Here is a 72089-nt window from a genome sequence, read left to right as displayed (position 1 = left end):
CACATGATAAGGTGATATTTATAATGATAGACACACCTTGGTAAGCGAACCGACTATTTAGGATATAGTTGTCATTGTCGTCGTCGTTAAGAGTTAACGGACTTGTACTGTTAAAGCATAGTCTTGGTAGCACGCACACACATACATTCACTCATGCGTACAAAACATACACGCACACGTGCACTGTAGTCTGTCATATATCTAGAGGGACATGCCCTATCATAATCACTAGTTGACCCGAGACGTTTATTAATTACTATAGGTATAATATATAGGCGATGAATACAAAGTATAATGATTATTTCGTCATGTGTTCGAGTCTTCGGTTTGAAGACTTTCATAATTGAATGTCGAATTTAGGCCAGGTGTTGTGAACAGTAGTCCTAATATTGAGTTTCTAAAATCGCATTTAGGTCGATTTTTTTCATTAGCTTTATTCCTTAAACAATAATCAGTTTAATATTATTTTGTTTTCATATGTTCCAGTTTCAAAAACTTATAAACACGTGTATCGATTCAACTGTAGAAAAATAAAATGTACGTTATAATTCTCGCAAAAGCAATACTAATTATTCAATTTGTCGTACAAAACTACAAGGGGGGTCTAAGAACCGTTAGGTCACCCTTCACCCTGATACCGCTCCTTTCGCACCGAACTGGTTTTCCTTGCACACAAAATTGTTGTATTACGTATTCTGTGCCGTACGTGGTGTGTACTCCCACGGCGTACTCAAGGGGGGGGTCGGGTCTGGACCCCCCATTGAAATTTCTACATACTCAACGATTTAATAGTAAATAGTACAATAATAGTACGTAGTGCATTTTAATTTCCCATTATGTTCAATACACAAAGTTTATGGATTATATAACATACCTGTAATGTATAAACCATACTATAGTATATTAAGAGTAATTTTTTGATATTGAGTTAAACTATAATTACAATTAGAGTACAGATAAAATAAAAATTTTGGACCCCTCCCCCCCCCCATAAAAAATTCCTGGATACGCTGCTGGCGTACACCTAGCACGATAGTCGCACGGCATCGATGGGACCACCGCGTTTTCCGATGGTTGGTGAACACTTCGGGCGCACAGCGGTCGTATTATTGTTGACGATTGCGCATCACGTCTGTCCGCGTTAATGTTAACATAATAATACTATAACAGCGCGACAGTACGAAAATAGTGGTGTGCAGTTCGTGCGCGGGACGTAGGAGTGAAGGCGGCGGCGGCGGCGAGATAACCTTTCGAAGGCCTCGCGCCGTGTGGCGAAGACCTCACCGAGCCGCCGCGATATAATTGTGCGACGAAATATCCTAATGGCGGGCGGCGACCAGTCCCCCGAGAGTCATCGAACTCTGCGCGCGCGAAATGTTGTCCGATTCGGCGGTAGGCGACCGTGCCCGCGAAAAAACAAAAAAAAAAAATCGCGTACAATCGTTCAAATCGAATACACTCGCGGCACTCTACAGCTTCCGTCACGCGCTCGCGCGCCGATCGGACTCGAAAGAGAACAGTGGTCCCCAGCCTACGGCCCAACGTCCAACTTTCGGAACCGACCCGCCAAGCTAAATGATTTTTTGAAAAAAAAAAAAAAAAAAAAAAATTAAATAAAATGATTAATTTTCGATTTATTGATTTCCAATTTTCTAAGAGAGAAATAATAAAATTATTCATCTGAAACATCATAACGTCTCGCGGTACCGAAGCGTATCTCGGATTTGGCCGTTAGAAAAAAGTTAGCGGTTGCGGGATGATGATATACGGTTCATAATGTACCAAAATCGCAGAGGTAGGAGCGATTGACAAGTGCACGCGAAATGTTGTCGTTTATAATCTATTTTCGCGTGCTCACCACTGCTGGGTACGACGGAAGTTGTTAACAAAACTGACCTACGACGACGGCACAATAATAATAATAATAATAATAATAATAAGCACGTCGGTAAATTGAACACTTCGTGTCAACCCATCTCAGGTTATCTATGTACAAAATAATGCCATTATATCCAATACATGAATGTTTATTTTCATAATTATCTTCTTTTTTTTTTCTACTGGTTCCGCAAAACGTAGATCCAACGCACCTAACATATCCAATCACACCGACGTATAAATACACACACGTATAGATCAATGACTGCAGTGAGAGTTTTAATTTTATTTTTCGACATCCTCGACCACTAACCCTATGCGTACCTATTTCACGTCACATCGCGTACAGTCGTGCGCATAAACCGTACATAATATGTAGTGCCCAAGCACTTATAGATTTGATTTACTTATAAATTCGTCCGAAAAGTGTTGTTGTGTATACAGTAACATTTTTGCGGTCGCGTCATTGTAGTGTACGAGCACACACTTAAAAGTAAATATGTACGTACTTTCGTGAATTATAATAATCAAACATCATGTATTATAAGCTACTTGGAAACCGGCCGTGTAGACTTCAACACACCGGACCGTATAGCGTAGTCGCACGTTTTTCATTGTATCGATGTTCATTTTGTTATGACTGAAAAAAACATGTCGATTACCTACGTTATGGGTACACGATAGCGTATCTATTCGTTCGTGAATCTTAACAGCACTTGATCTGGACTCACGTTTGAACGCTTTAAGAGCGCATACAAAAATATCCGTTTCAATTTTATTATAAAAGTTGAACTACATACACAATGTGGGACATAACATTTCTTAATTAAAATGTACATCGCGGCAACAATGAAATAATTTTTTATTTTAATTTGAATTCAAACCCGTACATAACACGTACGAGTGCCTGCGCAAAATCTATCTTTTATTTATTGTTATTCGTCTCGTGCTTTTATTGACCATTGTAATAATTTACGCGTTCCGAACACACATTCGCGCGCGCATGTTTTTACGTGTCCTGCAATGCGCTGGCAAGTCGAACAACGATAATTGTTTGGATTTTTTTACCATCTCAGTTCTTGACATTATTTTTACAAACATGAAGTTATATTTATGCATATTCAAATTTCTATGATTCGTATAAGGAATTTTGTTTTACGGTAAAAACCAAATAGTTTATTAAATTATTAAGATCTGAAATTCGATTGCATTCAAAATTAAATTAAACTTTAAACATAAAATGTAAATCTAATAAAATTTTTCTTTTAAATTTGACTTGATCGTAAAATAAAGTTGATTAAAATAATTTCATAAGTCTGATTTAAGACAGTCATTTAAAGACTATGTGTAGGTATATTAGATGTACGATAAACCATAATCAACGATTTTAATATTGAATGTTCGATAAAAGTTTTTTTCTTTTTTTTTTTTTACAACGTTTGTTCACGTTTCTGCGTACCATCTAATGCCATATACTATAATGTGGATAAACACTACATCGTACTATCGTGCAATAAACTAACTGCATATCATGGATTCGAAAACATTTCACAGCATACATGTGGTACATTTTTAATTATTTATTTCCTATTTGTAAAAATTTGCATGATAACATTTTATACAGTAGAAAGTAAGTTATATGATAGATTTGTTAACATTTTTTAATTAAATTAAGAAATAGTTGTGCAATGAAAAATTATACGTATTATAAACAGTAAAATAATGTAGTATTAACGATTAGTGAGCAACCAGTTTCCAATCGTATCATTAAAAATGAATAACAATAATAATTCAATTTTATTTTAGTGTTTGAACTATTCAATAAAATGATTATAAGTCAACACTGGATTTTGGAAAAATAATAAAGTTTGCATTATTACAGCCCTAACACGTGTTGCTTGTAAAATGCCTTTAACCAAATATGTCTTTCATAAAATGTGAGAATTAGTATACAATTTATTTGAAGCGATTAATAGAAAAAATAAAAATTTAACAATACATAAAAATAAATACTTTATAATTGAATCTTTGAAACAACACTTCGTTTAAAGTATATATTAAGTAACAATTCTCATACGTCAATATATACGGTCAATGACGGTTGGAAGCAATTCAAAATTAAAAATACTGTAAAATCTATACAACTAACAAATATGTAAATACATTTTTGTTTAGCTGAAGTTGAAATGTTATGAGTAATCACAATAATGTCAATAAGTATTGTACATTTTCAAAACAAAAGAGCTATCAACTTTCTGATATTTCAATAAAAATAAAAATTAAAGCGGTAAACAACAATATTATTTATAAGTTTAATTTATTTTATTATTATGAGATTATAAGTAATACCTATTAAATACCAACTTATGTAATAAATGAAGATAAATTGCATCACATAATTCAACTGCAAGTTTTGATTGCCAAACTACTAAATTTTTTTTATATTGCATTATAGGTATTACAAATCAGTTTTATACCTTATAATTAATCAATTTAGATTATAATGAAGAATAAATTGCAAAGTAACTCACAAAATACTGTTATTAATACATACAAAATTTATGATTGTATACAAAAAATACCTAACAACACACTTTTTATACATTTACGTTAAATCAAATTAATTTTTTGATTTTATTTATAAATGAGTTATAAAATTTGGTTTCCTTGAAAAATATGTTCAACAATTACAAAATAAAGTAAAATTTATTTTTATGTAATCTACAAACATATATTGTAACACAAAAACAGCTGTACATAATTTTTCGTTTTATACTTGGCCAGAATGCATAACATTTTTAATGGAAAATGAAACTTTTTAACAATAGTCTTCTTATTTATCACGTCTACCTATATCATTAACATTGCGTCAATCAATCAAATTCAGAAATAGAAATTCACAAATTACTAACATGTATTATGTACTTTTGAATAGGAACTAGGAAGATACCATATTATATACTGTTGTGAAACGAATTTTAACCTTGAATATCATTCTTTATTGTTTGTTCATTTTACTAATATTATATTATGTTCATTTTCTATAAAACATTTAACAAAAGAATACGCGAAACATAATATAAGTGTAATAAAAATATATTTAAATGTATATTTAATATAGGTACAAAAATATAACAATTAAAAACTGTTTACGTTTATTATTATTTTTTTAAATAAAGTCGTTAATATCATATACCAATCAAAATTAAAAAAAAAAAAAAAATATGTTGAAATTATAATGACACACAATAATTAATTTTAAACGAAATTATATTATAATACTTTTTTTATTCGGTAGTAACTTCTGTTAGGTATATGAAAATAATTATTAACAGAAAGAAATCAATGTTACGTTTCATGTTGAACATTTTAAACTTAGCCAGAACTAATGCATATACCAGAAACATACTGGCATAACAGATACATGCATTTTAAAATAATAATTGTTTGATATAAAAGCCAAATATTAATTTTGAAATAGAATTATACATATTAGATTGATTAAATTGATGATCATCTATGCCACAGTTAGAAATAAATGTAAATAGGTAGAGTCAAAATTATGTTGATATCATTGTACTCGTAGTAAAATATTGTCAGTAAAAATCTATAGTCAAAACGGTTAAATACGAGGTAAAGTTCAGTTTTACTTTCAAATATACGACTTTAACTTAAGTTTTTTTTTTAAAGGCATTTGAGTAGTACACCAAATACGATTTATTGCGACGACATTTTTATTGTTCATCATATTGTCTAAGTATTGAAACCCGTAGTTTTCATTCTTGCGCGTTGATTTTGCAAGGAAGTTATGCGCATAGACGAACTGTAGTTTCATAGTGCGAAAACAGTTAAATAAAATACTGAGTTAGATTTTGGTAGAGGAAAAAAAAACATCAACGTTGTAAAAAATATTTTCGAGAACCCTAAGAAAAACATTCTTGAAATCAGTTGTGTACGAACGAACGTATTAATACTATATTATATGTGTCTGTATACGAAAATAACAAGTCGATAAAATATTTCTACAAGAGTAATATCAGATTTTCTAAAGCAAATACCATAATCACGTATATTTTATGTAATAAGGAATAGAACTTTGATTTTTGTTATAATCAACATTATAATTATGAATACAATTAAAAGTTTAACGAGAAGCAGGGTAATTAATGTGCTAAATCGTATTCATATCATTAACGTATCATCAAATTTTGTTTGAAATTTTTATGTATACGAATCAGCTTAATTCAGCACAAGTTATAAGATTGTAATTTTCATCGTTTACAAAATAAATTAATTTAAATATCAATTACGCAGATTAAAAACATGCGATATTCAAGTTTCACGAATGCATAGAGTTTAAATATTCATGTTTATTCATGTTCATGTGTATTCCTGAAAAGAAAAAGTACAAGTTCTTTGGTTAAAACATAACGTACGCTGTTTTTTATAAAATGCTTATTATAAATAACATGTCATTATCTGCAACTTATAACCAGATTTTGGTATAAAATTATAAGTAACTATGAATTTGAACGCATTTTGAACTGCTAAAAAAATCAATTAATCATAATTTTTATATTTTAATAATAATATTACACTATTTATAGAGTTATGAATAGTAGCTAGGTACTTATGCACAGTTGTATGATTTGAGTTTACAACCAACACCACACCATTATTTTAATCACGAAAAAAAATCAATAAAAATACTAAGTAATTAATATTTTTTAAAAATGTTATGTTTATACTCTAAATGATTACATTTTTATATTTTTAGTTATCTAAAATTTAAATTAATTATTATCAAATATCATATTCGACAGTCAGCTCAAAATAAACGTTTTTCTTCACAATGTCTGATGCTCTTGATCTGTTTTTATTAGCTAATCATTATATATAACAAGCAATTTTTCACTTCAAAGTTCTAATTTTATGTACTGAATGTGATCAGTTAATATCATATTATTTTTTTTAAATTCGTAAAAATAACATTTAAAATAAAAACAATAATTTTCTCGAGTTCAGTATATGAACTTCTTTCAACCAAATTAATATTAATATAATAATAATAACGGCAATTAACGAAATAATCTTTATCATAACTGACATCAAATGTTTTGAAAAAGAGATATTTTATGACATTATGTTATATCATTGATTATAAATAATATATTATACTATGAATATTATTCAAAATCAATAAGGTTTCATGCATTACCTAATATTTTTGTATTATTTGTATATGTATTTGTCTGAAAACACGTTATTGAACTTCCAATGAAGGACAAATGTAATTTTGAATAATTATATAAGCATCGTACACACATCATATTATAATAATATTGGTTAATACGTTCACCGATGAGTGGTTGGATTTCCTCGTGACGTTTGCAGGGGTCGATCTGAAAAATTCACAATTTGTAATGACTAATATCTCTATATTATAACCGGTTAGGAGATATGCACTGATTTCAATTAACGACACGTAATCTCTGTCGAATTTTTTTTCATATTTTTGAAGACACATGCTATGGGTATTACAGATTATTAAAATGATTACATTGTAATCATATACACGGGTACATAAGCGTACATTCCGCGCGAATTGCCCATCCATTTACGACACACTAACGAAATCGATGTACTTATGCATACGGAGGTGATGTTAGCAACACATTTTGATGATGTACATTTCGAATTAACACAACAGAATTTCAGTACTCGCTAAAAACGAATGTGGATGTATACATAGTTTCTTCATTAAAAAAAAAAAAAATTATCATCATCGTGGTAATATACAAGACGTTTATAAATATTTAATCACGAGTGATTTTTCGAACAACATCGATACAATATCTTTAAACACTTAAATTATATTGGTCGTAAATATGATACGTTCTACTCGTCATTTATAAAGCGTTTTTTAATACGTAAACATTTTTACTAATGTTTTTCAAATTCATTGTGAAAAACTTGTACTGATTTTTTAATTTCTATTTCTTTTTCTTTAGATACACATTTGAGGTTATTAAGTTTATTTTTAACAAATTCATGCATATTGTTAATATTATAATTATTTTTATATTTTAGTTCTACAATTTAAGCAAATAAATCTCTACGAGGTATTATGTGTTCATATATTTTAATAACTAAAAAAAAAATTAATAAATAATTACTAAAAATACAGAAAAAATAATGTAGTTATTACAATTGATATTAAAGAAAAATTTATTTCGAAAAAAAAGTTGCAAGTAAATGCATCTAGAAATTACAAAAATAACATTAATGACTACTTTTATTATAGTTTCTAATATATTTGGTTGTGCGATTATGTGTTTTTTTTTTTTTTTAAATCAATTTAAAATTATAAATATTTGATTTTTAATTTAAATAATTTGAGAATATTAAAAGCAATTTATACATAGTAAATATTAAATTTAAACGAATAATATGTTCTTAAAGCTTGCCTGATAGGTTTTCTAGATTTATGAAATATTGAAAAGTACACTCAGAATACGAACTGACCGACATTGATCAACGAATGAATACAAGTGCACGATAACTTCAATACTTTCGCATTGAAGAGCGCAATGAAGATTAGTCATTATTCCAATTGTCATCGATACAATAATAACGTTATTACATGTTAAATAGCAATAATTAATAGACAAACATGTGTACTATCAAATTCCAAAATTAGATATAGGATATACAATTTTTTTTATTTTATTTTGTCCCATTTTTTAAATTTATGGCCCACTGTACGTTGGCGGGACTTATTGAACGTTTGATCCATCGCAAGGTCCGTATTCAGAGAAGGTCCGTGAGGTCTGGACTCCCATACATTTTCTCGTACTCGCTTATTGATGGTGACTAATAAAATATCATCGGTTTCTTTTTTTTTGTGTTAAATGAATCAAAATAGCATTGAAAATGATTACAAAATGTTCTAATTTTGGATGAAGAAAATGTAGTTTTTCGACCCTCACATCACCATAAAATGATGTTTCTGTGCCTGTCTATCGTCACCGTTGTTTCGATGCCACCGCCGTCCCTGGTATCGACCACTGCCTGAACCACGATCAATATAATATGATAGTATTTTTATTCGATGTTCACAATCATATTCGGTTACGGTTAAAAAAAATAGAATAAGAAATGCGCCGAAAACATAATAATATAATACGTGTGAGCAAGGCATATATAAACGTGTGTAAGTGCATAAATTAGTATTTAACCGTATGGATGCATAGTTGAATCGATGTACAAGAGTAATGGTAATATAGATGAAAAAACCTATCCATAACATACGTACGAGTATTTCGACTAGTTATTATATACGCATTACCTACCGTTATAATTGTGTGCATTTTTCATTTGCGTGTTTCGAAATATTTTTATTCGTATGCGCATAGCAAAAAACACGTTCTCGTTTCGTATGCCTATTTATTTACTCAATAGCCGCATCATCATAATATTTACCGATGGAACGTATAATTTATTGTTCAAGTCGAGTTGAACACCAACGAAAAGTTGCAAGTGATGATATACACTATATCGACGAGCGGATTAATAAACGTAAAAATAGCGGTTTTTTTATTTTTCAGCACGACCATGGTATAAGGCAAGTGAGCAGTGAGTGTTCACTCATATTTACGTTAGGTATATTAGGAAGTCGTCGCCACCGTATAATTATAACGTTCTACTTAATTACGTTTTTCCTCGTTCCACTGCAACAATGATTATGTTTACGCTTCGCCTTACTTTTCGTCTGAATATTATTAATATATTATTCAAAACGTCTTCGGGCCTTATCTTATTGCAAGCGTATGGGATATAACATAAAAGCTGTAATTCAAACAAAACATAAAAAAAAAAGAAAGAAAAATTCTGTTTAATGGCTTTGCGGATCCATAAGTGACAATAAGTATATTTCTATGCAACCCATTGTTTTCTTCTGTTCGATTAAAATATCGCCAGGGTTTGAGTTCACGGTGAATTGTAACGTTATATCATTAGACAAGGTGTAGAAAGTTAGCTACGGGAAACTTTCGTTGAACAACAATCAATAACCGTTTAAAACATCCCATCATTCAAACTATCTTCACAAGCAATGTATAAGTAATAACCATTCGTTGAAGCCACCACTGGCACGCAGTCGGATGTAAAATATTATCATTCTTACTATTATTATTATTACTACTATCTTATGGCCGTTTAGACGAGCTTACCGTGTTATTATATTATAATATCGTAGCGTAATGTTATGTATCCGTAGGAAATAAACGGACTCTCACCGCTACCACCAATTTGTTTGGATTAGCTTATAATAATAAAAATAATAATACAAACAATACACGACGACGTAAGTAGAGAAAGCCCATTTCGCATCTACCGCGCATATAAATATGTATAGTTAATAACGATAGTAGATAATAGCTATAATATCATGACCAGAGGTATGAGCCTATAACGTTTGTCTAAAATGCCGTTTTGTGGTTGAACGTGCTTCAATAGCACTGACACTGTATGTTATTAATAATAATAATTTATTATCGTCATCATAATATCCCAGTCGCAGGCTCGATGAAGCACGCCTTTCGCCAGAGCCGCCGTTGTTATTTGAATAACATTCAGTAATAACGTCACTAGAATGGGTAACGGATCAACGTAAATTCTATAATTTCACCCTCTCGCACATCCGATCACAGGCAAACAACGAGAAACGAAATTATTTCACAGCCCATCATCGTTTGCCCGTCTCCCGAGATGGATCCTTTCGGTGTTTATTTCGTAGATGTTCGGAGGGGTATACGGTATGCGGTACGCCAAGGGAGTAAATAATTATTAAATTAATACATTTTTATAGGGGACGGGGAAAAGAGGTATACATTTGTCTACTGGGGAAGGGTTATACCCTCCCGGTCACCCTTAAAATTAACATTGGGTCCTACGGTCCCCCTCCCCCCCTCGTGTAATGGTTACGTGATGACACGGGGCCCGCGCGTATTCGCGTAAACGCACATTGTAAAAACACTGAAGCCTTGTCCGTACAGTCGTTCTACGACTTATGTTTCATCGGCTTCCGTAAAGATATAAACGGTCGGTTAGGTTAGACCGCCGCACCCACACGCACCGATAATATTCTTTAACCGGCTATCGGGTTACGCCGTCCGTGCACTGCACCTACTTCCCATTACATCTTTTCGAAAACACCATGCACGCGCGGCGGCGGTATAATATATTGTTATGGTTTCATTTTTACCGTCGACCGACTGTTCCGACATCGTCATCTTTCCGTTTCCAATGTCTTATTTCTACAACGCAAACACTACACATTTTAATGTCGTTTCGAAACGGTTAAGGTTGACGGAACTTGAAAGTTTTCCGGAACACTGTTTTTCTCCCTATAATCGTTGTGCGCACTGCCGTTGAGCGTGTAGTGACTTAACCGATTAAATTATAAATAATATGAATAATATTCAATTCTATTGTATAAGTATGTAATGCGGTACACGAATTTAAATCATCTTGATTGGTTAAGGTTGGGAAAAATACGTTTGCAAAAATTTGGTTATTCTCAGTGAGTATTTTGTTTATCGTATCTTATTATTATGGTCGAAGGGCCCCAAAATTAATTTGCCCCTGGCCCCAAAAAACCTTAGGACGGCCCTGATGGTACTTAGTGTTTTGTAAACTCCAATGAGGGAACGTTCCAACGCGACAAATGTAACTTTAGTAAACAATCGTAGTTCGATTCGAAAATGTTATTTTTTGATTTTCCCAAATCCCTCGCAGAACCCTTGACACTGGTCCGTGTTGACTTCCGTCAAACACCTATTGAGAAACACGGATAGTAATACTCTTCGTCGATGGACGGTGACAAAAGTTTCGTTTACGTTCAGTTAGCTGATATTGTTTACGATTCAATACCAATTGAAAACGCGTTAACCATAAATAGCTTAATTACTTTTACATTATAAATTATAACGATTACAAACGTCAAACAGACATCTTAATATTAGTGTATACCTACTGCAGTTTATTATATATTATACTTAAAAGTAACTGCTGAATTGTTGCCACCTAATAATATTATACCATAACCATATTTATACTGAACTACGGAATATTGTTTTGTAAACAATTTTTCCATCGCACGTTTATTAACAATTGAAACATTGAAACACGAAGATTATAATCTCCCAGTAATATGTGAGAAAACGTTTACAAACAATAATGTATTTTGTATTCGACTTACCCACGGCGAATGAAAAACTATATTTTTTTTTCTTTTCGTACAAAATATTGAATCCAATATAGAGGATATGCTCTGATTTAATGGGAATGGGAAAGATTAACAAAGTTCATCAAGAAACAATGCGGTGTTCGGATAAAACGTTTACGATGTTGTAATAGATTATTCCTTTCATATTAAACTAGTATAATATGATATACATTTATTTATAGTTTATAAGATGTCATTTATCTCGAGTAGAAACCAGTATAATGACACCATTATTTCGTGTGCACTGTTTGGATTCGATAAAGAAGTTCTTTCATAATTATTATTACTGAACAAACTTCTGTCACGATTTAAATACAGACATTGTACATATAATATATTATGCATTGTAAGTAATGAGATATGGTCCAACATAATAGTGGATAGATGTTTTATTTTTCGTCTAATGTGGGCAAACCTACAGGTACTATATTGTTGTACGCGCTGTTACTAGATTACACTATGTTGTATATTCATGTATGTTGCACATTAAGCGATTGTTGAAAATAGAATAACTATTCAAAAATAAACGAATGGTAGAAAATAAAATAGTCCAAAAACGTGTATTATAGAAATATGTATGTTTAAGTATACACAGAACGGATGACGGTTATTTACACATGATGTTACGGACGTTAAGTTATAACTGTATTGACTTTAACCTTACCTATTATTATCGTATTAGTGGATATGTAAAGAAAAGTGTAAATATATACCAGCATATTATGAATAAAAACATAATTTAATCCAAAACTTTTACGTGTGACCATAAAATTGTTTAAATACACTCCATTAGAAATGAAAATTATTGGCCACTATAAACTATGGTAACTACAGATAATATTATCTATTATAACGAAAAATAAAATGTGTATGAAAATGTATCTATTTATGTATTTATATTGATAAAGTATGTTAATAGTAATAAATATAACAAATAATAATAATAATAACAATAGTATTTTTACTAGCAACTAGAAATATGATATTAAAAAAAAAATGTTAGAATTCAATGTATTTCTATTTTTTTTTTTAGATTTTCATGTAAATATCTTTTACGTTTATCATACATATATTATGTATACATAAATAATGAGTTTTAATAAATTTAAAAATCTTTAACAAATAGAAATTATTTATATACTATTAGTATATTAATAGTATATAATGTAAACTTAGAAAAAAATTCATGATTTTCTATATAAAGAAGTTCATAAATTATAATTTTGTGGAATGCTAAACATTTAAGGTTTTCATTAAATCGTTATGAAAACAATATTCATTCAGTTAATATTATTATAAACTATAATTGTTTTCATTCAATATATTACTTTTTTTAATGATTATTATTTTAAAATTATTATATAAGATATACTGAATTAATTATCAAACTGAATAAACAAATTTTAAACTTGAACAATTAACTAACTAACAAAACCAAAATCAATCGATACGTTTTTTTCACATCTGTTGAACTAAATACTATGCAAAAAAATTAATACAATTTTTCCAACCCGAAAAATCAAAGACTTCAATAATTACACTGTTAATTATAACGAAAATAATGGAATTTACTGTTGAACTTTTTGTTAGCAATAATTAAAATGTTATAATCACATAGGTTATAATTATAATAAATATTTTCTTATTATTGTTATTTTAATATTAATTAAATAAATGTATATTTCCGTTTGTTTTCACGCGATTATTTTTTACTTTCTTACTTCCGAACGTACCGCAACACCATCAAATAAAACGTTACGCAATCAATTAAATCCTATTCGTTTTAAGTTAAAACTACCATCAACATATATTGTTGGTGTCAAAAACTATTGTCAGAAACTTAATTGTTGAAGAGCGCTTTCCACTTCCTGATGTTTTTAATTAGAGTATACGTAATCGTTGTGTTAGTGATCACCTTAAAAATTAAAAAAAAAGTTTAGTATTTTCTCACCAGAGTATAAACTAGAAAATTGATGTTTTATCTTGCGTTTTAAATTTATTTTATTTTAAAAACATTTAATATTTCGCAAATGTTCTTAAAATAATTGCGATGCGTAATACGTATTAGAAATAATCAAAATGTTCGCGAATGTGAACAATTCGTTCGTTACATTTCTGCCGATTCCTTGATGATAAAATATTTCTAACGGTTATAATCCTATTCGATGGTAGTTCACTGGATACGAGACGATTGAAATTATAATATAGTTGGACCACAACGAATCGCTTTTGCCCACAAAACCCGTTATTTTCTAGGGCTACGTGTGCGATGAAATATATTTTTTTTTTATTCCCACAGTTCAATTCGGTCTTGCACGATACTATTGCATTCTGGACAACCGACTTCCGGTTCTCTGGTAGACCATGGATCGTAACGTGTTATATTGGCATTGGAAATCAAGAATTTTCAGAAGTAGGTATGCACGTATGCAATTCCGTACCGCCGGTGCAGAGTGCATTCGGCCGTGTTGAGATTTCACTAATTCGAGAAGAAATCTCATTATAAAGTGTACCTACACACAGAAGTCGCGTGGCAATAATGACAATAGCAGTTTTCAATAAACATTGATTATGTTGTTACATATAGGGTAATCATAAATAATAAATCACCTAGTGCACGAGGAGAGTACGAGGTTTCGCGCCAAATGTATTATATTATGTACCGCAGTGGAAGACATTTTCGTTGCACATTGCGAAGGGAATTCGAAAGGAAAGAAACAAACACAGATACATTTATATAGAAATATAGATGCACAACATACTGTGCCACCGTTGCCCTAGACCTTTCTCCTCGAGGTTTAACGCTTCGTATTTCTGCTTCACTTTAATACTAACTACTATTACTACTATGTATATATAATGACGGTACACGGCGAAAAACGATTGGGCGTGCCATAAATTTCTCACGAAGCGTTTTTTTTTTTCGTTCTGTTTATTATTATTATTATTATTATTTGATTACCGAGATGATAAAGGTTCGATCAGATTTTTCTGATTGTAAAAGTGAAAATAAAATTGCCCTGTAGTAAAATTACTATTATGTATAGAAGCCATGCGTAATGTGTGTGTGTCGCCGTTCGGTACAATAGACTATACACATTACATTATGAATAACGCGTATTGTATATGAGAATAAACGAACAAGCGCATTTATTAAGGATACAATAATGTATAACAGGAGAAGCGTATTATACACAAATTGGCTAAAACATTTCGAAAAAAAACCTAAGGAACGGTTAATGAGAATATGTATCGTACGAGCTTCTACTACGAACCAAAGCAATTTTTCATCGGTCACAATCATCGGTGTGGAGCGCGAGACGTTATAACCAACGTATAATATTATTCCGAACAGCATTGCCAAGTCAACTCGTGCCAAACGCATTGCTAAAAAAAAAAAAAAAAAAAAACCGCGCGCGGATATCGATATTAATAACTAGTTTCGGCGTTGTTTACATTTCGTTTTACGACCATTTTTTAATAACGAATTAAAAACAATAAAATGCGAAACGAGATCTATTAACGCAATGTTATACGTACTGCATATATATTATATATTCATGAATCGTAATAGTACAAAGCATGTTATGTACGTATAATGCAGTATGTCACTATCACATGTATTATTGTAAGCTACACATACTTGTGTGTCAGATATTAATATTATGTATTATGCTAGAAAAAAAAATTCTGATATTCGACACTATACGGTGCAAAAAAAAAGTTATCATCGCACTCGAACAGATTAATATACTTAAACATTTACGTATAATAATAATAAACATGACATAATATGATAGTCATGCGGTTCTTTTTGTCGAGTAATCATGGCTATTAATGATCTAGAGCAGAGTATCCGAACAAAATTATAATAATAATAATAATAGGAACAAATGATATTATTAATTAGTATAAATCAAACCTCCAAGACGAGTTCCATTAAACATCGATTTTTCTCGCAACATTCAAAAATATTTTATGATTAAAACATAAAATCAAAATTGTACAATTGCAATTATTATTATCACGATATATTTTGTTGCATGAAAACGCTCTAAGATATTTCTGTTTTAGAATAATTAATACCTAACTACTGAAGTATATGACACTGAGTTTGTAACTATATCACTATCACTCGTGTTCGAGAATGCACTGCGGTAACCCTGCGGTTACGTTCAACATTTTTCTTCTGGTCGAATATTAAAAGTACCATTAGTTAATGCACGTGATGACCTCTATACAAAAATTAGTAATTGAGTGATTCACGAATTCATTACTCAAACCATTATTGTTGGTGTTTCGCGGAATTCGTTTTCCAATGCAACGTCGATGATGATAACAACAACAATAACGGTCGGGCGTTCGTTGAAATGTTCAAGATAGAAAACCGGGACACTTCTGAAACGAGCTGTTCGTATACGATTTCTCGAGAAGAAATAGTAGAAAGAATAATAGTAAAAAAAAAAAAAAGAACGAGAAAACATTTTTTTTATTCATAGAATAGTAAAGTTAGTTTAGCGGGTTCTAGCCGACCTTGTACTTTCTCTTCTATCGTCTCTTGGCATTCGATAACACCACGTGATCCCGTTACAAACGCACATATATATTTGTTTGTATGTATAAATTTATGGCCATGGCGATGGCGTCGTATGCTGCACCGTCGTCATCGTGATCGCATACCATTCTTTGAAGCACGATTCGCACCCGGCGTTTCCCCTACGGGGTCAGTCGATCGGTGTACACCGAACGAGAATTAAATTCAACGCCGTATTATTATAATATCTGCCGGACGATTTAATTTTTCTTTTTGTTTTCTTTTTTAAAAATACGTAAACGTTTATTACGCGCGTAAATATGTTTGCGACGTCATCAACGTTCGGTCGGTGCTATAGATGTGTATATCTTTGATTAACATGCGTATTAAATATTATATTATTATTATACAGGAAAAATAGTAATAGTCGTTAATATGTACAAGAAAAGAAAGAAATAACCGGAACGTGAGTCACGATGTATACCTACCACGACGGATGAGCGAGGAGAACGGCCCCGGGGCGATGACGTTGAACTTGAATCACGGACCAGTTATGAAAACTTTTGTTTGAATTGTAATAAACAGACATATACATATGTACACGGAGCAAACGAAAAATGGCAACCGGTCGAACGGGGGGGAAAACATCCGTCTACATCAAACTTAACGCACCTGATGAATAGCGTTCGGTTTACGCACACTTTGAACTAATTGTACTCAGTTACTACATGCATTGTACCGCATACCATGTATGCGGTACACAAACATTTTTGTCCGTATGACTCATTTGCCCGTAACATTTATCAACGGCCGGTACGTTATTACAGGTATATGTGGTTACGTTTGGTCATAAGGAAATCCGGTTCGTACCCGATGACGGCGGCGACGTCGCGGAACGCGTAGTTTTGCATTTACTTATATTGTTTTATAACTTTGCTTTATATTGCACGAAAGTTCCCTCTGGCGGTGCGCGCTTTTATGCAATTTTCGTGAGACTATCGTTTTATCCGTACGCTGCAAATAACCACGTATGGAATTCGCGCGTAAGAAAAAGAAACCCATCTATTATGTACGCGATTAATTCAAAATTATACACGATAATAAATGGTTATCGATTATGTTAGGCGGTGTGTTACACAATAATCAACAACGATATGCTGCAGTAATAACTGTTAGTATTTCCGATATTTTCACTAAAAAACGATTTCTATAAAGTAACATATAATTGTTTCGGCTAGCGATGTAGACGCGCATTAACAGAAATAAGATTGTGTCATAATATTATATAGACATACGATATATTCTGGACAAAGTGCTTTGTTGATTGTACATTTATAAAAAACCGATGATAATCATCAATTGAAATAAATGCAGATTTATTAATACACATTTATAACATACTGAAAACATTTTTTAAAACGGATTGTCAGTGTTTTAAATAAAACACAAACTCATTTAATTACTGACCCAGTCTTCGTTGTTTCATATTTTCTCGCCAAGTATTAATGTTTTTGTAATAAAATATTACAAGCGTTGAATTGATGTTCATAAATACATATGATTTGAATTGCAATATATTTTTATAGGTAATAATAATGTAATACGAGTATAATATAACATTTCATCGATTCTCTGATCATAAAATATTTACGCTTTAACACATTTAAAGTGTCGGTTTTCGCTCAAGGAACAAGAACCTCTCTTCAGATGTATTTAAAACTACTGTAATTTCTAACCATTTATCGGTGATTATAATACATTTATCATCGGAATGATATAGGAGTATATTTTGATTAAATTATAACTCTTAAAAGTCGTTGTTTATAAAATTAATTTTAATTGTAGAAAGTAGATATCCAGAATCAAAATAAATAATAATTTGTTTAATATTTTTATTTTTCAATTTATTCTTAAATTGACATAAACACGAGCAAAGTCAATTTAGTATTTTAATAGTTTTTATTTTATGGTATATTTAATTTAATATCAACTTTATTATTATGGACTACCATATATTAATTAGCATAATTAATATAATTTGAGTCTTTTTCTTTTTGGTATTCAACCTTTAAGGTTGGTTTTGCAATTGGATATACACTCTCTACTCTTCTCTGTTATCAGCTATGTTATAGCTGTTATAGCTTTTTCAGTTCGGTGTAACTTGTTAGTCCAGCCTCGGAGATTATTTGTTTGACAAATGAAGTTCTCAAACATCCTCAATCTCTTTTACCATCAATCAACCCTTCTATTTTTTTATGGGTTAATTCAATTTCATGTCTCAATATATGACCCATCACGTTCTATCGTCTTCCTCTGATGGCTTTGAGCATTTTTCTTCGTTCCTTCATTTCACTAAGTATGTTTTGGTTGATACGGTATTCTATCCAACTAACTCTCAGCATCCTTCTCCAACACCATTTCGAAGCTTTTGAGTGTTCGTTGTTCTGCCTTCTTTATTATCCATGTTTCGCAACCATAGATTACTACAATCCATACATGTACTTTTACGAAACGTTTTCTCATCTTAACACTCATGTTATTGGAGCATAGTAATTTTTTCTTTTTCATAAATACTGACTGCTTGTGCCATTTTGAATCTTTATGAATAATTAATTCTTGTGCAGATAGTATTGAATGAATGCCGGTTTAGGTACTGTTTCTTATTTATGGCTTACTTGTTACGTAGCCATCAAATTCTGAGAAAATTTAAAGTGAGTTAAATAATTTTATTTTTTAAAAGAAAAAATCACCCCTCAAGAAATTTTTATATAGTTCATAACTTAATTCTCAATTAGAAATATTTAGAAACTCATACTGGTGGTCAAAACGTATGTTATACTTTTTAAGAATGTATAACTGAGGAAAAGATTCGTAATACATTCGAAAACGTACGTAATAATTATTATGTGATGAATAAGAACTTATAATTATTGATAATTATATGGACATTAAACCAACGAATAGTGACAATTTATAAGAACTATGCTGAAGTCTGTTTTTTTTTTATGATTTAAGTTATCCTCTTCTTCTCTTTCACCTTTCTTCCAACTATTTGGGTTTGGCCACTTTTGTCCTAAATCTCCACTTGTCTCGATTTTTTACATTTCCTACGGACACACCAACAGCCCTCATATAATTATCCTCAATCGTATCCAACCATCTCTTATTTGGTCTTTCTCTTCTTACAATTATAATTAAAATTATATTTAAGTAATTCAATATTTATCAATAACAATTCTATAGATAATAGGAGCCAAAGTCTAATAATTAATATTTAAAACGATTATAATATAGTATTGATTATTAAAAGTTTCGTCTAGGAATAAAAATAATACAATAATTATTATTGTCGTTCTGACCTTAAACCGCGATCAAATCATTTCGACAGTTCTCGTAAGCTATACCGTTTCAAAGAGTGAACTTTAAACTTCGGCGGCTTATACAATATTACATGAAACTTATAATCGTTACGCAAAAACAAAATACAGTCGAGTCGCGATAACTCGAAAAACTTAATAACTCGAATTGTGTTTTGTTCCCCTAGAAAATTCTACCCCTATAAATTAGTTAGATATCCCGAATAATACATATCTCGGAGTAAATTTTTATAACCCTTCAACTTTGAATTATCGCGACTCGACTGTATATTATTTTCCTACGCTGCATCGACCGGCGCACACAAGGGAATACCAGTTTACAAGTGAGTCTTATAAACGTACCGTGAAGACGAAATTGACAATGTCATTGAAAATCTTATCCCATGTTGTATCATTAACTTAATATTCCGCCGGCCAATGTACGGTATTGCGTTAGTGAAACACAAATTAAAATTCGACGTTCGAGTTTTCTCTTTCGGTTCACGTATCGAATACGCTATACACATGTATAATGTGTGTAAGTGTGTGTAATATTATAGTAGGAGTATTTATTAACTTTTTTTTTACTGCCGACCAAAGTCCGATGAGAAATGTGATTTACCAGAACTATACGCAATGTGGTCGCGGGTCAGTTGATAAGCAGGTGTACATTATTTAATTCATAGAAAATCAGAATACTTTTTCAATTTTTTGTGTTCAGTCGTTCAGACGCGGCTGATTGCAATCATTTTCAATATGTATACCAGTTTGAACGTAAAACGTGTAATATTATACCATATGGAGCATATTATAAGTAGTAAATAGTGTATGGTGAATAAATGCATGTGTGTACCTACTGCAATGCGTTATAATATTGTTTATAATGTATTGCGAAGAATGAAACATATTTGGAAATAAATATGGAAATACACGGTTACCTACTAGGAAAAATTATGTTTTTTTATCGGTTTTATGTGTGTCAGTGCATTACGTTTAGATACTTTTACCCGTTCCGTATCACAAATTTACAACTTTTAACAATTTAACCCCAATTTCTATCTTTTAATGATTTCATATCATCACCAACGTCTAGATTGCGAATGTTTTTCTCTTTTTTTTTTAATGGATAATGTTAGAAGTACGTAGTAAAAATAATTAATTTTGCTAAAATACTGATTGAATCTGATTCGTATTTCAAAAAAAATATGTATGGATTTACGAGTAAAATAATAGTAATTCACATACTAGATTGGTAGACCATGTTACTATGTATATGTTTTGATATCAATATAGTTTACCTATGTTTGCCTATGTATATATTTTGATAATGTACTATTGAGAATTGAACGATTTTCAATATTAAATGTTTTAAATCAGTATTAGTTAACCTACTCATGTATATAAAAACAATTGTCAACAATATAAATAATCAACAAAAAATCATCATTACTCGTGAAAATAAAAAACTTTATAATTATTTCATATTTTTTTAAAAAAAATTCTTTATAGTCACATAAAAATAATCACGATTTATGAATGTTATGATTTCATAGAATGCGATATAACAATTTTGTATCGTACAGTTTGTACCAAGATAAAAATTATTATGCGGAATATGTCTAACAGTTTTGTTATATAAATATAAGTGTTTATAGTTCAAGGCTGTCGTCTAACGCTTTTTAATTATAATAATTAATTTACGTATTTCTCATATCTGCCGCGTTCTATGGTTTTATATTTTGTTTCTTCGAATCTTTTCGAACAATAACAAAACAAAAAAAATTTTTCGAAGTAACAGCGTTCTTCGTGAATTATGCACAATGTGCATTGCACGTATTACATAAAAAAAATTACTTTCCCGATAACATCCGTAGACGGCACCGGGCACGACGTCGAATAAGTGAAAACTTGATATTAGCCGAATACTTGTATCATTACATCAGCGTGTGTCATTCATACGTATGTATGCGATATTATTATCCAAAAAAATCGTACGAATTGAACGCAAATGTATGAGAAGTCGAATTAATCGTGTACCGCATGTGAAAACCAGAGATCCAACACGACAAAAATGTATATTTTTTCTTTACGCCCGATAGTGAATTAATACTGCTAATGTAACTAATAAGCACTGCTGAATGCACACATTTCTCGACACTTGTGTTTATCAAAAAGAAAAAAAAACCACTTTTGAATGTCCAATGATAGAATTAAACATCATTGCGGTGTATTATGTTTTCTCTGAGCGAGCGTACGCGTACAAACAATCTCTGTTGATGTAATATTAAAATAATGACATGTGCTCATTTATTTTCGGGAGGCTTTTACAGCAAATAAAAAATTGTTGTTCGCACAGCTCGTATGTAACGAAGAGATACGTTTGTATAATCGACGGTTTATCCCTTGAGACACGTGCTGTGTTAGTACACATGTAGTCACAGGGTCATAGTGAAATAACAACGAATAATTTATTTTTTAACAGTTCGATTTCGTCGTTGTCACGAAAGTTCAACAACGTATAAAAGAATAATAATATTTACTTAGTTTTATTTTTTTATTCAATAACTTTTGTAACAGTTTGAAGTGTGAATGCGTGATTTTTTATCAATGTATTCATCGAATACCAAGAATAAAATGTAATAAAAAAATAAAAATAATTTGATTTGATAAAATTGCTCTCCGCCAAGTGAATCAAATAAATGACGCGAATAAAAAACAAAGAAAATTTGATACTGCGAATTTAAAAGCAAATAAATATTAGTGATTATGATATATATTATACGACATATTACAAATATTATAAACATTGTTTATTATCTATAGTTGATGGTTTAATGGCAATAAAAAGATTTACAAATAAATATGACTGTTGTACAATAGTTTTTTTGAGAAACTAAATATTTAAATATTAATGCAATAGGTATCGCTTAAAAATGATGCCAAACAAAATTAGTACAATAATCAACAGTAATAATTATACAGCTCTCGAAATAGAAAATAAAATGTTTTGATATCATACAAATGTATTGACGAACAAGTATATATACATTGTTCACGACGATGAATTAATTAATGAATTAAACAACAAATTCACACACATCGTGTTATTATTCAACGTTATAGAATTATAAACAATTTTGAGAAAGTTACCATTTTTTTTTTTATTTGTAATTTTCTGAAATTTTACTTAGCACATATTCAGTTTATTTGTATCAATATTGAAATGCAATGTATGCTTGGTAATTATTTCATACAAACTACATTCCGTAAATTGATATTTACTACCTACTTAATGGAAATCAAAATCAATTTGAATATAAATGAGAGAAATCCTCTTATTTGGATGAGTATGTATATATATATATTTAAATATCACTAAATACATATATATATATATATATATATATGTACAATTTTTTTTGCATACAAGTTAAATATTACGATTCAAAATAAATATAAAACACTTTTAAAACTATATAAACCTGTCAACTGTATATAATCTTTTGTAACAAGAACATATAAACAGCTAATTTATAATTTGAGATTAATTATTCTGTTGCGACTAAAAACTCATAAAAGATGATTCAATTGTATGGTATAAAAACTTCGATAAGTCATAATATTTATTCCATAAAAAATATCACAATTTGTGTTATACATATTACATATAAATATATCAATTTTGATACTCTCGGATTTTTATACATAAAAATAAATCATCGACCAAAAACATTTCGTTTCATTAGTAAATCTCAATAAGCGTTTACATTAACATGATAAAATTCTTCACGTGTTGTTTACATAAAATAAACTTGTGTCAAATTGACAATATTTTAAAATACTGTTATATTGTTTTCAGCATAAGTGCTATTGTATAATTTATAATTAGAAAAAACTTCAAAGAGCTAGAAAAATAATATTATTATACAAAGTCATGGGTGTATTTTTAAATTTTTTGTTTGGGAGGGGGTTACATTTTTTTTTAAAAATAAGTGATTTTATAGTATTATTATAAATACAAATCAAAAGTAATGTACAACCACATGATATAAATTAATATTCTCTTTCTCTGTACCTTCGAAACAAGTCATTTATGACTTTTAAACATTATTATTTACGAGTAATTTCGAAATCACGTATAAAGACGAAAACAAAATTAAACATACTCCCCTTTCTGAAAAGGAAAACAGTTTTAACTACTTACACCTAATTGCAGAATAATAATATTAATAACAGCAATATTTATACTAGTTCCGATTGTTGTTAAACTATGTTGATCAGATGTTTTCCAAACGGTATTTACAAATTATTAATATTACATTTAATTTTATAATGACTTACAAATATTTTAAGGTCACAATTCAGTTTAATAAAACAAAGAAACTGTATGTGTTATCCATTATAATAGGTTTCTTTATATTAATTATTCTTCATTTAGGTATATGACCATTCCATGAACCACCAACATCACGACATTGATATTGGTAAATGTTGGGTTTTACCATCAATGACCAGCTCAAATAAGTACTTTGTCTGCTTAACTAAAAGATTTTTATCTAGAAAATATTTTCCCTAATTATTAGTTGTTTCTTAAATTTGAATTAAGCCATACCGCACTATTCGCACGTACGACTATATAATATTATCATAAGAATCGGGTGGGAAACATGCCATTTTAACAGACGATGTACCTAATTTAAAATTTTGATCGTCGTACGTGACACTTTATCACAATATTATAACTAAAAAACTATTCTATTTATTCGCTATAGCAGTAAAGAATAAGCGAAAACAGACTTGTGAGCATTTACGTGACTTAAATTCAGACATCTCGTACACGTTTGGCACTATCACGAAAATTATAATGTCAATCCAAGAGTTTCGGGATCCAAATATACTTTCATATATTTATTATATAAATATAATGATAATATTAATATAGTAAAATATAGATTTTAATCGCAAAAAATTCAGTAATGATAGTCTATAACAGTATCGAAATTAATGTAGTTTAAAAAACATAGTTCTGTAAATGGTATGGACAAAACAAGGCTTGTGGAAAGGATTTCGCGGGGAAAAAATCTTCCCTCTCAAATTATGACTCATCTTTATATTGACCCGGTAAGGAACTGTGTGACTCACCGAACAGTACGTGAAAGTGATTCCAACCCCAGAATCCGGATATATTGCTACTATAAAATAAGCAAAGTCAACTGAATAATATTCGAAACTGTTTTTATGAGAATTAACGTAGAATATAATATAATTGATAATATTATGTTGTTGTAAATTTAATAAATGCGTATACTTTTCAAAGTTTAATATAACCTCTCTATTTATGTTATAAATACATTTATATTAATATACGTAATTCGCTTATAAACTGAACATTTGTTGATAAACCAATTGAAATAGTATTGGGTCAATATATTTTTAAAAATAACGATTTTCACACACTATACTATAAATGATCCAATCATGCATATTTTAGTAAATTAAATTGGTTTATAATACGTGATTTAGACGCTGATAATTCATTGGTAAATAAGTCAGTTTTATTTATTAATTGCAGAAAAAAAAAAGAAAAAAAAATAGTTTACAAATTGTCAATAATAAAAGTTTGTAAATAATTTGTTATCAATAGATTAATTGTTAGATTTTTTTTTCTTGACTGTTACTCCCTATTTTTCTAAATATTGTAATAGCATGCGACTAAGTGCATGTGTGTCTGGGACAATAGAACCGTCTTTTCAAAAACTATGTATTAAAAGAATAAATAAAACGAAATTCAAAATTAAAACTTAGATACAAAGCGTCCAGTTGGTTATTGACATGAATGTTTTCATCGCTTATCACTACGTTTTCCAAATGTTATAGCAACAGTGTACTGATAAATATATATATATACATTTATTCTTCTTCTTTTAACAACAAAATTATTTTGGTATTTGGAACTATTATAGGAAATATTATAGGTAAACAAACTGCAGTATTTCGTCGGACGATTACTCGACTTACCGACCGTATCGATTCGACTAAAAAATATTTGACACATTCTGTTAGTCTAGAGGTCTTCGATTGTCCAACAATTCGAACATATACGGATACTTTAAATTCATAATAATAATTATTAATTATCAACAAGCTAATCGTAATATTTCGTCACTATTATTTTAATTATTTTATACGAATGTTGAATTCAAAAAGTACTTTTTTATACGGACATTTTGAATAGTAAAAAAAATTATATTAATAACGTTAGCGGTGGTGAAACATTGTACCGTGTTACTTGTATCTTCACGCGTATAAGTACTACCTTTAATAATAATGGTAGAATTAAAATGAAGGCGAAATATGCACCTAAGCTTTTAATTAGTCACTCCGTCGGAAGTGAACGAGATGACCGTGATGTGTATGTTGTACAAACGCATTCGATGGACGACAATGCATTACATGTACGTAATATTATAAATTGATTGTACTTTACGACAAATTAGGTCATAACCTTATATACGGGCGTTTATATATTAAACCGAACGATTCTATTTTTAAGCATAGCGTTAATTGACGGGAAGAGAACATAACAATACAACATATTCTGATTGAACGGATAGAAGATGAACGCCGCCGAAGTGCACCAGATGCCCCACCGGTTTCCTCTTGAAAATACCACCACGTGACTCAATCTTCGTCTGAAAGTACTTTACACACACACGGTAATGACCGTCCAGGAAACTATATACGAGTGACCGGGGTACGTGTAAACCAATATAATATAGTTCACGGGTCAACACACCCGTGCCATCGAATTCCTAAAGTCGTAAATAAATCGGACTTAAAAAAAAAAATAATGATCTTTTTAACTGCGATGTTCATACGGTTTCGTTTCTAATATTTCCTCCTTTCAGGCTATATATCCATCGCTTCGGAAAAAATAGAACACACTGTTATCGTTATTAGTCGTATTTTTAAAACGGGAATGCCGCTCGAGAATTATAATATCGATGTAGGTAAATATTGTGTACTCGAGTATTTAATATTATTAAGTCAACGCTCGCGTGTGTACAGTTATTCGTGAGCGAGATCTGAAGCTACGGTATGCCTACATACCTAATAACGATTAAACATCAGCTTCAGGAGAAAATATTATTTATGTAACGTTATCGTTGATTTTATTATTTTTTCTTAAAAATAAAATAAAAAAGTGATTGCGTTTTAAAATCAAAATTCATAACTCGCCGTCAATTCATATACCACGATTAATTACTTAACAACGCATTCGATAGTTATCCCAATACTAGAAATTTTAATTGAAAAAATAGAAATATTACAATTAATTATTTGTTACAGTACATTTGTGCACTAATAGATATTATAAGTGTTCTTAATTTAATTTTTTTTTGGCCATTTTCTTTCTTCGAAATAATACAAAGATTTAAAGAATACTTAAAGAATCTTAATGTGGTATAATAATCGTTGATTGTTTTGAAACGTGAGTGCACTTGAATGATAAAACTGTTAGGTTTATACAAAACTAGTTGTAATCGCAATGTATTTACTTTGTGTTTCACAATATATATATAATATATGTATTGCGTGTGTATACTAATTTAGTAATAATATCGTATATACTCATTATCAGTATTATCTCTTATCTTTACAGACATTTTCCAATTCAAATAACGAGTACATTAGTATTTTATTTAGTAAGCAACAAATTGTATATAGAAGTCGGTATTATTCATTTTTGGTATCTTACGTAGAATAATTATTTAAAAAAACATCTTTTTTTTTTTTTTACTGCATTCTTTCGAAATCTCGTAAAAAATTGACGGTAAGTATACATAAAAAAACTAACAAATACTCTTTATTTAGAAATAGTTATAAATACATTTCAGTTTATGACAAATTATATTTAAATAATATAATTTTAATTTTACTATCACATTAGTCGCATAACTGTCAGTTTGTCAATGAGTTGGTGAACTCATCAAAAGATAACTAAAAAAGATAACCTTGTAACCAAGATACATTATACCCATGCGAAATCACTAAATTAACAATTTTCTCTTTCAAAGTAATGAGTAATTACTTGATTGCAATAAGTCTATCTATATGACGAAAGGTATAATTATTAATTATAAGGTTTGCTACCTCAGTGCCATGTATTAGTAAATACATGCAAAATTACCTAAAAAGTAAATTTTATTCACAACAATAAAACCAATAGTAAATTACAATATATTTGGTATTTTATAAGAGTCATATTCTAGAATAATCGTATTTATGATTATACCGAGAATAGTATGCCTACATAAATTATGAACATTAATTTTGGTTTTTATCTAATTATACAAACGTAGTGTTTCGTTTATTGACTAGGTCAGTATAATAATATTTAGGTATATTACTTTTGTACGCATTGGACACTTAACCGAAAGAGGTCACGTATATAATAGTAATAGTCAATCATAAACACATTTTTATTTTAATTTTGAATTAAATATTAAAAATATCTTACTCAAAAGCCATAAACGGATATTAGTTAATGGTCAATCCGTCATAACGACAACCATTTACATATAGATAACAGTTCTCGCACCGAATAACAATGGTTTTGAACGAGATAGAAAAACTTGTTCGAAAAGAATGCGGTTACAGTAATACAAAAAAATATAATTAATTCGAACCGATAATGTTTAAATGTTTCGTTATCCAAATCCATGGTTTCATAAGTTAACTTGTTTTAAAATAATACCAAACGCCTCCAGCGTATAGTTCGGGAGCATAGTTTATGTCCGTATTGAAGCCGAAAACGACATTACTAGTGATGACGATTGGCATCAAAGATAGATTACACCCAATTTCGTCTCAGAATTACCGAGTTTTTATCTGTGTGATATCTTTATTGTAGCTTAAACCATGCATTCAATCCACAAAGAACAAACAACTATTATTATCACAGTTACCTCGATTTGTAATTTTAGATAATACTGCAAAAAGCAACAATTCGTCATCATTTAGACGATAAGAAACAATCCATAAAACATTTAAATTGTATTACAACAAACAAATGGCAACAAAATGTGTTCAACACTGGATTGTATGACGTGTCGATACCGTAATGTTGAATTAGTTACTACTGCTCAATAAAATTGTAGAATATCTATAATTACACAATAACCTAAGCATGAAATAATATTTAAAAACGTTTATAGTTTTCATCGTAAAAAATCATTTTTCAATATTCTAATGCGAGTGTCATACGACTTTTTTTTTGCTTCTATAAGCAAAATATTAATTAATTCATGAAATTTGACAACTTTATTCTTAGCGTAAGTGTAGCACGACGGCTATTTCACTGATTTCCGAACCAATCATATTTACATGATATTCCTGGAAAACGGTTGTTACATCATAATTTAAAATATAATTCCTTACGTCTCGAATGGTAAAACTACCTAACACCTGTAGTAGCGTATTTAGAAGGGAATGGCAGAGAAAACTGTAGACTCCTTCAAAATTGTAGGAGAACTAATTATACGTCTTAATCTTCAGTAATATAAAAATAAAAAAAATACGTACAAAACGCTGTTTCCAAAATTAAACTAGATCACAAAACGTGATATATTGTTTTTAACACTAAACCGGAATGTTTAGAACACAGTTTTAATAATTATTTTGCAGTAATTATAAATGTTTTTTTTCGTTATGTAACCGATCAGCAACCCCTCGGAAAAATTCCTAGATACGTCACTGCCATAACACAAAATATAATATCATGCAAAACTAACATTGACAGGTTATATTATTGCGCTATTGTTACTACGCACGTAGTAGCGCGTCCAGTGATTGTAATAAATTCCTTGACATACCTCTTACGTTGTGATGTTATTATTTCCTCGGGTAGGTTATCCATCGGTCGGACGCGTTCACGGTCGCACATAAACGGCGGGAAAAAGTAAGAACACGGGGGTCACACACGTTGTCTGTTTTTTGTATGTTTTCGAGGAAATCGCAAAAAGGCGCACGCACACCGGGAAGAAGAACAAAAAAAAAAAAAAAAATCAAAACAAAAAGTAAACGAAAAAAGTGTAAAATCGGTAAAAATCAATACAAGATCCCAAAGACGGAGTCGGTCGGCACGGAAAACGACTACTACGTCGCCGAACACGTTGCGGTGAAGCACTGTCGCGGGCACCTGCGAATCTCGCCGCGTATACGTTCCGCCGGACAGCCCAGCCCGTGCCCCCTCTCCTAAGACCGCGGCGAAGTGTTTACGTTTTGTTCTCGGGTCGCGTGGACTCTTCTTCCCTCACTCTCATCCGACACACGACCGACCGCGGTTCACCGCGATAACGTCACGTCGCCCGACTTTCGGTCGGATCGTCGTTCGCCTTTTATTTCCGCGAACGGTGTTGATCGTATGATCGACGTTATCAGTTCATTACGTCGGAGTCGAATACACCAAACCCGTCAACGATTTCCCGTCGCTGTTATTGATAGAAATCGGTGAACAGGTGAAACAATCATCGGATTCTATAACATTTGCTTATCGTTATGCTGATAAAAATACCAGAGTAATAATAGCTATACTCATTTTGTTCAAGGATTTCAAACCTAAAAACTCAACGATATTTGTGCACGTTATCGAAAAGTTATTTTATAGTGTTATTCCTCCAGTGTTGGTATTGCTTATATGCCTTCAATTTGATTTGAGTTTTTCATAAATAGTGGAATTGAAAATGAAATTGTAAGAAAAAGTGATTGAAAAACGAAAAATCCTTTCATCTCCGTTTTATTTATTATACATTTTATAATTCTTAAATAATTTTTTAATGTATATTTTGTAATTGTTAACCAAAAAAAAAGTTAAAAAATGTTTTAGATAAATTGTTTTTTAGGTATTAAAAAACCGTATATTTTAATACTTTTTAGCAGTGATTATTTTACGAAAGGGGAGGAGTGCAAGAGGTCTGGACTCCCTTTAGATCCCAAGTTTAAACTTGGTTATATTATTTAATCGGGACACTTAGTTTTAAAATGTTATTTTATGTTACTTCGTCAGTATAAGAATTTAATTTTCAGTAATAAATTATTGATAGGTTAAACATTTTTGTGTCTTAATATATTATAAGATAATATCAAAGGACCCTCTCTTTGAGGAGAAATTATAAAAACCACCACTGCTTTTTAGTGTTGTAAGATCCTAACCCTGATTATAATATTTTCGTCACATATCAAAGGTATTCACTGGTATGGAATGATTTATTCTGGACACCAGTCTCTTTAACGCATTTATACTTGCAGCCTCCTGGAACGAGATTTGATTTTTTCATCACTATATACATATATTGTTATCAGGGTTTGAAACATAAACGCTCGAAAAAATGAAATATATGTACAAAAAACGTATATGTATGCAGTATAATATGAATTGTTTTTTAAATATGTATTTATATGGGAATAAACTTAAAATATGCATAAATATTCAAAAAAGAATTGTATTTTTTGTTCTATCAAAATTTAAATGACAATATTAAGAATAAAAGTATAATTATTAATAAATGAATAATGCATTTTGTATATTTTTGACGTTAATAACATAGTTCTGGGTAAAAATAAATATTTTTATAGAAACATTTTATTGAAGGCCATAATAAATTTACAATCAATACTAGTATACTATAATTTATAAGCATAATATGCATTAATATATTTAAAATCTTTAATTATGTAAAATTATATACATTTAGTAAAATATGGAAAAATATACAACATTAACTTATGAATTATTTTTATGTGTATTGAGAAACAAAATTGCGTTGAATTAAATTTTAAATATACACCTTTCCAAATAAATACTAATTATTATACCGTTTTACGCTATTTAAATCTCAAATCTCAATCGTTATTCTTTCACTTTTTCCTTAACTTGTTTACTCTGTTGTAGTTACAATTATCATTGTCGCGAAATACCGTTCGGACATATTATTTTGTTTTAATTTCATATAATGCATGTGTGTCACCCGTCAAAACCACACTGTGATACGTATTAATCGTATGACAGTTAGTTCATACTTTTTGTTAATATGTAGTTTGGTCATTTTATTTTATAAAATTTACCTACAAACAACTACATATAATAATAATACTTCAAATACAATCGTTCATCTGATTTACATACTTAATTCTTGTTAATTGCTTAATGACGCTGTATAATATACACTGTTGATTGGAAAATAAATAAGGACACTTATTTTAAAATTAATGATTACGAGCATACTTTGTGAGTTGTTGCTAATAAATTGTTCGACTTGTATTGGAATTCCATTGATCGACAAGAATAATAATAATAATATAAATGTTGATGGTCATCGACTGTTATAATCTACCAGTTCACAGCATGTATTGCGACATGATAATCAATAATCGAAAGATTATTATACAGGATCATATTATATTCTCCGGAAAAAATGTTCGAAAAAAGTATATGAATAAGCAAAAATATTTTAAAAAAATTAACGTTTGACAGTAGTAATTTTCCCGTCTTCTGATATACCAAACTTAAAAAAAAATAAATAAAATAATAATATTAATCTACACATACATATACTGTTAAGATATTATATTATAATATTGGCAATATTATGGTGTTAATTATAAAACAATACAATTATATAAATGGTCATAGGTTTAGTAAATTATAAAATTAAATAAATCACCAATTAATACTTATAATATTATATGATTGAACATATACTTTTTATTATATTAGAATACAGTATTACGTATTAAATTTAATTTTAGGATGTAACATCACATAAGCATAAATAATCCAAATTATTACAGAAAAATGGACACTGTATATTATCGTTTATGTTGCATAAATAGTGATATTGTTGCGGACTGATTCATGAATTTTGACAAACGAATTCAAATATTAGGGGAAAATGGGGGAATGGCGGCCACCTAAGCGGGAGTTCATGTATCTCCGGTAATAATGAACCAAATATTTTACTATTTCTAACATTAGAACTACAAAGCTGTTAGCAACTACATATATAAGTTTCAAATTTTAAAAGTTAAGTGTTATATTTTTTTTTTCATTTAAAAAAAACGCAAATGACCAGCATTAACCATATAGTGGGGTAATACCAATCACACAAAAATACATGTAAAAGTAAAGGACAAAATAAAAATTTCTAAAAATCTTCCAAATTATGATCAAAATATGATGTCATCTGTACAGACATATTTATCAATATTAAGAATTACTAAAATGCATTAGAAATGTGTAATTTTTGTATTGATAAATTTTAAAAGTATGAAAAAATATATTTTAGGTACCAAAAGTGAACAAACTTTTAATTTATTTCAATTAAAATTCTTTTATGCATTGTATTTTGTATATCAGATTATATATTATTAATAAACAAGTATAAGTTACCTAATATATAAAATATAGGTAGGTAAATATGTATTTAGCAGCTTTACGCATACTCATCTCTTTATTAGCAACAACATTTATGGCTTGTATTAAGTCTTCGGTTTTCCAACTAGCTTTAGTTGTTTTTCGAACGTATGTTCGTGGCATCTAAAATAAATTATTAACCTATTTAAATTATAATATTTAATATAATTTATTTGAGACGGGGTAATGACAGTCAGACAAAAATTGACCGTAGTTACCCCATCACATTTAGCCGGTAATACCCCTTTCATAATTATTTTTAAATACATGCATTTACTTATAAACTATATTATTTAGGTGAATCATGATCACATAATTACAATCCTCATAATATTAAAGAGATAAATACAACCATTAATGTAGAAAAAAAAATTGATGATTTTCGATTTTGAAAAATATTAGATCAAAAGTGATAATAAAATTGATAACAAACTTTTGGGGGGAAAAATTGTGATTATCATTTTGGGACATCTGGTATTAGGTTTTGATAACAACACTTATCAAATAACATTGAAATCTAAATTTTAGCTATCATATTTCATGAGATATGTTACTGACTGGTAATACCCACTGGCCGCCATTCCCCCATGTTCCCCTAATTTCAAATTAATAATAAAACTTAATGAATGTCGATATTTATATTTGAGATGATAAATTCATTATTATAATATAACAGAGATAATAAATCAATTTTTATATTTTAAAATGTTGTGATTTCGAGCGTCGTTCCGCACTTCAACATCCACTCAAATTACCATCAAATATACTTATACTTGGTGAACGAATACACTCACTGTAATACTATTTACTGGTGTATTATCTTCTCGGATAATTTTTATCGTACAGTTTCCGATAAATCCATATAATACGGCGAAAGGAAAAGAGTAGTAGTTTATACGTTAGAAATATTTCCTTTCCCCGAGTCCAAGATTATATTTTCGTAAAATAATTATGAGCATTGGTAGTGAATAATGAATTAAAATAAATTAAAATCCATGTCTGTAACACTTTTTTAAATGCATGACAATTTAATAATGGTATTCTTCAATACTCAAGATATAGGTAAATGTATTTTTGAATATATGATATTTTTAAACGTGAACACGAAAACGAACGATTATATATTATAGTCTCACCATTGGGTTGATTCTAAAATGTCCTGCATTCTACAACAATGTTTAATATCTATATAAGAATTTATAAATTAATTTTAACTACTATACGTATCTAACTTTGTCATATTGATCTGAATTCAATATAATTTGCAGACATACAATCATACACCCGTCAGACTACATGGGCAAAATCTTTTATTCTGGATTACATTTTATAAATAATACCATTGATTATAGATAATATAATGTCTATTATGTATACTACAAATTATCAATACTATACTATCAAATAATACAAAATGACGATGAGTAGATCTAAAGTATATAAAATATAATTATTTATGATTTAATTTATAAAAAAAAAAAATGTAAGTAATTCAAAATTTTAATGGTTTTTTATGAACACAATTATTATTAGTGTTATTATACGCTGAATGATAAATGTATTATTGGTTCCTCCTATACATACACTGTTGTGCATTGTGACATCAGTACATTCATTCTTCTAAAAAAAAAACTAATGATAATTATGAGTACAAAGAATGTATTGATAATTCAATTATTGATTTGTTACTTCTGAAGGTGTTTTAAAAAATTCCAACTATATTTTATTAGTATCACTGCGTATAAAACAGACAAAACATTTATTGTTATCAGTAGGTACATCTGTATATAGTTTCTAAATAATTACACTTTTCATATAAGTTTCAATGAAGCTTAAAAGCAATGAAACTTTAAATAAGAAAATAATTCATTAAAACAATAATTAGTAAATTGCTAATAATCGTAAATTAATATATAAATAAGTAGAACATACATAGAACTTTACACCACTTTATCTTCCCAAGTAAAATAGATATAGAATAAAACCCCTGATGGTCGTTTCGATGGGAATAATATAAATGTAGAAATAAATAAATTATAAATATACATGATGATGAATTTCGAATTCGAAACCGGTCGTACATAAAAATTATAATAATAATTTAGACAGAGCATTTATTAATTTATTTACTTATTTATTTTTATACATACACTATTTAATATATTTATTAATATATTTAATCAAATTTTAATGACAATAAGTCGTTAATTGATTAAATGTTATTAATCTTATTCAATTGAAAAGCAATCATGAAAATTTCACACTTTGACTAAAATGAAAATTACAAATATATTTCATACAATAGCATACTATCTGAGCGTTTATGGATATTCCGTAGGAATCAATTTTTTATAATTTTATATTATATATTATATATATAATATATTTTATATATTGATATTTTAACTAGTGACCATACCGATTATTCAAGGATAACAACATTTTAGTATCAAATTTTATCTTAAATTTTAATTTTATATTATACAAACCATATGAACTCAACTCAGCGGAAGTCCGATTTGATTTATTTTTCAGCATTGCTATAATATGAACGTTCAACTACATATTATGTAGTTGAATGTTCAATAGTTAAAGTTCGATTTTGGATTTAATTTTTATTTTGAATACAATCACAATTTGTATTTAATTTTCATAAAATAAATATAATCTTAATTAAAATTTAAAATTTGATTATTTTTTACAATTGCTATAAATGTATTAATATTTCAACGAAATCATAGACAAATTACGAGTAATCATCTGTTCCTTGAGTAACTATTAATTTGGTTTGTAAAACTATTTAATTAAAAATACGTCTCTAACAATGCCTTCCACTTCTCATGAGAATTGTATGATGATTTATTTTGATACATTTTAATTCATATAGCATAACTTCAATTACAATGAAAATTCAATATTTTACGTACAACGTAAAGTATAAAAAAATTTTTATTCGAGTGACAATTTTTATTCAATTGAAAGAGTTATTAAACGTGTTCGCAGATTGATAGTAGACGAAAAATTAAAGTGTTAAAAATTTCAGATTATCGCTAAAAATAATAATGGTTTTATAGGAATCTACTGTATACAAATAAAAATTGATTTGAAAAAATGTTAAAACACTTAAGCAATAAACAATAGGATAATAGATTTTGAACTGTTATGAAAACAATAATAAGATTGTGGGCTGTTTTAATATCACGCTGCACCTATAGTTTTTAACATCTGCTCACGCATGTTCCGTTAAGTATTAAAAAAAATTTTAACAATATGTGTATTAGAGTTTTTTTTTTTTTTAATCACATTATACTAATTCACGGCTGAACGTAAATAAATTATCATTAAACGTAATATTTTATCTTTGAACTAAGGAACAGCGGAGTTGCAAGTCACATTGTATTGTCATCATTTTATAAACACACTCGTGTGTACGTTCAATATATAGCATTGATAATTATTAAGGTAACCTTGGTTACCCGTGGTAATCAGGCCATCAATGTACCCAGACTTTGCAGCTATTCGTTTATACGTCATACATACATATTATAATATATATTATACAATATACGCCAATTAGTATTTACCGTTTAGCCACGATAATACTTTGTTATTTAGTTGATAATTCGTTCTACGAGAAAAGTATATATTTTTATTAACGTTTTTTAAGTACTATCAGTACAATCGTCTGCAAAGATTATGTTTTATATAACTATTGTATAATGCATATAATTTTACATGGAATCAATACCAGAATAAACTAAGAGTATCTTGTTCGATCGTAGTACCTACATTTTCCTTAATGCAAAATTAAAACAAAAATAATACATTGCTACGATTTCTGGGACAGGAATTTTAACGATAATGATATAATTGTTACCTAAGCGCGTTTGTTACGCATGTTTAAGTCTAAATTCGTTAAATTTAATCGATTTCGATGTAAATGACGTATAAATTGACAACAATAATTATTTAATGATATAAATGTTCTCTCATGGTTAATATTATTATTTTTGTAAACAAAACACTTGATGGCAAAGTCTATTATGATTTTATGAAATACCTATACAGTTATATAATTTAAAATGTATTATTCATTAGTATAATAATATCTTTAAAATAGAATCGGTTTTTATTCTATACAAAAATAACCAAATGTTTCAATATTAAAATACTTATAAATTGATATTATTATTATATGTATATATTTTAATTTCATTAAATGCGGAAATCCTGTTGATAGCGAAAAAATCATGTGATATAAACCGTGGGATCAATTCGTGCGTATTAAAATCATCGAATTGAATATTTTCATAAAATATAGGATGATATGTGTACTGGCGAATGAAAAATAAAAAAAATATTTAAATTTTTCTTGCACTACGCTGAACCAAATCGCATTGCTATTTAATTTAGCTGTGAAAATAAATACATACGATGCCAAGTTGCTATGTTTAGGAAATAATAAGACGACATTTAAAATACACTAAATGCAATGAATGAATCCCTACTAAGTACATGTAAATATTTGTTTTTATTTCCAACGCATGAAGTTATTAACATCCTTCAAATGTAGAAATCCTTTTTTGATCACCATATAGTTGTGTGTACTGCAAATTTTTGTTCAGTAGGAGGAATTGAAATAATTGACGCATACTGTATGCATTTTTCAAATTCATATTATTTTTCTAGTTACATGGCAAATAGAAATTTTAATCACAAATCAGGAGGATTACGAATTCGTACACCTACGCTCATAACTCTACATACCAGGGGTCTCCAAACGTTTTTTTATTTAAGGGTCACATGAAATATCAATTGCAAAACGTTTATGAGTACATAACATTTTTAATTTCATATATATATATACTTATAGATGATTTATAAAATATTTTTTACAGTATACTGTTTATGTTTTTTGGCACAATGTTTATTGATGACTATTACAATACATAGTCATTGGTTTCAAACATTATTTATCACAACTTGTAAATATTTGTCCAATTAAATTTTTTTTTCTACTACACATCAAATACATTATTCGAGCAAACTGACTTTGTGTTGCCTAACGTTGGTTCCATGGCACGGGACAAACAGATATTTCCAGTCTGTTAATGGTTGTGTTTGTTTTGTTTTTGACATCGACCTTTACGTATTACGAATGTTACGTCTTGCATGTGTCACTTCTGTCTTGCGGCTACTGGATCATACTCCTGTATAGTCACAATTTACAGTCACGTATAGATTTTTTTGGTTTTTCTGTAGATTTTTATTTATTGATATAAATGCTAATATCGATTTTTATCAATACTAAAATTATGATATTTATCATAATTGATGGTAATGGTTTTTTATATCGTACTTTTCATCGATATTTACATCTCGAAATAGAATGGCTTATATTTTTATTAGTATCGATTTTTCCGGACAAATTCTTCAACTGCTTGAATTATACAATATTTTATTAAACTACCATCAGTAAAAACTTATACTCATTTTCCAATAGATGTGAAATACGAAAACTTGATTTCGTAGAAGCTTCGCTTATATTATTTTGTTTTTAAATATTTTAAAATATTTAAAAAAATTGTCTTCTAGTACATTGGAAGAGGAAACCGATTTGTTATTCTGTGAATTATCCAAAAATCATAACCTGATTTTAACGGTTACGATAGCTAAACGTACATTTATGTGTATTTTTATTGACTACTCTGCTCCTATTTTGCGATATAAGTGATTTTCTTCATTTTTATAATCAGCAAGCATGTAATTGAAGAAAAAAAAATTTAACCTATAATATTAATTAATTTGAAAGTTTAGAAAACATTTAGTCTTGTAAGTAACGTTTTTAAAAGTATATGAAAAAATCAATTACAAAAATCTCTGAATTATAGGACTATAAAGATCAATTATTTGAAGAACGTGTTTGAAGTTTCTTGTAAAAAAAAAGGAAATAGTTACCGGGTAATGAGTGTTTTTTTATATAGTTTTTAATTCTGATAAGTATTTAACGTCCGGTTTTTATTTCATTTTTTTCAAAACTGTAATTAAATTACAAATGAGATCCTCGCTTTTTACTAAAAAGCCGTTTCCTCTTCAAAGTATACTCAGTAAATGGAAGTTTTATAATTCATAGTGCATCGGTTTTGTAGTACATCAGTATTTACCGCAGGTCATGGAAATCGTTTGAAATAACAATACTCCTTAAAAAATCAAATATTTTTTATTAAAAAAAATTGCAATAATTATAATATTAAAGTATTTATAGCCATCAAAATGTATAAATTCTATGAAATTCAAAAACTATTTAGTTTGAAATAATTCATATAGATAAATGAATCAAAACCGACTATTTTATATTTTCATCAAAAAAAAATGTAATAACGGTAGAGGTAAGACTCATAGGATGGGCGAGATGTAGGGATGGGTGAATGGTATTGCTGTTTGATATTTTACACTTGAAACCAATGTTCCATCGATCTCAAAAAAAAAAAAAAAAGAAAAAGATTCTGAGTGAAAGAGATCGGGTAGATAAATTTATATTTTTTAAGAATAATCAAATTTCTTAATAAGATAATTTCAATTTTTATTCTTCTAACTTTTTCAAAAAAAAGTAACAAATATTTGGAAAAATTAAATATTCCAAGTTCATATAAACCAACTTCATTCAAATATTTAGAAACTATGAAATATCGTTAACTACATAATGGAAATTTGTTGAAATATCTAACTTTGTCAACATTTTATTTTATAATATTTATAAATTATTTTTCTGAATTTCCAATTTTTTCTTTTTTTTTCGACTACGCAAAAATTAAATGAAAATCTCATGTCCAATTTTCAAGCTATAAGGATAAATATTTAAAATTTTATGAATTTTTATGAGAGTTTTATTACAATAATGTAGTAGATTTTCTTGATTTACGGTTTTCGGATTTTTGGAAAAAATTAAAGCAAACATGTTCACTTCAATGTTCTATAAATAGCTTAAAAAATATATTTTTAAAATTATACTATCTATTACTAACGGTGATTTGAGTATTAAGTAAAACGTTCAAGTGTCTATAACTATTTTTGAATTACGATAAAAACAAAAAAAATCGATTTCCACTATGTATGAAAACCTATATGCCGTTTTTGTCATATTTTTAATATTTTTATAACTTTTCATTAGTTTTTCGCAATTTTTAAGAAAACTATTTCGTAAAATTACCTTCATTAAAGTACCAACTGGATAAAATTTCCTTTTGGAAATTTTATATGATTGTGAAGATCAGAAAAATCCTTCTGGTCGAAATCGTGTACCAAGACTCAAAAAAAAAAAAAACAGCGTGACAAGTTAAACTGTGGTTATATATGTATGTAATGGTTGGGGTTCAAATCTTGGTTGAAATGTTATGTTTTTTAAAATATGTTCTCCGTTTATTTCATTTTTTTAAAAATTAAATTCTAACTGTTCAGAAATTCTAAAAATAACCTATCTAAAGAACCAGCTAGAACACATTTTCTAACTTTCAGTTATTACTGGGTAATGCTTGGAACAGTCCTTCTTGTCGAAATTGTGTATTCACAAAAATAATTTACATTATGGTAAAACCAATACATTCCTCGTTTCACTCGGAGTTTAAAAAAAATAAATAAAACAATAATTAAATCACCTAGCAAACAATAATTACACTGGTGACCTTGAACTGTGTAATTGAAATGTGTGAATTTAATATTTAATAAGAAAATTAAAAATCAATTGACGAAAAAACGAAAAGAAAGATTACTTTGAAATTAGTTGAGACATAAAGAAACCATAATCATTAGAATATGACTTCAGTTAATCATAAAACTGATTGCAAGTTTTACATGAGGAAATCGAACGGGACGACACTCAAAAAGTTTGAGATCAACATGAAATATGGAAACCAATCGCACAATATGCAAAAAAAATCGACCTCGGATGATTGACATTGAAGATTACGTTGATAGTTTTGTTCACTTGAAGCAAAAAGACTGTAACGATTTATTTGCAAATTTAATTTCAACACCCCGTGATGGAATAAGCTCCCAAGAATTGAAATATGATCCCGGCTCTAATATTCCCTATCCGAAAGAGAAACACGTTATAAAGGAATATGAGATTGAACTTACCGAAAATAGATTTTCTATTTCAAGCCTACCAAGCATTGTAGCGGTAAAATGGTAAGCTAGTGTATACCATTTCATTTAAAAACCAATCAGTATCGTTTTCGTTAAGATAATCGTAAAATGTTGATTTTTAATAAATTAAACCCTATCTAAATTTATATACATATTTTAATTAGTTTCTATAGTAATTATGTAATATTTAACTTTCGACAAAATTTTTATGTAGTACACGGTTGTTAAAATAAAACAACTGAAAATTCATTAATACATTTTATCAAATCATAGTAATAGCGGAGTAAATAGTGGATTTTTTTCTCAGAAGTTAATTTTAACTTTAAAAAAAAAATAATTCTATGGTTTTCCCATAAAAATAGCTATAAAAGGAAATTTCAACTAAACTTTTATGTATGACAAAAATAATACTTAGGACCGTCAAATATTTTTTCTTTTTCCCGTAAAAATACATGGGTATTCGAATAAATACGTTATGAACCCCTAATGGTATAAAAACGAAAAGTGGTAAATACAACCAGAGTCTTTGGACAACTTACTTTTGATCTTCTAACTATTGATCGATAGCATATGATCATTAATATACAACTAGTGGTAATTTTTTTGGTAAACATTTTTTGGGGACTGCTTACCTTATCAAGCCATATTACCGTTACGAGTGTTACGAATCGAAATACGACGCGTCTTTCGACGAAATAAATATATGAAACGTTGTAGCGCACGTTAATCTTAACGTGAACCTTAACCAAAATATTTCTCCATATATGAGAGGATTTCAAGACGAATTAGGTCCTCAGGTCCTCGTTAGATTCAATCTATTGGAATAGATTTCCAGTTGTGTCAACTAACGTGAAAATAAAAAAAAGTCTTTATTTTTGACGGATCAAATCCACTAGCGGACTAATTCCATTAGTTAATGGAGGAATTTTGTTGACTTTTGTGCTGAAGACTAAGTCCTCTGGTCTTTCAAACCGTTTTGAAAGATCTGCGAATTAATACAACGAATTGCTTGTGGTTCGTCAGTTATTATTGTTATGTTATCAGCTTGTGTTAACATATTTTATACTCGTACGTTTTAATTACATAACTGATAATTAATAATAAATAATAATGGATAAACATAATAATTTGCCTCCGACGAAAAAAAGGTTAATGGGCACTGGTGAATTGATGATCGATTGTTATTATATCATGAATAGGAAAATGAGTCGTAAGTGGGTCGAAAACTGGTTCCCTAGAAGGGACTTACTTCGTCATATGCCACTACTACTATTCACTAACCAAATGATATTCTATGATTAAAATAGATAATGATTTCTTAATAATTTCCGGCGGATTGGGTCTTTCTAGTTAGTGGATAAGCGAAAGACTTGATCCGTAGGAGTAAATCACCGGATTTTCATTCGCAACGAGTCGAGTCCCAAAAAATATTAGGTGCCCGTCACACGGTAGGACTTTTTAGAGGATCTAGTCCGGCCACAGATCAAATCCATCATCAACCCTCTCGTGCTACGGGCACCTAATATTTCGGAACAACCACGTTCGAGCACGTAACGTGGTGCGTTGTACGTGTGACGAAATCTGTGTGTTGCATTGCGTTGCGGACGTGTCGTGCGCAGGGACGAGCAGGAGTTCGATAGAATCCGTGGGAACAACGAGGCGTACGTGGCGAACTGCGCGCGCGAGAAGACCGACGGGGCCACGCAAACGGTCCACAATTGGACAAACCACGTGGGCTGCCAGGGCGCGACGAACTCGGTGACGGAGGCCGGGACGCAGTGTCACGGGTTCGACGTGACGGACGCGTTCGACGAAGCGGCCGATGGCGGCGCAGGAGCGTTGCGCGACGGCGACGGTCACGCGCTCTGCGATCGGGCGTTGTACGTGGAACGCGCGTTGGCTCGGAACGCGTTGGACGGCGGTCGCATGGCCGCGGGCCCCGGCTGGGTTCGCCTGTCCGCGCCGCAAAGACGCGTGGCCGCCGGTCCGGACGATCAGCCGTCGCTCGAGTACTGTTTCGCAATGGACCCGGTGGCCGCGGGTCGGCCGGCGGCCGCGGTCAGCTGCTTGGACTGGAACCGTACGGAAACCCACATGGTGGCCGTCGGTTACGACGGTCCCGTGAACGCAGTGGCCGTGTGGAGCGTGAAAAACCCGCACGCGCCCGAAAGGTAACCTACTCACATTACTTTGTTCGGGCACATATTCATATTTTTTTTTAAATTTCCAACAACTTGTTTGCGCACAATAATTGTGAAGAATAAAAATAACTTGTAGGTACCGTTTTGGGTGTAAAGGCTACGTACACTATAAAAGCATAACGTTTATTTTCAATCATAGTTTCTCATCAGTTTTCATATATCAGTTACTTTATATTCGTGATTACAATAATTTATACAATCAAGTCATTAACATAATAAAAATATAAAAATATAATTACCATGCTCGCCAAGTACATCAGTAGTTGATACTAATTAATTATATTTTTATTATATATTTCATCATATTTTTTTATATTATTTATTTAATTATGTAAATGACTTGATTGTATACATTATTGTAATTGTGTTAATTTTTTTCTTTTAATCGAGAATATCGCAAATAATGACTTGTTAAGGAAGTTGTGCAAAATTAAAAAAAGCTCAAAAAACATTTTTAAAGCCACCAATATATGACACTAGAATATGATTAGAAAGAAAGTCCCAAGACTTATAAAGGGCAAAGGAAAATGTTGTACGAGTAAAATAATTTCCCACCATCAGTAACGATCAATTTGAAAATTTGGAGATATACTCATGTTATGCGCATACAATTTAACCACGAGTAGGGTGTATATTATTATACACCCTGCAAGTGGTTCAATTCCTCTAAAAAAATGTTCGTATTGTCCGTAAACTGCGCTCAAATGAATTGCATTTTTGTGTGCGAAAAAGAGTTGTAAAAATAGTGAGCAAGTAAGTTGTAGCCTCAATCTAATACCGATCGTCGGACTTGTACACTCAGATTCTACGAATTCGGCGAGATGACCATTACGTGTTTAAAGTTTTCCGTCGAAGAGCCGAGTTATCTGGCGGTCGGGTTCGACTACGGGGACCTTTTGATCGTCGACGTTTCCAGTAAGAGCCTCGAAATCGTCGCTCGACTGTGCAATCAACCGTCGCTCAAACCCGTCAACGTCGTGGACATATTCTGGACCATGCGAACCGACGACAAATACGCCGAGACCGACGACCAATGCGAATTCTTAGTGAGTGCGTGGACGCCAAATACGAGGGTTATTCGTCACCGTTAAAATCACAAAAGGTCAACTCGCGGAACACCCCACGAGTAGGCGATTCACGTTGACCCTCGGCAATAATTTATTCTTATATTCATTCGTATTCGTTCCGTTTTTTCGTGTACACATTTGTGTGCGCATTCGTCAGTTCGGTGGTTAAAAATCAATGTACACGTGTGTTGCAATCATAATTATTTTGCAAAAGTTCTTGAAATATTGTTTTTTAAACTCCAACGGAAAATAGTCATAGTTTTGTAGTTTTATATCACATTCGATGAACATGACACGCGTCGTTGTGATCGTCGACGTGCCGGCTGGTTTCGATATTTGCACGCATTACTGTTTTCATTGTAGTTGAAATGCAGTTTGAACGGATGTGTCGTGTGCTACCGTCAGTCGAACAATGTGTTCACGGAGAAAACCATCATGGAACTGTTCGATGACGAGATTTCCGTGCCGACGGACCAGGACTCCGGTTTGTTGAGGAAGAAATCGATTTGCAGCGTGACAAAAATGATCGGGCTCAACCAGAATACATACGTGGTGGGCACCGCGGACGGGTGGGTGTACTCGTGCCTGTACGAGAATCCGACGAAATACAAGTACACGACGAGAACCAAAGCGCATTTCGGAATAATCAAATCGCTAGAGAAGTCACCATACTCGTGGGACGTGTTTCTGACCACTGGAGATGACTTCACGATTAAAATTTGGGTCGGTGATTTTTTCACGGAACCGGTGATCACCTTGCTCGCCGACACGCCGATCGAAAAAGCCATCTGGAGTCGTACGAATTCTACCATCATAGTGTCTGTAAACGGTAAAGTTTAAACAATCCATCGAGTATTCGCGAACGAAACACTCGAATTCCTAACGAAATCAAAACGGTCGAATCGCACATAGGTCATAGAAGATTTCATACCTCGGTAATTAATTCAATGGTTTCGTAATTGGCCAATCGATCGACACGTATTTCGAGCGGTTTACTAAAATACTAAAATTATTTTCTTCTAATTATATCTTGAATCAAATTATAAGTCATTAAAAATACAGTTTAATATTAGATTTTTCTTTTTCAACAAACATAATTTATTATTTATGATTTAAGAACAAATGAGATTTTTTCAAACATTTTTCTTGAGCCCACGTGTGCAGTTCGACCCTTAAAAATATTTTAACGATCATTGGTCCTAGCCGGTTGCATGTTCTACATTATTTCTAAAGGGATTGATTGACTAAAAATGTGAACAACTTATATCGATGATAGAAAGCGGTCTTCGCCGAAAGAGTACAATCCGTAGGTAGATGCGATCTCTCACCGACTTTTTTCGCGGTCGGGATGTTTTCGTTGGCCATTCGGTAGTACCGTTGTCACGCGAAACGTTACGGTGTGTAAGCCACCTACCCATCACACCCAAGATCGTATTGTAGTAACCACGAATAAAGGTATACGGTGTACAGTGACGTACAAATAGACGGAGAGAGTTTCGAAATATTTCAACGTGTTTAAAAATGTAGTGTTCGTCAATTATTTCTTCCGAAGATTTATAAATATAGACGTTTGATGTTGACATAAAAACTACAAGAGCAACGAATTCTTCCCTACCATAAGAGAATTGTACGTATCATACCGCTTTATTGCACATAAGCCATGGTCGTTTTGAAAAAGATTAATCACCCTACCCCTTCCCGAAAAAATTTTAAAAATTAGGCTTCTATTTAAGCTGCGAAAGCTGTGATTAATAATCCGGTGTGTGGGGTTTTCCGGGCGTTACGGACACGGCAGAGGGTTGCGTACACGTTTGGGACATCGGCGCGTCGGTGCTCGAACCGCAGTCGGTGTACAAGTCGCGGCGTTCCGAGCGCAAGTTCACCGGCGTAGAGTTCTCGGCGGACGGCAAACACCTGTGCGCGACCGACACCGGCGGCAGCGTGGCCGTGTACGCGTGGTCCGACGTCCAGCGGCCGCACGCCGCGGCCACCGTTGAACGCCAGACCGTCGCGTTGGTCGACGTGATCGCGGACGCCCTGCGCGACCAACCGCGGCTGGCCCAGGCGCTGTGCCGCGAGCGGCCCGTGTACGCCGAAGCATTTTCCAGACGGACGGACGGGGACGTGAAAAGAGCAGCGGCGGACGACGCGGCACCGCCCGTGGCCCCGTTGTGACGTTGAGCGCGTTGCCGGCCCTGTGCGCGCCCTCGATCGGGACGTTGTCGCACAGCGTTCCAGCGATACACGTGTCGAACCAGCTGTGAAGTATGATTATTGATAAAAAAAAAACAAAATAAAAAAATAAACAAACATTAACCCGTACACGGGTCTCGTTGAAATAACAATCGTTTAATTTTATCACTTTTTATCCTCGAACACACAGCGATAAGCTTTCGATAATAAACCTTGCGCGCGCCAGTTGGATTTCCACTTGTTAACATACCAGGTCCTGAGTCGAACTAGAATTTTTTTTATTCGTTTTCTTTTTTCTCTATTTTTTCCCGTCCGTGGTGCACACGGACTTCGACTAAAATCATTGTTCCAATCTTCACGAATCATAGGAAATACCTACTACTGATCCCCCCCACCGATTATTTTTTAAATTTATCGACCGTTTTTCGAATCATTGGGAAAAACGAAGAAAACGCAACTCTAACCGAGATTCGAACTCGGCATCACTTAGTAATTTGTCTCGCACTATTTTTTCTGTTGTGCCTGTGTTAATGAGCATATAAGTTTTCTGATAGGAAATATCGTGTAGTTGGTTTTTTGACGAGGTTATAACACTAATTTCTCAACAGTTTTTTTTTTTTTTTTTTATAATTGTTAAAGACTGACGAAAAAATACAAAATGTACTACATAATGGTATCTATTGGAGCATACCTATAGATAAACCCATTCAGAGCTATTTTCTAATATGGGGTAGATTGGTGCAAGGAATATCTCTTATATATTTTTTCTATTTTTCATATTGAATATAATAAATTAATAAATACATTTTAAATTTTATTTAATGCCCCGTTGTATACTTGTAGTTTCAGATAAACAAAAATGCAATTCATAATGAACATTATAATATAATTTATCTACATCTATTTATTTATAACTTATACTTTTAAAAACATTTTAATGTAAGTTTCTTAAATAAATCTCAAACCATTAAACTATAAATATATAATATTTAGAATAAAGATAATTCATTAATTATTTTTTACGTGATATATTTTTTATGGCTATTATAAATTCTTTATACCTAATATGTTTTTATACCATAATAAAAAGAAAAAGAAATTTAACAATAATAAAATAACTACATGAAAAATAGAGTAAATGAGTTGATGAATATCGACCAATAAATAAATAAGGTGGCATAATTGATAATCTTTCCGACCGAGGAAATTAATAAATAAACACATTTTGGCGATTTACGTGTCATCACATGGATTTCTATCGAATACATTTATATTAAAATTAGTTGAGGGATGAGTTTCATACATCACAACATTATTTTAGGTCACCGATTAGCGCTTATATAATTTACTCGTTTACATTGAAGCATACCATAGCTGGTATGGTAATTATGGTTAATCTATTTCTTACTTCATTATTTACATAAAAATATTTTAATAATATCAAAGAATAAATAAATAAAAATGAATAGCAATATGTTTTTAAATAATTAAATAATTTTTTTCATGAGTTTAAATTTATTTTTTTTGGCATACAAGGTGAATTACACAAGAAAAACCACTTTTACTACAAACAAATTACTAATATTAATTAAATATTTAATTGTTGTTATGTGTTAAATTTTAAACTCCTAAATACTGACCTCAAGAATAATTAAAAACTTTTTTTTTATATTTTTTTAAAAAAAAATAGAGAATTGTTATTTAACATTTTTGACAATTTTTTTTTAAACAAATAACGAACAGCTTCACTATTATTTAATATGTAAATGGCCGTAATTACTCAATAAATCAGAAACTAAGTTGGTCATCCTAGCTAACAGTAGGTATATAACCTAAAAATTTATTCTATCTTTACGGCTTGTATTAACAAAAGTATATGTCTTTGGCCTATGGTCAACAATTTGTTATTTTCAGTATAACTTTGAGATACGTCAGAAAGTTTGCAATTGTTATCCTTATCCAAATTTCAATCACAGTATTTTTTTTAAATACAATATTATTATTTTATTTCTGTCGGAATCAGAAAAACGGTGATGACGAAATGAAATTAAACTATCCTGGCCGTTTCTTTAGGTATACTTTATTCTTGAGGTAAACCGAACTCAGATTTTGTTTTAGATTCATAATTGTGGTGTACATAAAAATCAGAAAGTTATATGCTCCCTAAATGTGATTCTGTTATTTTATTGTTTATTAATAAAAGTGTATATATATATAATCAAATAATATAAAGGATATATTTTATTATTACCTATTATTTTTTTAATTTATACATTTATTTATACAAACTGTAAATATATTTTTACCTTCAGAATAATTAATGTGAAAGTAATGTTACGAATTTCAGTCTTGATCGAAGAATCTATCCAGTGATAGAATTTCATGATAAATTATATTTATAATTTATATATTGCAGACAAATTGTTCATAGATTTGTAATATCCAATACTATATTCATATTAAACTCGTAAGAAAATTGGTTTTATATTACAGTTACACCAATCTATACTATCAATCTACATAAAAAAAATATAAATATCAGACGTAAACAGAAACCACGGTCTTGTCGAGGTATCTTTGATAACTAATATTAGTATTATAAACTTAATATTTGTGATAATATACTTGTCTGCCTTGAAACATGTATACATAATACTTCAAATTAAGGGTGGGCATGAAATCTGAAAATATTACTTGTACGAGTATCCAGATATTCAAATCCAGATTTTAATCAAATTCTTATCTGGATTTACCGAAGTATCTGGATTATTTGGATTTGTAAATTTGCTTTTTATATAACTTATTTGTATAATTATTTTTAATTTCCAGTTAAACTTATTAGTATTTTATCACGATTACAACAATTTTTATAATTTTTTATTAGTTAGCAAAATAAAAATGTATTAAATTGTTGAATTTATGTTATACTTCTATGATTTTCAGTGACAGCATGACTGAATATTCAACTAACTTATTTTAACTACATAACTTTTGTATGATTATTGAATAAGCTTTTCTGAAGATGATTTAAATTTATATTACAATACAATGTAGGAATGATACAACAATAATAGTTGTCGATGTAAATACACGGACAAGTTTTCTTACAATTATCGATTGAAAATTCCAGTGATCGAACAGCAAAACTGAATAATCCGGATTTCCTAAATCCGGATATGACAAATTTGAATAATTCGGATTTTCTAAATCCAGACCAGTATTACGAACAATAATGTTTTACTGATACTAAATTGTATTGTTATTTTTTCGTTTTAAACAAAAAAAAAAAAAAAAAAATTGTATAGTAAACTTTGATTATATTATATTTACAATCGTTAGAAATAATATCATAATACAGTAAACTCCATGCAATTATCGTGAATTTATTTATTTTTTTCGGTTTAATTTTCCACGAGCACAGATTGAACACACAAACGCGAAGCTACACAAAAAACGGTTTTTTAGCAAACAAAACGAACCTATCGTTAAAACTGCTCGTACTATGGCGTACACGTAAATCCATGTATAAGTTAATCATGAATGCACACTAACCGACCTACGGTTCGAGTGTATATGATTATATAGTCTACGTATATTAATTACTTTAAATTACGGCTGTGGTGTGTCAACTTTTCGGAAAATGGATCAAAAGATCGCTGTTTCCTGTGAGCATATTTATCACTGATCTTTTATTATAGTCGCCAAGTCGGTGGTTAAAATAATGTAAATACATAATATAAATATGTGCATACATAATGATGACGCGTGTTTAGTGCGCAATACATGCACGGCGATCAGTATAGGTTATATACCATTCCATTGTTTTCGTCTACATTGTACGGCATATCGTACAAACGAAATATTACGGGAAAAAACCAGGAATTGATTAAACCCGGTTGTAAGGTAGATATAAACGAACATATACTGCTTTCCTGGTCATTGGTTAATATTTTCGTTTTCGATCGATACAAACTTTTTGCGGTCGCACGTTATTACCGACCTCACATTCAAAACGGTTATATTGTTACATAATGTGTTCGCTGAAATTCGTAAACATTATGGTAATAGCCTGCACTCAACAACGCTAAATCGATCCATCTGTAATTTAAAATTTAAATAGCAAATATCGGTTTAACACGACCGTGCGCCGGATCTATTCGTTTCATAACGTTTTGAACGGTACACTTTTCCCGTTCCCTCCAGTTAAAAACCCTCACACCGACGTAGTGTACCCTCCTCCCCCATTAGAATATACACATACGAACTTTCGTCGGTTTCCAACATATTTTTCCATTTCTCGTCGTCCTCGTCCGTTTGTACGCGCCCGCTAACGGAGCCCTTTGCTTACGATCACGAGGAAATCGTCAACGGAACACGGTGGGGGTAGTGTGTGGTTTGCACGGGCATATTAAGACTTTTTTCTAGGTGGGAGACGACTCAAGGTTTTTCTTTAATTCAGTCCTAAAATTCACAAGTAAAATTATTGGTAATATTTAAATCAGGTGAATCCTTAATATTTGTGTTTTTTTTTTTTTTTTTAACTAATGCCGGATTTACTTAGAATCGACTTCTGTGTAGTTCTTTTTTAACACCTGTCTGTGTTTTGAAAGTTACGCTTGTATTTTATTTGATTTTTCACTAAGTATGGACACTAAGTATCGTTATAAAATGATCTACATTAAAAAAATTTAAAATGTGTATCTCACATATGATCGATTCCTTAAATACGAGTTCAGAGAGGGGGACGATCACCCTCTTCGTCCCCCCTAAAATACGCCCCTGGTGGTGTGGTAAAGAGATAAAACTCATCGCGTTCCCTTCGCACAACAACTATCCTACCCGAACCCACGAAGTACACCGCCAACGTCGGACAGGGGCGCGCAGAAGGAGGGCGGTCACAACCCCTTCCACCACGAATTTTTAACAAATATTTAAGAATGCAATAAAATTGAAGATAAATTTCATGAACTTCCACCGAGGTTATTTCATCGTATAAGCGATCGCGGCTGCGGATAAGATCACAGATGTACGTCGACTGTTGTATTCCCTCGTCAAGTGAAAATTATTAAACCCATCACCCCCCATAAAAAAAAAAAAAAACAATTTCTAGGCACGTTTTATATACGTTTTTTTTTTTTTTTTTAGGCATCACACGCTCTTGTTGTGCGACTCGAAATCGTCGTCGTGACGCGGTAAAAATGTTGTCCACCGATGCGCTGTTTTGAGCGCGTGCGTGCGTCCGTACGCGCGTATAAATAGTACGGGCCAAGCACATCGGCTGCAAACCAGTTTTCGTTTCGTCCGACGTCCTACTCCGGTTGCACAGAACTCGCGACACAGTCGATTTTCATCCGCGCGTCGCGTACGTCCACGGCCAAACACAACCGACTCAACATGACTACGTTGCAAGAGGTAACTTGTTTGACTCATTTTTAAGATTTAACATCACAGTGTCGGCCGTACGCAACGTACCGTCGAGCACGTTGTGATTTTTTTTTTTTTTATGAATCATTTGTTCCGTTTATTGATTTTTCATTTTTTACGCGCAGTACACGTATGCATCGCGCAAAAACGTTAGGTGCAAAATCCAATTTTGATATTTTCACGTGCACGCGCGTTAAATCTCAACACATCGTTTCCTCGCACACCGACGTTATTATTTTCGCTGAGAGCCGCCAACGGTGAATGGTCCGTAAACTCGTGTCAAACGTTCTCGACGTTATAAGATCAATGATCCGCGGGAACGTGCTTTTTTTCCGAAGAAGATAGTTCTGTTGACAAACTTTGCGCGGAATAAGATTTTATGAAAACTGACTAGGGTTTACTCGCACGGTCGATATTTTACAGTGATGTACTGTAATGATTTACAATTAAAGCATTGTATTAATTTATATGTTTTTTTTAAATCATCATTTATTATATCATACATAAACAATATTACCTCTTCAACGATTGAATCGGCCTGCCTCTTGAAAACCGTAGTTGACTCTTTAGGTATGGAAAAAGGTAACTAAATTATATTTTAAAATAACAATAACTTTCTTTTTTTAACTCATTTTTATTAATTTTATTTAAATTACTTATACACACATTAATACATTATTATAAAATGTTTACAATTTATTGTGTCCTTTTACATAGATAATATGCGTAGTCTTTTACACTCGCCTTTTATCATCCATATAAAATGACAATAAGAACACGTCTACCCTGTGTTCGCAAATTTTGCTCCTTATATTTAATGTCGCATGTGTGTGCGCGTGTATGTGTGTACGTGTACGTGTCATATTTTATCTTTAGTACTTATGACTTATTCTTATATTTAATGCATACTGATTATTATGATTATTTAATTATTTAATTATACATTCAATTTTTTGAAAATATATGAATGGTTAGGCGCATACCGTTACAGTACAAAAAGGTCGTTGTAATACGAAAATAAAACCTAAATTTCTTTTTCAACATGTTATTTAGAAATAAATTAATGATTTTTAGTTATAACTAATGTAGGATCAACATTTATAATATTTGACTGCATTGCTTTCGGTAACATTGCAAAATCAATGCGGGAATACATTAATCATAATCGGTTTCCTATGATTTCATTACATTAAAACTACAAAATATATACACACATTTTTCTGATACGATCACGTACACTTGAACATTTCGATGTTGAACACTCCACGGGCCGTCTAAAATTTCTATGCGACTATAATTATGAGGTTTCTCTTCCGGTCCACAGTTGTACACTTCAACACTTGTACTTAACTACACGCCAGTTGAGTTTAGCTGTTGGATAACATTTTACAAAAAAAAAGCATTGTATCGTATCGGTAAGCATTACGGTACATTATCATGCGTTTCTAAAGAAAAATAAAATAACTGCAGTTTTAACTTTCGCATTGAAATTAACTGCCGTGTACCAGGTACACTGACCGTGCGTATCTCGATGGATCTAACTCCGTGAACGGGTAAATATTGCACGTATAATTACTCGACAAGTTATTGCGTTTTGTCGAAATACAGTACTAGTAACGCAAGTACGTGCGGTGTTATTTTCTAAACGGATCACAGTATATGGTTAAAAATACTGATGGAACACGATGTTACGTTTAACCGTACGAGATAATCGTAATTATCATGTATTAGCTTTGAAGACGCGTGCACGCGCATAACGGTGGTAACATAAACGATAAATCCACTAACATTTTACTGATTTTGCAGCTATGTACTACACCCGTCGTGTTATTATTGCATTTTCTTTCTCGTTTTTTACGTGCACACGAAATGGCGTCGAAAACGGTGTGTAATTCCTCGAGTGAGAAGCACGCATTTTTGATAAAACATTCGAGTTTTCGGACGCGTAACCCTAGGTTAGGTTGAACGTTTCGAATATAAATGCGCACACGAAGAGATACGCGTAAAAGATACGCGTAAGAGATACGCGTCGTCCAGCAACTGCGCACGATGGAGGTCAGCAAGTATACGTAAGAACCTGGTCGAGGCTAACCGTTTCCGTCTGTACCTGAACGGTCAAATGTACGAGCAAACGGCCTATTCGCGCACGTACCGGAGCGTATATACAGAGCGTATGTTTCGTATGCATACGTAGCGCGTTCGTTACAGGCCACCGAAGATTTCTTCCGCATCCGCGTACACGCGCAAGCCGCGCACTCGGGTCATCGCTTTCTATTTGTACAAAAACATGCGTAATGATGATGATGATTACGATGTACGGTCATCGTCACGATTGGTTCGTGCGTAATAGAAAAATAATAAAAAAAACCATTTCGGCACAGCCGTTAATAATAACAACAATAACAATATTATGATTTATCGTTACCGTGCATGTTATGTGTCCTATTCCTGATGTACGTAATACGTGACACGATGATACAGCGAACGGGGATTTTTGTTTGTTTTCAGCGTTTCGAGGCGGCCGCCGAGGAAGTGAAATCGCTCACGAAGAGACCGACCGACGTCGAACTGTTGGAACTTTACGCGTTGTACAAACAAGCAACGGTCGGGGACAATGACACCGGTTGGTTTGGCATCAATGTTTTTACTTAATATCATCACAGTGGAGTAGATATATGCATACGCACAGTGGTGGTTTTTAGAATTTTTTCTGGGGGGGGGAGGGTCCTTTGATGTAGTCATATAATATATATTAAGACACAAAAATGTCTAATCCATTAATAATTTATTACTTGAAATTTAATTCTTATGTAAACGAATAAAACATAACTTACCTTAGGAGTGGGTTATAAATGTACAAATTTTCCGACTACTTTCTAAAACGATATTCCACAACACTAATTTTACTTCATTTGTTGACGATCGCCGACCGTGTAAATAGATTGATCGTAGGGGGAGGGTACCGCACCCCCATAGCCCTAACCACAGACATTACTATTATTAGTTATGAGCATTCGTCAGATCCTCGCATCTGACGTTCTCTTATTTGACTTTTGACATTTCGAATGTAACGAACGTACACACGCCGGTCTTGCGTCATACCAACGTGAACAAATATGCACCTACGGCAATTTCGCGCAATCACCGGACCGTCGATATTTTCCAATCGGTTCGTACTAGGTTGTCATCCAACTGTTCGTCTGCACATTTTTCGTGCGAAAAAAACGGAAACGCGAGTTCCAGTGGCGTTGGAAGACTGGCTAGTACCCCTGGCAAACTTAGAAAAAGTTACCTTTCTAACCGATTAAAAGTTTGATGTCATGATATTTTTTTTAATCTTTAATCTTAATAATTTCTTTAAGTATACAATTTATACTTAAAAGTTATTATTACAGTGTTCATTTTAAACTTTGAAAATTTACCATTCATGCTTTATGACTGCATATTCATCGATAATTTCTTCATATGAAATTTTTTACATAAATACCCTACTTTCATACTTTCATCATTACATTCACACGTAGTTGAATTAGTTGTCTATTTAGACAACATCTACGTATTTCAAAAAGTATAACGGAAAAATGTCGATTTAACTGTAGGATAAAAATACGACTTTTGTACAATTTTGCGCCCTTGCGTAGGCACAGTTCGCCATACTTTTGCTACGCCACTGGCGAGATCCGTTTTCTGGGACCCGACGGTCGAAGTTTGACGAAAGAAATGCCCCATCAAATTACTGTCTCGATCTATCGTATGGCCGCGCAGAGTTCACGAACTCGATACAGTTGTTACACACGTTGCATGTGCACCCGTAACAAACGCGTCCGACGAGTAGACGAGGTCGTGATCGAAACGACCGACCGATCAGTAATAAATTGTATTCATTTTCTAGGAAAACCCGGCATGTTCGACTTGAAAGGCAAAAAAAAATGGGAATACTGGACCAATTTGAAGGGCACTTCCAAGGAAGAATGCCAAGAGAAGTACATCGCAAAAGTTGAAGAATACGTTGGAAAATACAGAGATTAATATTCGCAAGAATGTATAAGATTATATTTATAACGAAAGGTTTCTTATATATTATATTAGTATGTTAAAAATAAGGACAAGTTGATAAGGTCAAACGAAATAAATGTTCACACATGTATATAAAAAACGTACCTATGTATACGAGCATAATACGAGTTTTAAGTATATCGTTGTATTATTTAACAAAAGAGTTTAAATTTTTAATTCATTTTTTTTATTTAAGCCATTCGGTCATTTTTAACCTTATTACAATGCAAATTAAAGTACTTATAAAAATAAAAAAAACAAATTGGAAATATTTATGAACTCTAAAATATCAATGAAAATTTAAATTATACATAATATAATTTGATTATACTAATATTTTAATATTTATTTATTGATAAATAATTATTGTATAAACTAACATAATATACACAGGAGTATAATCATACTCATATAAACGGTTTGAATTAAATAAATGATCCCATGCACATAATATACACCGATTAAAATTCAGAATAGTACAGTTTTTAATTTTAATAAGTTTAATAAGTTTATAGGTAATTAATTTTCATTGCGGAAAAACTATTAAAAATAATAATAATAATAACTACTACAATTGTTTTATGGATACTAAAAATGTTTAATTGAAACAATTATATTTTGTTTTTGTTTCTAGAAAACTCGTAAACTTATACATTGTAACACAACCAGATATAATGTTATTAAAATTAGGAATATTTCGCTAAGTTTTATTTTTTGTCATTAAAGACACTTTATATTGATTTTTTATTTTAAAAATCAAGTAAGTTATATTAAAATGTAAGTACCTACTTATATATATATAAAAAAAAAAAAAATGTAATTTAAATCCAATACTATATGTATAACGTTATATACTGTCTCGAGAATTGTATTCATTCTGTTTAACAACGTATACTCATTTTCGGGGTAACTTCTATGTAAATAAATAGTTAGGATATAAATACATACTATTTTAAAGGTGTATATATATAATATTTATATTTATATTTATTTACTCCAGGCGATCATTTTTTATTTCATGATGTAGCTCAATACATAAGGCACATAACTTCATAGGTTTCAGTTTGTACTAATAAATCAGATTCATTGAATTCAAGCTTTTATACATCAGTTTTTACGAAAAAAAGAAATAAAGAACACTATCTGATGGTTACAGTAATGTAAAATTATATCAAGCCATTCGGATAAGTCCTATCAAGATTTCTAAACCTATTATCATCAGGTTTTCGTTTAAATGTAATGATTTTATTTTATTTTCATTTTAGTATTATCGTCAGTCGTTTGTCAACTGTATTATATTTTTAAGTGTAACCCGATGAATCAAGCACGTCGAGAAACGATTTTTACAAGCATATTAAATTCAGATATTCTTTGACAATTTCCCGTGATCACTACATAATTAATCAGTTGGTGCACACCGGCGTACGAAAGAAATATCGTTTGGATATTAAGTTTTTACCGATATAAAATTTAATCAAGTTCTTCGATCAAATTTAATTACTTGTTCGGCTTATTTGAAATAATTTATTGTTTCATGCTTTCTACAACTTTTAATTAAGCATGCATGCACTGCACACAGAGTAAATAGAGTAAATATTTTAATTTTCCTGAAATGAGAGTGAGAATTTCAAAATTTTAAATTTGTTTTAATAACATTCTCACTGTGTACGTAAAATATTTCAACACTTGTAACAAGTATTTATTTATGTAAAGTTTGCACTTGTTAGTTCTAACGTGTGACGGTAAATTGATGAAATAATATACATTTTAATAACGGTGGTTATTAATTTTACGCGTTATTAATATTGCAATATAATTTAAACCCATAGCGTAACATGTACGACATTAAGCAAAGTGACAGAGACTTCAAAGTAATACGCGATATTAAAGCATTCGAATAAATTAGCATTCTCCAACTTTAGCATAAAATTATCTTAATTAGTTTGAATTTTTAATAATTACCGTCACGTTATTATTTTTTCGTGATTTCTCTTTTAATGTAAACTATTTCTTTTCTATAATATTATAACACTAAAAAAATACCGTTATTAATCGTAATATTCGATACTAAAATATTTACACAGCACGCGTGTATACGAAACAGATTTACTCCGTGGCAAATGTTTTAAAAGTCTTAAACTGCCGAGCGATCGTTATTATTGTTTTCGTTCGGAAATCGTGTCGATGTTTATCACCGGTCGAGCGTGAACAGATTTGTCACTAGTCGTTGTCATGACTTGACCTGTTGTCCAACACCACAACAGATGTACGCGTTTGAGTTTAACGTTGTTAATACATCACGGAGCAGATCATAACCGTTTGTACATATATGATGGCTGTGACGAAGCAAAAAGTCTGCGTAAAATCTTCCGACTATGGCCATATTACAAAATTATGCGTTTCGGTCGAAGTAGGTCTATGCGCGTGTACGATTGTGGTTCGAGGACCGGTTCGGTTCGGTTGAAATGTACGTATGTGTACCGATGTTTGTAGAAATCGCGTTGCTTGACATATGATCACGAAACATATAAAAGTAGGCTACGTATTATTTGTTTTTACCATAACCAAACTGTTTTCGTTCGTCTAAATTTCCAAAAAAAAAAACAAACATCGATCAGGCTACGAAAGGAAAACGTAGTTCGACGTAAACCGGTGCACGAACAGGTGTAAACGTGTAACACCGGTTCAATGTCGATAATGGCGGTAAAGACGATCGTGTTTGCGTTCCAGTAGGCGTACATTTATATCGGTAAACCGCGTTTCGTAAAAAAAAAATTCTAATCTGATTCTCGCGAGAACGCGAAAACAATAATCAATGATCTAAAAAATACCGTCGAAAAAAACATTTATTACGATTAAAAACAAAATACCGACATTTGAAAAGTTTGACTTGATGGACACTGAAGGCGATCAATATGCATCGAGAACGTAAATTAATAAACTACTTTTAAATTGGACACTAAGTTACTTAGGTTATAGTTACTAAGCTAAAACGTGGAAATATACAAGTTAAAACTAACGAAATTCTTAAAAAAAAATGCAAAAGTTTTACCTTTATTATAGGCTATAGCCCCTTGCCAAAAGTTGAAAGGGGCCACAATAAACTGCCAATTTTTATTCCATATAAAAAGGCATGAAATAAATATGTTAAAAAAAATAAAATGTTATTATGATTTTCAACAACATATAGTTCCAGGTTAAGGGGGGTAAAGGGGGCAATTGCCCTGAGCGGTAAAATTTTTGGAGCGGCAATTTTTTGACGGCGTCAACAAAAGTTTTGAAATTTTCTAATGTATATATTAGTTTTTAGGAAAAATTATTAATAACAATTTTATATAATATTATAATTATAATAGTTATTTTATATTATATTAAACAGCCGAGTTATTTCGTATGTGGGCGTTTAGCATATTAAGGGTATAACCATATTATTATTAATTAGCTTATAGTATTTATAACCGAAACTTGAAAATGAGATTATACAATTTAAAACAATAATGAAGTATTTTTCAGAAGATGAAAAATTATCTATGCACAGTTTTCTTGATGTATTAACAGTATCAAAGTTAAACGATTCATTTCCTATTGTGGAAATAGCTTTAAAACTTTTTATATTTATATCATGTTCAAATGATAGCGGAGAAAGATCCTTCTCAGTTTTAAAAAGAGTTAAGAACTACCAGAAAACATAATTATCTAATGAAAATATATTATAGTTGTCTCTAATATCTATTGTAAATATATCCTAAAAAGTATAGGTTGGAATGATATTATTAAAAAGTTTGCTGCACAGAAAGCTAAAAAATAGTTGTAAATGTTTTATATTGAATAAATTTGTATTCAAATATTTATATTTAGTATCTACTAGGGTCTATAAATTTAAAAACTATCGGTGTTACAATATGTTTATAAATATAAATTGATTAAACAATCTTAACTATGTTGTGACTTGTTGTACACACACACATATATATATATATATTTTGTTTTGTGGAGGGGGTTGAAGCGCGGAATTTTAAAATCTGCCGCCATGTGGAAAATTTATTGATCCGGCACTGACAACATAAAAATAAATTTAACTTATTTTAATTAATATTTATTACAAATAACTAAATCTGAAAAAAAAAATGGTTTTTTGTAAAAAGGCCTAACTAAAAGAAATATTGTCCTCTTGTTATTACCATTATCCATCCCTGCTGGTATCTACCGACGGCAGGGTTTGTTCGTTTTCGACGCGAACCTTTGCGCAATCGCGTTCGTTGCGTCTTGCACGTGTCGCTTTCGTTTTTTGGATACTGCATCGTATAAATTAATATAATTTACTAAAAATTATACCTAATATATTACGATTCATTGTGTTTTTAGAGTGAAAAATAGTCAATGTTAGGTGTTGATTTTTATGCTGAAATAAAAAAAAAAAAAGCTTATAGAAAATTAACGTTATCATTGCACCCAGATAAAAATCCAGATCCCGGTTCAGGAAAATTATTCGTTGGTTAGGAATTACATTTCAAGTGTAATATTTCACTTGGGTACGGATTTTTATTTTTATCTCTACGAGCTGTTAAGAATGCTGTGGATACATTATGTGATACCGAACAACGTAAACTATACGATCTAAAACTATATACGGATAAATCTAAACGTCCGAGTAGTAATTTTTTAAAAGAAAATAAGTCTTTAAGTTCATCGTTTTCAATTCGACCAATTAAATCTGTTTACGTGTGTCAGCAACGATTATCTGATTGAAATGTGTATTTTTTTTATCGTGTGTCAGATGTGTTGCACGATAGTAGTGCAAGTGGCTTGTACAGAAAACGGATATAAATGCCCAATGATACGTGTTTCAAAATCATGTACGGGATCGATTTTGGATTCAAATGCTCCCGTTAAGAGTTTGCATAGTGGGCTTTTTTTCGAATGCACCGAACACGGTGCTTAGGTTTGGTGAATAGCTTAGGGACCCCGAATAACGGGATAATCTGAATAGTGCGCACACACTCGGTAGGTAGTCAGTAATTGTATTTTTCTCCGGCGGTAATAAACCGACTGAATGTACTGCCCCGTAAATGTAATCCGATTTCTTGCTCTAGTTGTCCACGAGACGGCAGTCATAATAAGTAATCGTGCACAGGTCATACACATACAACTATGCATTCCGATACAAACCCTGGGGTCCACGAACCGTTATGTCCTGCGGCATTCAACTTTGGGGAACACCGACAAATTATTGGTTCACAGGATCTTAAGTTTTTCCAACCATTTACTTCCGACTCCTTACACGGTCTCCCTGGTGCAAATGCAACATTTCGCTTGACGGTACGTTCTAAAGACGACGGAGAGGCTGTCGCGTCCGTTCGTCGAAAAATATTTCACAATAATACCGTTGACCATGCAAATCTTCTCGTCCACACTATCTCCTCGTCGAAACACTTCGCAATAACGAAAAAATGTATAAAAAATACAAAAACATCGTGTGATTGTAATTCAAAATACTCAACCAAGTATAACGTCGCAGGATAGGTTATTTACATCGCGTCCAGTACGTATCACGTGAAAATTATCAAATCGTAAAAGAATAATATAAATTGTTAAGATTGTACCTACATTACGATTTCTGATGTAGGACAATTAATTTCCAAATCGAATTTTCGGGTGTTGAAGTGTTTAAAAAACTATACACAATTTCGTGTGCGCGTACGGAACATTAAAATGAATTTGATGGGTAGAGGCCGAAAATGCGAAACGATTTCGTGAGTAACGAGAAAGCCATCTACCGGTCGGCACCGTTTGGCCGAGTTCACGTGGACCGTCGGCCGTCAGAGCGCACTGCACGTATAGAAATCGAGTACAATCTTATAAAGTCGACCTCGACGTTTTTCCCCCGTCGCAACGGTAATCCTTGGTTTTCCACAGCGGTCACGTTCCGGATAAGTTCTCGTGCATGTAAGGATTATGCGACCGTGGACAACCATACCGTCAAGTACGGGCGCAACTGTGTGGGGAGGGGGTGTCTAGGTTAGGTTAAAAATTTTTTTTGAGTCCAACACCAAATTTAACTGCGGAACGTTGTTCGAATTTTTCCTCCGTTTCGCGATCTGTACATGCGACATCAATACGCGTTCCTCGAATACGTCTTAGCTCGTTAAATACTGAACGGAATTTTGTACACATACTACTGATAAATGTAGCTACATAGTACCAGTTTTGTTTGATAGATTGTATCACTTGTACAGGTCCTGGAGAGAGATTTCGGAAACTTTTCCGACACACTGTGTATGTATACTCGTATTGGTATTGGTATAAATAACAAAAAATTTGCAAAATAATTTCTTTTTTTTCGATACACTAGTAATTTTTATACGATAAAAAAAAACTAATTGTATAGAAAAACGTGCAGTCTGAGGACGATAGACATGAAAAATAAAATAAAGAAGCCACGTGAAATTCATAAATCATGAAAAAAAAAAAAAAAAGGAAGACGGAAATTCAAAAAATTCATGTGCAATACACGCCATTACAATGACGCATTTAAATTACATCTTTCAAAAGCAAGCAAGCCGTAGAGCATGATTTTATGCCTAAATTTAAAATTCAAGGGCAAGTGTATCACTTAGCTAGGAGCTTGCTACCACTTCGACCCGATGATCACAAATTTCTACGAATTAATTTTATTGCAAACCCAGATAATATCCGCACGGAGCCGTGGCTGGTCGCCAGTTAAATAATATGGGAGAAAGTATACCTCCCTGTGGGACACCAGGATTTATTGTAGATACATCTGAAAAAACTGAACCATGCCGTATTTGAAAATGAAGATTTTCTAGATGTGATTTTATAAATAGAAAAAGTGCTGAATGAAGACACTTCCGAAGTTTACAATGAAAACCTAGTGTAAAAAACTTGGTCAAATGTTTGATATATGTCAAGACCCAGAACAGAAATGGCATATTCATAGTACAGAGAGTTAAAATCATTGTATTAAACAGAACTTTATTTAATACGAGTATACTGGCTGAAATACAAGCCGTTAAATAATAATAAATAACAAGATACTACGGCAACAAAAATTAGGTGTTTCAATGCAAATTAAATAAACTAAATATGTTCAAAAGATAACAAACTATTTTGTTCTAGAAAATTCTATTGTTTGTACCACCCTCCCCGCTCTGCCCTGCGTTATCGCAATTTTGACCATCGAGCCGTACCGGGCCTGTCGCGTTTTTCGTCGTACTTGAACTCTCACACAGTACGTATCGTTGCGTGACCGCGGTTTTCGCCGACGCGTGAGTGTCCGCTGTGGACGATAATATTTTTTTTGTCGCTCTGCGTCGTGTGTGCGCGTTGTTCGGTGCGTTATTTTTTACACCGTCGTGTGTGCTTTGCCGCCGGTCGGTCCGTTGCCGTCGTGCCTGTTTGCTGCTGGTCGGCCCTTTCACCTTCGTGCGTGTTTGCTGCTGGTCGGCTCTTTCGCCGTCGTGCGTGTTTGCTGTTGGTCGGCCCTTTCGCCGTCGTGCGTGCTTGCTGTTGGTCGGTCCCAGTGTGACCGAAATTGTGTGCCGCCGGTCCATGCTGTGCAGTTGGCTCTCCTGCAGTTGGTGATGTTTTACCTTTTTATCAACTTTTATGTGAATAGATTACTACATATGTATATATTTGTTCTATTTTTCTTTTATCTCGTATTACTTGTATTTTATTAATTTACATTTGTGTGTTTATGATAGACGAGGGCGCCCATTCTTTTTTTTTCTATTCTGTATAATAATTTTTCTTTATTATTATTATTAAAGTGTTGTAGGCCCAACACCGGCCATTCATTAATTGTATTTTTATTTTTAATATTATTGGTCACCCGCACATACATAAATGTAAATATTTTATTGTCTCTGGGTAATTGTAAGGACATACGCTTTACCATTTGAGGCCAACCGCCTTTACGTAGGAGCCTGATGGTACAAAATAAAAGTAGACCATTTGAACATTTATTTCAGATTCTAAGATTTGTCTTACGGAAAAATAAATAAATAAATATTATATCTTTTGGATTCATTAAAGTCTATAAGATGTTTTCCTTTTCCTTGATTGTTGTGACTGTTCTGAAGATTCAACTATATTCGGTCGTCTGGTGCCGACCAATACGTACGTATTAATTAGTAACAATTATTTTACAAGACGTCTTCACTGGTAGATACAATATAGAATTGTTTGTATCGTAGCTATCACCGAGCCCACAGTGCAATTGCCCTCCATCGATAATGTGGAACGATGCACAGATGCACCTAGAACTAACAAACCCTCGGAAAGTCTTGATAATTCGGATACCACGATGGTATATCCAACTGGCGGAACCGGTTTGTTCCGAAATCCTTTGGAAGTATTGGGTAACGTATATAATAAAGCTCATTATAATTTATCTGGTGTAATAGATATTGTTATCAAGCGTGCACACTTTGTAAGAATATAATGCCCCGTACATCGTTCAAATAAGTACACGCAGTGGTGATGTGGTATTTCGGGTGTATTCGAGTTGGATTCCGATTAATGTTTATAAGTCACCGCCTCCCCACGGCTTCGTCCACAGCTTGTCTGTTCTTGAGTAGTGCCACTGCGCAAATTAAATGACGGTGAAGCGTACATCCGAAATCCGGATCTCGTGAGAAGGGAAGTTTAGTTTTTTTTTTTTTGTATGGACCCATATATTTTTGTATGTACTCATTTCTAAGTAGAGTCTTGTAAAATCATGGGACCCAACTAATGTAGTACTCCGTAAAACACTGGGACCTATTCAGACCAAATAAAGGTCTTGGGGACCCAATTATTAAACGCTGGGGTTTTCGGACTCGTTTACTGAACAATAAACAATTTATATTTGACTGCGATTAATTTGTACTTTGACGGCTACAATAAACGTATTTTTTTAACACGATCTCCATTAAAACATATAGGTTCCTTATTTCCGACGAGCAAGTCGATAAACACTTGCGAGATATTGATTACTTTGCAAGCAAACACGGCATCGAACATACGGTTTTCGGAAAGAGGCCGGAAGGTGTGCTCAGAAGTGTGCCGTCAGTACCAGAAGAACATGATCACTAACGGTCCCGTGGACGTGAATTTGTTGCAAGGGTACTGCGACTACTCCAACAGCGGTAATACGATTGAACAGACCGATTTGGCGACTTCTTGCACCTGCGTGTTCAGGGTTGTGTGTAACAACAAGACTACGATGGTTATGTACACGTTTCAAGCAAATAGCGATGGTTATCTGAAGGTGTCCATGTCCGAACCGAATAAATCGCAATACATTACTTAGAAGGAGATGGAAGAAATAATTTAGTCATGTTCTAGTTGTAGATAAACGAATGTTGTTATTATTAGAGGAGCTCACAACATAGGTAAAAAAAATTCTTTAAATTGTTTTCAAATGTTAAAATTCTATTGCTATGGCTATGATTTGGTGAAATTCCGATTTGAAAAAAGTTTAAGAGATATTAAGAATTTTAAAATAGCCGCGTGACGTCACTGGGCCCTACTCATTGTAATTGCCTATCTTATACGTGTAAAAGTTCCTCGTTTCACACAACGATTTACCAACCTAAAAATTTCTAAAATAAAATGTTTAGGTTGGTAAATCGTTGTGTGAAGCGAGGAACTTTACACGTATAAGATAGGCAACTACAATGAGTAGGGCCCATTGACGTCACGCGTATTTTTTCAATTGCTCATTACTTATTGAATAATGTGAGTTAGAAACGTAAAACCTATATCATTATTTTTAAAATTGAACATTCCTTCAAATAAAAAAAAACATATTTTTGTGTTGTGTGGTCCTTTAAATTAAAAATAACACTATTTTTTTTTATAAAAAATATATTATTATTAAAATATATTTTTTCTTCTCCTTTTCATTACTTTAACAACGGCGTAGGGTTGTTTTCATCCTGTACCTGGGTTATGTATAAGGTCATCTCCATGGACAGACAACTTACTGCTAACCGTTATGGTGAGCAGTCTTTATATATATCCATTTTATAATTGTATAATAATATAGTATAATTTATTGTACGAATTAATCAGAACACTAATTTTAATAAAGTTTTTTATTGAAATACTTCTATTTATGTATATGTAAAAATTCTTTATGAAAATACTAGAGGTTAAAAAACGGTCGGTTAAAAAACGCCGAACTAAACCTAAAAACATCGATTTCAAACAGGTTCATTGATACAGGGTGTGGTAATGGAAAAGGGTGATACAATCCGAATGTTTCCCACTTAATCCGTTGGATAAAACAATACGTAGAATACTTTGTACGCACATGAAAATCTCATACGGTCCCATAGCTACCCCCAAAGAAATCTCACTTCTAGATTTATTACTATTACCATGATGCCTTATTTTTCTATGCTACTTTTTTAAACAGTAGCACACTTGTTATTGTATGTATTTTCAAATCGTTGAAATTTTTTCATTTTTTTATTTCGCTAATTACAACCCTCTTAAGTACATATATTTTATTAGTATGTTATACTTTAATATAAACACAAGGGCTAACATTATGTGTTCATTACAACTGAAGTATACTCAATTAAACGTACTATTCTGTATATGTATTTCAATACATTTAATAATTTTGCTCTTACGACATTAGGTTTTATTTTTGTAAATTACGATCGATGAAATTATAATTACCTCTGACGCTAAGGAACAAACCCACTACATTTGTGAACCAATAGGTCATCGCGGGATAGTTATGGATGGGACAGTGGCCTTCTACCGCGCATTCTCCGTGATCGGATGCCATCCTTTAGTTTGTACAAACTTTTGGGTATGAAATGTCAAAATGTCAAAATATATTTTATTGCAAAATATAATTTCGGATTACCGGATGTGGTGTTGTTGTGTTAGGACTACAAAACGAGAAGTGATAATATTAACGAGATTCGTAACAACATTAATTTATTGTATCCAAGCGCAGCGGTCGTTGCCAAGAAAGTCGTTTATCGTCCGTTGGACATCGGCTAGCAACGGGACTTAACCGTCGTGATCAAGAGCTGTCGACAAAAATGCGTTGTGCTCTAGCTCGGCGCCTGGCCTTCGGAAAACCTTCGTCTGTGCCAGAGACAATTACGGATGGCTAATTATGGTCTACTCCCCCTACCCCCTTAAATTTAAAAATCACAAATAAAAAAAAAAGCTTACGTCACAGCAATATTATTAATGTACAGTTACGGCAATTCGACTATAAGAATGTTTCGTTTTTAATCAGTAAAATATCATACACTTGAAGTATGAAGTAATAATTAATGCACTTCTGTTAATCATTTAATCATTCGAAAAGCTGGCTTATTTTAGATTTGCCATTTGTAAAAATCAATCATGTTATGCATGTTGTAGAACTAGTCTTATATCCGGTTTTTCCATTTTGGTACGTCTTTCAATTATGTTATTATCGTCCACTGTTATAATCATAAATTGTATTGTGCATATGATATTTAGTATTCCGACGAACAACATTAAGCCCTCGCAGTCGATACTGTTTTTACAAACCATATTTTTAATTATCTCCTCATTGAAACGATTCCGGGTTCGACGTTCGCTTATAATTTAAATATTTGTAGTTTTTGCATTTTTCGCGAATTTTTTTGGCGCTTAGTTTGCCATGTTATACCAACACATCTCAACAGGTATGCATTATAGTCAGGGGTGGAACTAGGGGGTGGAAGACCGGGACACAACCCCGGGCGTAAAATTTTAGAGTGTGAAATTTTTGTAGTTATTAACAACTAGTTTGATGTTTTTAACTTTGTTAAGCACTGATATTAGGTTCAAAACTCAACAAGTATGATTGTATGTTAATTATTAGAAAAAAGTTATTGCTAAGTGTATTTAATTATTGGTCTACGATAGGGCGTAATCCTAATGTTTTCCTCGAGCGTAAAAATTCCTGGTTCCACCTCTGATTATAGTCCACGCCTGTGAATTAATAATTGAAGTCTAGTGTACGCGAAATGTCACCAGATACCCATCTACCGGATGGCACCGCGACGTGTGCTCACGTGGGTCGTCGGCCGTCAGAGAGCACTGCACGAATAGCAATCGAGTACAATGACGGTTATATATTACGACGGTATACCATGGACAACATTTTTTCGCCGATTTATTAATGCTCATTGAATTTTTATTTGGATTGTTGTAGCAGTATCGAAGGTTTATTTTAAATTGGGAGAGCGGTAATGCTAATAACTGTTAGTAGTTTTCAGTTGGATCATATGAGCGGGGGAAGAGGGTATGCTGCATTATATATTTTGTTTTCTCCTTCGGCTAAAATGTATACACTGTAACCTAAATCTCAAAGAATGCATATTGTAGAAGGCCAAAAGATAACGATTGGAAAATGATCTAATAAATTATAGAAGATATTAAGGGCAAGATATTTTTGTCGTATACGATTTGATTAAGTATAATATTGAGTTACCGATCTCTAAAATATTATAATATCTATAACGAATTAAACATAATAACGTATTATAATATTCATGTTTAGACGAGCTGAGTTACAAGGACGCACATAGGTATTATAATATGAGTAATGAGCGCATTATAAGACAAGTAAAATGTAATGGAACAAAGAATGAAGATTTTTGAAGGTTTTGATCTAAATAACGAAAAATGAAAATGTTGTTACCATAGAATACGTTTTAGTGGAGGTTATAAATCGGTCAACATCGAAAAAAAAAGTGATTGAATAAAGAAATATTGATTTTTTAAATTTTTTTAATAGACAATCACATGACAATGATCACTATGTAAACCGTTTTATCTACAAAATTCTTGTCAGTTTGAATATAACACTATGATGTTATGCAAATGATATACTTAAGTACATGACCATATGATTCTTATATTTTATTCTTATTTTATTTTATTTATATTTTCGATTTTTAAATGTTTAAGTTTATAAATCTAAAAATAATTGTAATACCTATGTTTCTGTAATATTATAAATATAATTATTGACTTAAATAGTAGATACAAATAATTATTTGTTATTTATCTAAAATTAAAACTAGCTCCACTGTGTACAATTTTAATTCATTCATTTGACACTCATGTTTTAAATATAAAATTAAACATTGAATAAAATAATAACATTATCTAGTGAAATGTATTATTTTAAATGTTAAAAAATAGAGTGTGTATCAATAATTTTTAAAATGGAACACTAAATGTTTCGAACAAAAACCTAATCGATGGATATTATTAAAAGTTTTCGATAAAAAGAGTTTGAAATAATATCAGTTTAGATAATTATTTAGTTATTACGGACAAGAATGATTTACGTTTTATTGTTACATTGTACTTATAACTTTACCATAATGACAATTATACAATATAGTCAATACCGCCTACACTTTATTTTGATTTTTTTTAATTTAACTGTTTTAACTCATTATCTATTCGAACGAACTTCGTTCGGGAATCATTTGCGATGTTTTATCGTAACAAAATAAATACGAATAATACAGGAATTTATTACTTGGGATTAGAGCTTACTGGATGTTTTTGTCAAAACATGTTGTAACATTTGTTTAAATCGAAAATGTGGATCATTTAAAAAGTGAAGGTAATTGAAAAAGTAAAATCTGGTTGGTACTCGTTGAAACTTGACGCAATAACATGATAACGGAAGATATAAACACGGTTTTAGATAATATAGCGATGAGCACGAGGGCGAGAAGCGCAGACAGAAAAACGTGATAAGCGTGGGCGAAAACGCGGTCAATTGCGGTAAGCTGGCCATCCGTCATTCTTCCGTTATCGCCTTGTACTCCCGACGAAACAATGGCGTTATCGGGACATGCGTTCGCCAAGGACGCGTGTATTTTAAAATTAACAATGTAAACGTTTCTAGTCATTCCGACCGTCGTCTATTGATTCAAGCGCACGCGTCCTACACCCAATCCGATCGATAATACGATAACGGCCTAGGGCGATCGTCTTGTCCGACTGAATGCAACTCTCGTTTGCAGGAGTCCCGTATCCATAAGCATCTCCACGGCCCGTGGCCGAAGGTTAAGGATTCAGATCGTTTTACCGCGGTAAAAGTGATTTCGAAACGAACAGCAACCCGTAAGACGTATGCGAAAAGCCACCGGAGTAACACGTGGTCCGGGCGCAGTGCACCGACGAGCGAAACGACCAAGTCGGGTGGAATCCGGTACAGATGTCATCGGCATCACCAAAGGATCTGTGATCGGTTCACGCGGAACCGTACTTAAGATTTTCAGGGTCTGGGGCAAATTGATTCTGGGGCACCACGATCATCACAATAATATACGAGTACGATAAAAAAATACTCACCGGATTTGCAAAATGTTGGTATAAATTATTTTCCAAACTTCAACCAATCAAGTTCATTTAAACGTATCGTTACAACGAATTACATTTTCATTAGCTTCTGAACGATATTACCAGTTATCAGATTTCATGAAAATTTCATTTATTTTCGGGTGATTTATAAACAGACGTAAATCTGGAGAGAATTTTGTCATTCTCCACACTCCGGCAATAAACCATTATTAATTACAATTATTAGTAATAACTTATTACTATTCAGAAATCAGAATAATTGAAAATGTAGCCTGAACAGTAGCATTTGATTATAAATTTAAATGATTCATTTCATTTCATAAAGAAAAATAGTTTAGAAATAATACATTAACATCAATAATCTCTATTTAGTAACGCTGAGTATTTCTCATCGATCTGAACTTTAAGGAAGCCCTCTTTAAATTTTCCTGGACCGGGGCCTGGTGTAAAATAGTCCCGTGACACCCTCCCCCTGGTGACGGTCCTGGGTTCACGATCTTTGTCCTCATAACCTCACATCATGTTGTTCGCTACCAGTGGAGGTCCGTTATTCCATTTTTAATCATCGAAAGGGTAAGAAGGACGGTGTGCGCGCGAGAAGTATGTCGCGGTTTAGAATTTTAATACGATGCAGGTGACCCTATAATATTCATACCGCTGCCGTATGTTGTTATTATATAAACTTGTTATTTATTTGGTCGTGATCCACGTGTCAGTGGTGGTAGGGCACACGAGATATGTGTTCCATGCTATGTCCTACGATTAGACAAAGTTCTTTTCAACTGCGGTAGCGTTGGCAGCTTTTTTCTTCATAAATGTACACACTTAGAAAGTGGATTGTTACAGTTGTAACGAACCTGCACGAATATCGGATGAGCTGTTGTTCACTGAAAATACTGTTACGAGTATTATTCCGCGCATTATTTAAATAAATTAAGTGTTGTTTGTTTCTTTTACGTGATCGCTGTTATGTAAATAAACGAGCGTAACATTACAAATTTATGTTTTCCTACATTGTTTTTCTTCATATCATTACTCAATACCGATATTATATTATATATTTTTTTAACTACTCGTATTATTTCAAATTACTTGATGCA

The 72089-nt window shown here is 31.7% G+C and overlaps 4 protein-coding genes across 8 annotated transcripts in view; 3 read left to right on the top strand and 1 right to left on the bottom strand.

The window, feature by feature from the left end:
• LOC112689284 overlaps positions 1-30265 on the bottom strand; it is a 48671-nt gene extending 18406 nt beyond the window's left edge. For both annotated transcript variants that reach the window (XM_025562914.1, XM_025562915.1), the window contains exon 1: positions 29932-30265. The gene's annotated coding sequence lies outside the window, so the exon portion shown is untranslated. The remainder of the gene's footprint in view (positions 1-29931) is intronic.
• Positions 30266-44697: 14432 nt separating this feature from the next.
• LOC112689401 lies at positions 44698-45783 on the top strand. Its single transcript, XM_025563095.1, has 2 exons — positions 44698-44922; positions 45307-45783. Exons 1-2 carry the CDS (start codon positions 44698-44700, stop codon positions 45781-45783), a joined length of 702 nt encoding a protein of 233 aa, XP_025418880.1.
• Positions 45784-52400: 6617 nt separating this feature from the next.
• Positions 52401-56811, top strand: LOC112689384 (acyl-CoA-binding protein homolog). Its single transcript, XM_025563075.1, has 3 exons — positions 52401-52548; positions 55069-55183; positions 56453-56811. Exons 1-3 carry the CDS (start codon positions 52531-52533, stop codon positions 56587-56589), a joined length of 270 nt encoding a protein of 89 aa, XP_025418860.1. The 5' UTR covers positions 52401-52530; the 3' UTR covers positions 56590-56811.
• Positions 56812-63727: 6916 nt separating this feature from the next.
• On the top strand, positions 63728-66692 carry LOC112689325. Of its 4 annotated transcripts, none has more exons than XM_025562976.1 (4): positions 63728-64210; positions 64608-64755; positions 64833-64997; positions 65562-66692. In XM_025562976.1, exons 2-4 carry the CDS (start codon positions 64680-64682, stop codon positions 65927-65929), a joined length of 609 nt encoding a protein of 202 aa, XP_025418761.1. In that variant the 5' UTR covers positions 63728-64210; positions 64608-64679; the 3' UTR covers positions 65930-66692. The 4 variants fall into 4 exon arrangements, with proteins under 4 accessions (XP_025418761.1, XP_025418759.1, XP_025418760.1 ...); XM_025562974.1 differs by having other exon boundaries at positions 63728-64214; XM_025562975.1 differs by having other exon boundaries at positions 63728-64244.
• The last annotated feature ends 5397 nt before the right edge of the window (positions 66693-72089 follow it).

This window comes from Sipha flava, unplaced genomic scaffold, assembly GCF_003268045.1.
Source record: "Sipha flava isolate LNK unplaced genomic scaffold, YSA_version1 43_pilon_pilon, whole genome shotgun sequence".
NCBI lineage: Eukaryota > Metazoa > Arthropoda > Insecta > Hemiptera > Aphididae > Sipha > Sipha flava.
This window is presented reverse-complemented; position numbering and strand designations above follow the sequence as displayed.

What these genes read in the sequence shown, in the direction of transcription:
- LOC112689325 (XM_025562976.1), top strand. Translation starts at nt 64,680, where the DNA reads ATGTTTTCCTTTTCCTTGATTGTTGTGACTGTTCTGAAGATTCAACTA. An exon ending in CGTCTGGTGCCGACCAATAC is followed by an intron (nt 64,756 to 64,832) that starts GTACGTATTAAT and finishes TTTGTATCGTAG; the next exon opens with CTATCACCGAGCCCACAGTG. An exon ending in AAATCCTTTGGAAGTATTGG is followed by an intron (nt 64,998 to 65,561) that starts GTAACGTATATA and finishes TAAAACATATAG; the next exon opens with GTTCCTTATTTCCGACGAGC.
- LOC112689401 (XM_025563095.1), top strand. Translation starts at nt 44,698, where the DNA reads ATGACCATTACGTGTTTAAAGTTTTCCGTCGAAGAGCCGAGTTATCTG. An exon ending in ACGACCAATGCGAATTCTTA is followed by an intron (nt 44,923 to 45,306) that starts GTGAGTGCGTGG and finishes TTTTCATTGTAG; the next exon opens with TTGAAATGCAGTTTGAACGG.
- LOC112689384 (XM_025563075.1), top strand. An exon ending in GGTCGGGGACAATGACACCG is followed by an intron (nt 55,184 to 56,452) that starts GTTGGTTTGGCA and finishes TTCATTTTCTAG; the next exon opens with GAAAACCCGGCATGTTCGAC.